We start from the raw sequence: 72,089 nt of genomic DNA, 5'->3' as shown, positions 1-72,089 counted from the left end.
AGGAGGAAGAAGAGAGTGAGGAAGAGGAAACCACTGAGGAAGAAGAGCTGGAAGAGGACCCCAGTCTGGAAGAGGAGACTGTACAGGATGACGAGGAGACTGACGACGAGGAAGCTCCTGAGGATGTGGACACCGAAGAAGAAGAAGAAGAAGAAGAAGAAGAAGAAGACGACGATGAGGGAAGGGAAGCCGAGTCAGAGGAGGAAGCAGAACTGGTAGAAGAAGAGACGCAGGAGGAGGAGCTAGCGGCTGAGGAAGAGGACGGTGAGGACATGGATGAAGAGCAGGAGTCTGAGGAGGAGGAAGAGGAGAATGATGAAGGTGAACATGCTTGTGTGCATCTTGACTTTTCCTTAAAAACTTTTTTTTGGAATACTTTTTACCAGAATGGCCGACATAACCTCCATCATAATCATGAGGACGCATGTTACCACTTTACTGGGGGAAAAAAAGCATGGTTTACGAATGAGCTATTAACGAGGTTTCTTACGCCAATTAAAGAGTAACAAGTTGACACAAGCAATACTATTAAGCAGTGATTCTCAAACTGTGGTAGTGGCACACGGGCTCCATTTAGTGGTACGCCAAGGGATCACTTGATTAAAGTACAGTGTTTTATTTTCCTATATTCGTCAAACACAGTGTTACTGTTCAAATTGTGTGTATTGTTAGTGGCCAAAAATGTTAAATGTACTTGTTAAATGAAGTCTCTGCCTTTTTTTAGTGAATTCTTAGCCCTACTACGCTACTGTATTTTAATATTGGTCATTATGGTGGCTGGAGAGCCAGGTTTTTTCAGAGGTGGTACTTGGTGAAAAAAGTTTAAGAACCACTGCTATGACGTTTAAGAATGACACTGACTTACCTTAACACACCTACTCAGTGGCCTAGTGGTTAGAGTGTGCGCCCTGAGATCGGTAGGTCGTGAGTTCAAACCCCGGCCGAGTCATACCAAAGACTATAACAATGGGACCCATTACTTCACTCAGCATCAAGGGTTGGAATTGGGGGTTAAATCACCAAAAATGATTCCCGGGCGTGGCCGGCGCTGCTGCCCACTGCTCCCCTCACCTCCTATGGGGTGATCAAGGGTGATGGGTCAAATGCAGAGAATGATTGTGTGACAATCATTGGTACTTAACTTTAACTTAAAGTGAACATTTTAAACAGTTTATTATTAACACTTAAATTATTACAACATTATTTATATGCATGTATATGTTTCTACCGCTTGTCCCTCTCGGGGTTGTATATGTAAAAAAACAAAACAGGTTGTTCGATTGATTTTTAGTATATTTGTATGCACTAAACACTAATTACTGCATGAGTTTAGTTGAAACAAGCTTTTTTATTTTTATTTTTGACAGCCCTATGACACATTATTGTTATTGTTATTATTGTCCTCAAACTTTCGGCACGGCTGCCTTTTGTTCATCTGTTTGGAACGGTGAACTGAACACCGGCACACACGGCAGTACCAAAAATAAGTCGGCTTATCGGTGAGGTCGTTATATGAACCGTTCTTGCCTTTGGTAGAACCACCGGAGCTGTTTACGGTAGATACAGAGTAATACAGCCATGCATGGATTTGGCTGGATGCAATCAGTTGCAATAACTGATTGGTGGCTGATCCTTCATAAATTGGCATAAAACCTGTAAGGAGATGAGATTCATATTTTTAAGCCTACTGTAACATCTATTGCTGAAAAGTAGCCTTAGACAATAGTGAAGCCATGAGGGTCCACCTTTGACCCCCTCTAACTCTGCCATCTTGGATCAGTACTTGATCAATGAACATCAAAACTACAGAATACTTGAACTTTAATACTATAATGCAATAAAGTTATTGCATCATAGTATTAAAGTTAAAGTACCACTGATAGTTACACACACACTAAGGTGTGGTGAAATTACCCTCTGCATTTGACCCATCCCTTTGTTCCACCCCCTGGGAGGTGAGGGGAGCAGTGAGCAGCAGCGGTGGCTGCGCTCTAGGATCATTTTGATGATTTAACCCCCAATTCCAACACTTGATGCTGAGTGCCAAGCAGGGAGGTAATGGGTCCCAGTTTTATAGTCTTTGGTATGACTCGGCCGGGGTTTGAACTCACGACCTACCGATCTCAGTAGTACCTCAACTTACAAGCTTAATCGGTTCTGTGACGAAGCTCATAACTCGAAACGCTTGAATCTCAAATCAACATCTCTCATTGAAATGAACTCAAATCAATTTAATTGGTGCTTGGCCCCCCAAAACATCACACTTTTAACATGTAACACGCCTTTAAAACGTTTTTTTTTTTTAGATCAAAAAGTATTATATAAAACAATGCAATAGAATGTACTACTAACAACTATAGAGTAGTTTTATGAAGTACTATAATAATGTACAGCATTTACCTGGGAGAGTGGACTTAGTATCTCCTTTCAAACAAACCAGCAGCAGCTTTTCCATATTTTCATGGATAAATGTCTGCCGTTTAGATATCATTTTAACATTCTTGTCTGGTGTTGGACTCATTCTGCTTCATTATGGTGCAGACTTGCAGCGCAGACTAGTACTGCTTCATCAAGTTAACACTCAGTCTTGTTTTGGATTTTTTTCTTCTTCTGTAATTCAAAGAATAGCATCTGCTTCTTCTTCTCAGCACTGTCCTTCACCCTCACTTCCTTCCTTCCCATTGTTGGAAAACAAAATCATGTCAAGCTAATGCACAAGTGTCAAACTCAAGGCCCGGGGACCAGTTCTGGCCCACCACATCATTTTATGTGACCTGCGAAAGCCTGGAAAAAATGGGTTTCAATAAAATATTTATTACAATTTTTTTTATTAAATGCATTCGCTCTTTCAATTTTGACAGAAAAAAATGCGTATTTTAAACTTTAATATTATCTGATCATGCCAATTATATTATTGTATACTGTATTGCAAACCTATTTTGTGAGATAAAAACAAATAGTTAAATATCTGCTTGTCACCTTTACTTATGATTTTAAAGCAAGTTATACATAAAAAAATCTAATAATTAAATGCATATGCATTTCGATTAATCATGATTAATCACAGGTTATTACCCGCATATATATTGTAAATTAATTTTAAAAAAGCGGTCCTCTGAAAGCAGCCATTACTGCGATAGGGCCCTCAATGAAAATGAGTTTGACACCCCCGAGCTAATGCAAGCGAATAAGACCAGATGGTTTAGACCAGGGGTGTCAAACTCATTTTAGATCGGGGGCCACATGGAGAAAAATCTACTCCCAAGTGGGCCGGACTGGTAAAATCACGGCATGATAACTTAAAAATAAAGACAACTTCACATTGTTTTTTTTGGTTTAAAAATAGAACAAGCACATTCTGAAATTGTACAAATAATAATGTTGTTGTTTTTTTACACTTACATGTTGCGGTTAATAGTATTCTATCTTCATTTGTTGTTACTTATACTTTCTGAATAAATGATGTGATAATGTTCATCAGTCAACTCATTGGTGTTAAGTTTCAATCTATCAAGATAAAAAAATTACATCAAAATCAAATTACAGGATGTTATTTATGTAGTTTACTCATTTTCCTCGACTGATGTGGTTTATTTTGTACATATGTAGCATCATCTACAAAGATAAAAATAATTGCTATTGTGACATCTAGTGGACACATTTAGAACAGCAGTTTCTTTCATTCAAAAATTTCCGTTCATTTTTATACTTAGCAAACTCATCCCACGGGCCGGATAAAACCTGTTCGCGGGCCTGATCCGGCCCGCGGGCCGTACGTTTGACACCCCTGGTTTAGACGGATCTTACTGGGTTCACTGTGACATGTTTTATGCCAAATAATGGCGGGGAAGCCTGTAACTCAAAATTTTGCTTTGCAACTTAAAGCATAACAATTAGCGGAGAGACAGCTCTTATCTCAAAACACTCTTAAGTTGAGATGTCATTTGTCCTGCTGCCATTAACCAATTAAAGAGCTCCCTCATGATTCTGTTCCAAATAGACAAAGATGATGACTCGGCTGAAACCGATACACAGCACTTCCATTCAGGCTCTCTGTGCAGTGTTTGCTCCATCTGCGAGGTAAAGGAATGTCGATAATCGATTCAATCAAACGTTTATATAACAATGGCGGTGTTGTGTGAAGCATTGTTCTAGCAAGTGTGACAAGTGTCAATGTGAGGAGGGCGACGAATCATCTCACTGTGAACGCTGCAAAGTAAGTGTCTGTCTGATGCACACATTACACAGCAGCATTTTTGGCTGTGTGCATTCATAATGGCTTCTTTTCTTCCCCGCAGGAATGCTCCTCTTGCTACCTTTGCCCCATACTGTGTGACACCATCTGCACGCCAGGTACATCATTCACATTTTTTTTATTTTTAATATTCGGTTATTTCTCCTATCATTGTATCCATTCTTAAATCTTTAAACGTCTATATCTTATAGTTAAAATTTAAAGTAATCAAACTTTGATTGATTGATTGAGAAGTTTATTGACATCTTTAAAGAATTGAATCCATGTAATGCTTTAAAAAGGCGAATGGGCGGCACAAAAAGCCAAAAGGCTCGTTTCCATTGTGGCCCATTAAATATTCATCACATATATATAACCTGTAACATGTACACTACCGTTCAAAAGTTTGGGGTCACATTGAAATGTCCTTATTTTTGAAGGAAAAGCACTGTACTTTTCAATGAAGATAACTTTAAACTAGTCTTAACTTTAAAGAAATACACTCTATACATTGCTAATGTGGTAAATGACTATTCTAGCTGCAAATGTCTGGTTTTTGGTGCAATATCTACATAGGTGTATAGAGGCCCATTTCCAGCAACTATCACTCCAGTGTTCTAATGGTACAATGTGTTTGCTCATTGGCTCAGAAGGCTAATTGATGATTAGAAAACCCTTGTGCACTCATGTTCACACATCTGAAAACAGTTTAGCTCATTACAGAAGCTACAAAACTGACCTTCCTTTGAGCAGATTGAGTTTCTGGAGCATCACATTTGTGGGGTCAATTAAACGCTCAAAATGGCCAGAAAAAGAGAACTTTCATCTGAAACTCGACAGTCTATTCTTGTTCTAAGAAATGAAGGCTATTCCACAAAATTGTTTGGGTGACCCCAAACTTTTGAATGGTAGTGTACATATACACAGTATACATGTCAGGTGATTTGAAAAACAATATATACAAAAAATGGAGGGGGGGGGGGGGTGTATATACACTATATACATGACACTATGTACATGACTATGCACATGTTGACTCCAAGAGTGTGCAAAACAGAATGAGAAACTATATTTACACTATAACCACATATAAACCTGCTTGATGCTTCGAAGAGTTGCTGGGAATCAATTTTTTTTTCAGATCAGGTAGAGGTTGAGCTGAGCCATGATTTTATGGCAATTTTAAAATTTAGTAGGGAAGTTCGAATTTTAAGGTCTGTTGGTAGTGCATTCCACTGTGTGGTGGCAAAATAGTAGAATGCATTTTTTCCCATGAGAGTCTTGAATTTGGGGGAGGGGGGGGCGAGGTCTGAGGAACTCCCTCTCGTGTAGTACCAGTGAGCATCACTTAATCTGGTGAAATACAAACCCTGTTTCCATATGAGTTGGGAAATTGTGTTAGACGTAAATATAAACGGAATACAATGACTTGCAAATCATTTTCAACCCATATTCAGTTGAATATGCTACAAAGACAACATATTTGATGTTCAAACTGATACATTTTTTTTGTTGCAAATAATCATTAACTTTAGAATTTGATGCCAGCAACACGTGACAAAGAAGTTGGGAAAGGTGGCAATAAATACTGATAAAGTTGAGGAATGCTCATCAAACACTTATTTGGAACATCCCACAGGTGTGCAGGCTAATTGGGAATAGGTGGGTGCCATGATTGGGTATAAAAGTAGATTCCATGAAATGCTCAGTCATTCACAAACAAGGATGGGGCGAGGGTCACCACTTTGTCAACAAATGCATGAGCAAATTGTTGAACAGTTTAAGAAAAACCTTTCTCAACCAGCTATTGTTAGGAATTTAGGGATTTCACCATCTTCGGTCCGTAATATCATCAAAGGGTTCAGAGAATCTGGAGAAATCACTGCACGTAAGCAGCTAAGCCCGTGACCTTCCATCCCTCAGGCTGTACTGCATCAACAAGGGACATCAGTGTGTAAAAGATATCACCACATGGGCTCAGGAACACTTCAGAAACCCACTGTCAGTAACTACAGTTGGTCACTACATCTGTAAGTGAAAGTTAAAACTCTCCTATGCAAGGCGAAAACCGTTTATCAACAACACCCAGAAATGCCGTCGGCTTCGCTGGGCCTGAGCTCATCTAAGATGGACTGATACAAAGTGGAAAAGTGTTCTGTGGTCTGATGAGTCCACATTTCAAATTGTTTTTGGAAACTGTGGGCGTTGTGTCTTCAGGACCAAAGAGGAAAAGAACCATCCGGATTGTTATAGGCGCAAAGTTGAAAAGCCAGCATCTGTGATGGTATGGGGGTGTATTAGTGCCCAAGACATGGGTAACTTACACATCTGTGAAGGCGCCATTAATGCTGAAAGGTACATACAGGTTTTGGAGCAACATATGTTGCCATCCAAGCAACGTTACCATGGACGCCCCTGCTTATTTCAGCAAGACAATGCCAAGCCACGTGTTACATCAACGTGGCTTCATAGTAAAAGAGTGTGGGTACTAGACTGGCCTGCCTGTAGTCCAGACCCGTCTCCCATTGAAAATGTGTGGCGCATTATGAAGCCTAAAATACCACAACGGAGACCCCCGGACTGTTGAACAACTTAAGCTGTACATCAAGCAAGAATGGGAAAGAATTCCACCTGAGAAGCTTAAAAAATGTTTCTCCTCAGTTCCCAAACCTTTACTGAGTGTTGTTAAAAGGAAAGGCCATGTAACACAGTGGTGAACATGCCCTTTCCCAACTACTTTGGCACGTGTTGCAGCCATGAAATTCTAAGTTAAATATTCTTTGCCAAAAAAAAATCAAGTTTATGAGTTTGAACATCAAATATCTTGTCTTTGTAGTGCATTCAACTGAATATGGGTTGAAAAGGATTTGCAAGTCATTGTATTCCGTTTATATTTACATCTAACACAATTTCTCAACTCGTATGGAAACGGGGTTTGTAGTTGGACAGGTACTTGGGGACAGTTTCTCTGAGTATTTTGAATACCAGGCACATTGCAATTTGGTGTACTCTTTCCTCAACTCTAAGCCATCCTAATTTGGTAAAGTGGGCTTGAGTTAGGTGAGTCCTGTATGGGAGGTTGAGCAGGAGTCTCACCAGCTTGTTTTGGGAAGTGTGCAGTTTCGTTTTTAGTGGCTTGGGGTTACTGGTGAATCATGAAATGCAGGCGTAGTCAAAATGACACTGTATGAGGGCACCGGCAAGGGTCTTAAGTAGGGGTGTGGGAAAAAATCGATTCGATTCAATGTCGATTCTTGGGGTCACGATTCGATTCAAAATCGATTTTTTTCGATTCAACGCGATTGTCGATTCAAAAACGACATTTTCCCGATTCAAAAGGATTCTCTATTCATTCAATACATAGGATTTCAGCAGGATCTACCCCAGTCTGCTGACATGCAAGCAGAGTAGTAGGTTTTTGTAAAAAGCTTTTATAATTGTAAAGGACAATGTTTTATCAACTGATTGCAATAATGTAAATTTGTTTTAACTATTAAATGAACCAAATATATGACTTGTTTTATCTTTGTGAAAATATTGGACACAGTGTGTTGTCAAGCTTATGAGATGCGATACAAGTGTAAGCCACTGTGACACTATTGTTCTTTTTTTCTTTTTTTTTTTTATAAATGTCTAATGATAATGTTAATGAGGGATTTTTAATCACTGCTATGTTGAAATTGTAACTATTATTGATACTGTTGTTGATAATATTAATTTTTGTTTCACTACTTTTTTTGGTTCTGTGTCATGTTTGTGTCTCCTCTCAATTGCTCTGTTTATTGCAGTTCTGAGTGTTGCTGGGTCGGGTTTGGTTTTGGAATTGGATTGCATTGTTATGGTATTGCTGTGTATTGTTTTGTTGGATTGATTAATTAAAAAAAAAAAAATAAAATAATAATAATTAAAAAAATTAATTAAAAAATAATCGATTTTTTAAAAATGAGAATCGAAAAATAAATAAATAAATAAATACAAAAATAATTGATTTTTTAAAAATGAGAATCGATTCTCATTTTTAAAAAATCGATTATTTTTTTAATTTATTTATTTTTATTTTTAAAATTATTATTTTATTTTTTTAATTAATTAATCCAACAAAACAATACACAGCAATACCATAACAATGCAATCCAATACCAAAACCAAACCCGACCCAGCAACACTCAGAACTGCAATAAACAGAGCAATTGAGAGGAGACACAAACATGACACAGAACAAACCACAAGTAGTGAAACAAAAATGAATATTATCAACAACAGTATCAATATTAGTTACAATTTCAACATAGCAGTGATTAAAAATCCCTCATTGACATTATCATTAGACATTTATGAAAAAAAAGAAAAAAAGAACAATAGTGTCACAGTGGCTTACACTTGCATCGCATCTCATAAGCTTGACAACACCATCCATCCATCCATCCATTTTTTACCACTTATTCCCTTCGGGGTCGCGGGGGGCGCTGGATAACACACGGTGTCCAATATTTTCACAAAGATAATACAAGTCATATTTTTGGTTCATTTGATAGTTAAGACAAATTTACATTATTGCAATCAGTTGATAAAACATTGTCCTTTACAATTATAAAAGCTTTTTACAAAAATCTACTACTCTGCTTGCATGTCAGCAGACTGGGGTAGATCCTGCTGAAATCCTATGTATTGAATGAATAGAGAATACTTTTGAATGGGGAAAATATCATTTTTGAATCAAGAATAGCGTTGAATCGGAAAAAAAATCGATTTTGAATCGAATCGTGACCCCAAGAATCGATATTGAATCGAATCGTGGGACACCCAACGATTCGCAGCCCTAGTCTTAAGTGTATCACCTCTATTTTAAAACACCTTTCACACTTCAAAGAACCAAAAATGAAATACATAATAAAATACAATACATACAATAATACAATTAAATACATTTTAACTGATTAAATCTGTTTTTAAGAATTGTGGGCACAAGTGGGTAATCCATTTATTTTACACCGTCTTTTGTCACTTTATACCTGCCATAAAAATGTAATAACAACAATATTGTTCTTTTTAGGCGGTCTTGTTGATGAGCTTACAGCCTCCATCTTTCAGTAAGACTCCTCTCCTTACTAACACACAAACATTTGTAAATATTGACGACTGACAATCAGTACTGACAATGATCTTTTGGCATTGCAGGACTGTGGCCTCTTTACTGTAATCAAACTTTTCAGATTTGACTAGGACATGGTGCACCCCCCCTGCGGTGAGATCAGGTGCGCATTGGTCAGGACGGGAGCTGTCCAGCGACACATTGTGGAGCAGCAGCCACAAGATCATGAAAATGTCCCCTTAATTAAACAAATTAAACTACCTATTGGACATTTTCTTTGACAATTCATATACTTAATCAGATATGCAAATGCTGTTTGTGGCTTAATTTTTAAAGATATATTTTTTCAGTGCCAGTGCCAAATCAGTGCCGGTTCCTCTTGAAAGACAAATGTTTGACTCGTGTCGGTGCAGAATAAAACATGTTTCTTGTTTATGCTCGTTTCAACGCTAATGCATTAAATAAATAAATGGCATACTGCTTCACATTGACCTCGCAAGTGTATGCATTAAATCGTATATGGTTTTTTCCCCATCCATCCATTTTCTACCGCTTGTCCCTTTTTTCTATGGGGTTTATTACATTTCCCTGAGGTGCTACTGTCCCGTAGCGAAACAGCAAAACAAAATCTCAATCAAAATTGTTGCTTTAGGGCAGTGTTTTTCAGCCTTTTTTGAGCCAAGGCACATTTTTTTCATTGAAAAAATGTGGAGGCACACCACCAGCAGAAAACATTAAAAACTGAAACTCAGCAGCTGATATTGACAATAAAAAGTGGTTCTCGCAAGTGTCGAATAAGAAATCAAACCATAACCAAACATGCATGACTATAGCTCTTGTCTCAAAGTAGGTGTACTGTCACCACCTGTCACATCACACCGTGATTTATTTGGAGTTTTTTAGTGTCTACCTGTTTTAGTACTTGTGATGCACTCCTATTTTGGTGGCTTTTCCTGCTTTGTTGGTATTTTCCTGTAGAAGTTTCATGTCTTCCTTGAGCGCTATTCCCCGCACCTGTTTTGTTTTAGCCATCAAGACTATTTAAGTTGTCGCTATCCTTCTTTGCGGGGACATCGTTGATTGTCATGTCATGTTCGGATGTACTTTGTGGACGCCGTCTGCTCCACACGCTGTAAGTCTTTGCTGTCCTCCAGCATTCTGTATTTGTTTACTTGGCAACCAGTTCAGTTTTAGTTTCGTTTTGCACAGTCTTCCCTAAGCTTCAATGCCTTTTCTTAGCGGCACACTTTATTTTCGGTTAAAGCATTAGATACCTTTTTACCTGCACGCTGTCGTCTGCATATTGTGATCATGACAAACCATGTTCCCGACATCTGCAAAGCAATAAGCTACTTGCTGCCACCTACTGATATGGAAGAGTACAACATGGTTACTCTGCCGAGCTCTAGACAGCACCGACACTCAACAACGGCACATTTGCAGATTATTATTACTGGTTTGTAAAAAATATTTTTAACCCAAATAGGTGAAATTACATAATCTCCCACGGGACACCAGACTGTATCTCACGGCACACTAGTGTTGAAAAACACTGCTTTAGGGTTACGAACAACTCACGATTTGATTCGATTCTTGGGGTGACTATTCAATTCAGAATCAATTATTGATTTAAACCGATTCCTGCAATATATTATTTAGTATAAACATGATAATTGAACCTATACAACATATACGTCTGGTGAATAAGTGCGCAGACGGCCTAAAAATGTTATTGTTAAAAAAAAAAAAGGAATACAACTTTTCTTAATTGATTTATGAAAATTCTGAATCGATTTAAAATGGACAATAATAAGATTTACAATTTGAACGTTAATCGACTTTTTTCAGCACCCCTATAATTATAGAATGAAATGCTACGAAAATAAAGTGTCATGTCTGTGTTAATCATGTTTTTGTTTTGCTTGGGTTTTGGGCTCTTTTTAGTTCCTGGTTGCACTTCCTTGTTTGGTTTGGTTTCCATGGTCACCCATTAGTTTTGACATAAAGCTATAATTAGGAGACTATAAAATAAAATATTAAACGAAAACGTGTGATATTACAAAAATAAAGTTGTGATTTTACAAGAATAAAATGTAATAGTGCAAGGATTATTATTAGCATTATTATTATTATTATTTTACATACTTTTGAAAGAAAATTACCAAAACAAAATTTTACAAGGTTAAAATGGTAACATTGTGAGATATAAAATATTTTATGAAAATCAAGCTCTGATTTCACAAGATTGTAATGTGATATTGAGAGGTTTTTAATATTTTTTTTTTTTTTTAGAATTTAACAATTTTAAAAGAAAAATAAGACAAACATTTACCAGAATAACATTGTAATATTATAGGATACCAGTGTAATATTATGACAATATGTATATATTATATTAGGTCAATGTCAGTGACTATGTGTCACGTTTCAAGTTTTCAAGTTTCAAGTTTAATTTATTCAGACATTCAAACAATTGACGGATAAAGAGAAAACTTTTTTATACATATAGTCTAAAATTGAATAGGCAGAAGCTAAAGCTTATTGCGCCTATCACACTGTATTTACAAAACAAAAACAGAAAAAAACTACCAATGTCTTATGCATGCAGTTGTACATTTTTTAAATTTTTATTCATCACAAATAAAATGATAAATTTCCATCATATTAATTTTAAATCATTCTCATATTTTTTTTATGATTGATTTCTTTAAAATAATCTTGCTTTGCACCGGTTTTTATGTTTAAAAAAATATATATATGTATTTCGGAAATTATAAACACAGTCTTGTTTTTTTGGCAATCCCTGAATATACACTGGTAACTTGTTGTTTATCCATTCATCCACTTTCTACCGCTTGTCCCTCTCTGGGTCGCAGGGAGTGCTGGAGCCTATCCCGGCTGCATTCGCGCGGAAGGCGGGGTACACACTGGACAAGTCGCCACCTCATCGCAGGGCCAACACAGATATGTTGTACATAAATTGTGCTGTCTTAAAGTCGACCAAATCCTTCAATTTTAGTGCTTTAATTTAATTAAAAGATCATTGGTATGTGCCCTAAGCCATTTTTTTCACAATGCGGATCATTCTTTTTTGAATGATCCTAATTGAACTAAGATTGGTTTTATAAGTGTTCCCCCACACTTCTAGGCCGTGTAAGGAAGAATCAGGGAACAGTATAACATGACATATAAGCTTTTTTCATTTGTGTGGGAATTTGAACATAGCATTACTCCTCTCTAGTCAGTTTACTAGTCACTTTATACTTTTTATTGTCTCATTTTTTTTACATTGCCTCTTAGAGTGGTTTTAGGCCATATTGTATATTGTGTTGTTTCTGTATATTGTGTGGTTTCTTCATTTTTTTAAAATGCAAAGCACCTCAGGGAAGCAACCTAAATTTCATTGGACCTGTACCTGTACATGCACAATGACAAATAAAGATCATTCATTCATTCATTCATTCATTCATTCAGTAAAACTGCAACTTCATTTGCATAATATTGGGACTTTATTTCTTGAAAGAAAGTGTACTTTTTTTCCGCCTTGATTTTATTCTAGCAATGTTGCTACTTTTTGTCATAGTTGAAAAAAGAAAACAAGGAAGTCCTTTTTGCTTGCATGAATAGGTAAAACACAGAATGTGTCTATACGTGCTTGCCATTAGACAGCCACAATTTGCGTTGTAAATCATTTGTAGATCAAGTCAGACATGCAATAATGGTGAAGGGTTGTGCAATTCTTCGCACAAACCGGTTTGTTCAAAAAAAGTGCTCACAGGGACGTTAAGGTTTATGACTAGGAAAGAAAGAAACTGTAGCAGACGCTCCATTTTGGCCAGAACAAAAAAGCCAGTCAGACCTGTTGAGCAGGGGGAAAAAAAAAAGAGGACAACATGCAGGAAACAATAAAAACACATGGAAAGGGAACAAAAAATGTTAATAAATTTTTTTTAAATGCCATTGCAGCTCATACAATCATTTTGGTCTAGCAGCTTTCACAGTGCACAGTGCACACCAAGTTCTAGTTTTTTAGCGGGGAGATAATCGGGTCCATTTCCTGACAAAACAAGTAAATGTTAAAATAAAAATGATTTCCTGAAGATTTATATTTATATATATATATTTATATTGGGAGAGGATTTTGAGGTCATAGTTAGTTAGGTAAAGTTAAAGTTAAAGTCCCAACAATAGTCACACACACACTAGGTGTGGTGAAATTAACCTCTGCATTTGACCCATCCCCTTGTTCACCCCCTGAGAGATGAGGGGAGCAGTGAGCAGCAGGGGTGGCCGCGCTCGGGAATAATTTGGTGATTTAACCCCCAACCCCAACCCTTGATGCTAAGTGAGGCAATGAGTCCTCCAAAAAGACCTTCCAGTCTCAGGGCGGACACTCTAACTACAAGGCCACTGAGCAGTAACTATCATTATATACAAATATATTGTAGTCAATTAAAAAATCCTTGATTTTAGATTATTTGATATTAATTGGCATATGGATTAAATAAAACATTTAACAGAGAGAAACATACATGATTTAGTTTTTCATTACAACAAATGCGACTAAAATATGTGCGAGATCCTGCAAAAAAAACTAAAAAAAAACATTTGTTTACCTTGATTTCAGATATTGGTCATAATTACATTTTTATTTATTTTTGTATATTTTGAAACATAGAAGTTTTGGTATTTTATCATGGTAAATAAAAGTAATATGTGAGCTACAGTACAGGCCAAAAGTTTGGACACACCTTATCATTCAATGCATTTTCTTCATTTTCATGACTATTTACATTGTAGATTGTCACTGAAGGCATCACAACTATGAATGAACACATGTGGAGTTATGCACTTAACAAAAAAGGTGAAATAACTGAAAACATGTTTTATATTCTAGTTTCTTCAAAATAGCCAGCCTTTGCTCTGATTACTTTTTCGCACACTCTTGGCATTCTCTCGATGAGCTTCAAGAGGTAGTCACCTGAAATGGTTTTCAATTCACAGGTGTGCCTTATTAGGGTTGATTAGTGGAATTTCTTGCTTTATCAATGGGGTTGGGACCATCACTTGTGTTGTGAATGAGAAGGCGTGTCCACACTTTTGGCTTGTACTGTATATTCATTACAATAAGCCAACTAACCTGCCAACAAGGTCTGAAATGTCAGATTAGTATTCTTATTTTAGTACCCCATACTTACAGTATAACCAGATTGGTCTAACAGTTAACATGTCAAATGTCATTGAAATAAATTAGAGATATTATTTTCAGATGCCTCCACGTGTGTTTTTTACCAGTGGGATTATACCTAAATTAGAATTGTATTCCATTCTACTTTTCTACCTGTGGTCTAAACATGACTAAATGTTAAGTCAATAAACTACTGCGTTTAAACTTATGTAGTGATTATCTCTCACTACAGTCCAATAATGTCAGGGTTTCCCACACATTCATTTATTTGTGGCGGCCCGCCACGAAAGAATTACGTCCGCCACAAATAAAATAAAAAAAAAAAATATATATATATATATATACTGTATATATATATACATATATATATATATTTTTTGTCCTCTCCAGCTTCTCAGGCAAATCATATAGTTGATGTAGATGCCCATATCGGCTGTTCAGATTTAATTTACAAAAGAGAAGTGTAGGATACTTCTCTTGTTGCCTTATTTGTATTTGACTTTATTAAATGTATTTATATTAGAAACACAACATGTGTATATAACAAAGGGTGCAAAGTCTGCAGGCAGTAGGAAACACATGGTTAAGTGTAGGGAGTAAAACTGATGGCAGTCTAAAGTTCAAGATTTTTGGAGCTCTTTGTTCAGTGGATCAGATGTTTGATGAAGCTCTGTGTCTATCTACCACCACTACTGTTTTCTGTTTATTTGTTACTGGCTGTGGCAGGACACCTCTGCCTCTGTTTCACTTTATGTTGCTGGTAAATAATATGGTTGTAGTAGTGGGCTAAAGTTACATTATTTAGTATGCACTAATTAAAGGGGCAGAGCTTTGAGACATTTTAGCTTTTATATTTTATAAGATATATTTTTTGTAAGAACCACAATTAATAAATATATTTCAGTGAATAACTTATTGTTCAAATCTGTATATAAATATATATATAAAGTGTTGTAATTATATTGTAAAATGGATGGATGGATGGATGGACGTTTAAAAACAAAACTGTTATTATTAATTAGTAAGTATACATTTTTTGAGCCTTTTTAGAGAAAATCAAATCATTGTAGTAAATTATGCAAATTACTCGATGATGTCATGGTGACCGCGCCCATAGCCACGCCCCCACCGCCACAAGTATCTTGGCAGTTTATGGGAAACACTGAATGTGTTAGTGCATTTCTTTTCTTTCTAATAAAAAGTCAGCACTCATTGATCATGACTTTTTAATGTGGTCTTAACTCAGAGTCAACATATTCAATATTGATCGATTTAACACAGAGCAGCTGTTCTGGAACCCAACACTCAGAGTGTGCCATTTTAAGGTAAATCGACTCAGACTTCAGGTTTAAACTCGTAGTTTGTTGTTCACCCTACCTGGAATACGCCCCCAAAACTACAAAGCACGATTTGTTCTTATCCAGATAAGTTTCAAGCTTATCTACGGCTATGCAGTACGATGAAGGTGGTTTACTTTGAATCCGGATACATCAGTAGGGATGCAGTCGATAACAAATTACAGTTTACTGAACAATCTCTGAAAAATGGCGTCACCATTCATGGATGAATTCAGTGCACACTGGTTATGATGTAAGAAACACAATTATAGCACTTATTTTTCATTAAAAAACAATATAATGGTGATGGTTTGTTTTAATCAAGGTGTGTATAAAGATAGGTACACATGTCTTGTGACAGTTTGAGGTGAATTAAATTCCCCTGACCTAGATTCAGAAGCGTTAGGCTCAAAAACAAGACTGTGTTCCTGTTCCTGTTACCATTAGCCAATTAGTCAAGATGAATGAATAGTAATATTACCTATTTACACACTTTTACAGGTGTTATGGTAATATAGTTCACTGTTTATATGAAAGCCTGAATATATTGTAGGACTAAGTACCACCTCAGAAAACACTTGGCTCTCCAAGTACCGCCATAATGACCAACATTAAAATACAGTAGCGTAGTAGGCCTGAGTATTTATTAAAAACAAGGTAGAGGTTTTAATGAAACAAATATAAGGGATGTACACCACAAAGAAATACAGGCAAAGCACAGACTAAAAACATAACATTTAAAACAGAAGTAAAATACACATTGAAAAAGCAAATACAAATTATCCTAAGAACAATTTGTTAGATAAGAAGCAGTTAAAAAGTTAAAAACAGTTTAAAAAAGTTAAAAACAGTTTAAAATATCATGCTTGGTTAAAAGCCAGTGAATAAAAATGGGTTTTAAGAAGGGTCTTAAAAGTAGCCACAACTAAGATTACTAATTCAGGGCCCCTCTGTACTGAAAAAGTTGGGCCCCGATGTCACCATCATGTGAACGGACACAAATATATTAATGTTTTATGAATGTGAGTGTGCATGCAGATGTTTACATGTTATATATTTAATTATATATTAAATGTATATTTAATTCAAGAATGGAAATATAGATGTTTACACCATTGTAGTACTTGAAAGTGAAATGTTGATGTAGATAAAGTTAAAGTACCACTGATAGTCACACACACACACACACACACACACACACACACACACACACACACACACACACACTAGGTGTGGCGAAATTACCCTCTGCATTTGACCCATCCCCTTGTTCCACCCCCTGGGAGGTGAGGGGAGCAATGAGCAGCAGCGGTGGCCACGCTCGGGAATCATTTTGGTGACTTAATCCCCAATTCCAACCCTTGATGCTGAGCGCCAAGCAGGGAGGTAATGGGTCCCATTTTTATAGTCTTTGGTATGAACTCACGACCTACCGATCTCAGGGCGGACACTCTAACCACAAGGCCACTGAGCAGGTACATCAGATACCCGGATCTGTTGTACACATTTACTTTACTTTCTGTCGCTGCTTTGTTTGTATTTGACTTTATTAAATGTTTGTATATATTTAGAGTTTGGTGCAGGAGGGGAAATAAAAAACAAACAAAGGGGGGGATTGTGGGTACAAAACAAATTGTATGTATATATATATATATATATATATATATATATATATATATATATATATATATATATATATATATATATATATATATATATATATATATATATATATATATATATATATATACCTCCCAGGGGGTGATCAAGGGTGATGGGTCAAATGCAGAGAATAATTTCGCCACACCTGGTGTGTGTGTGACAATCATTGGTACTTTAACTTAATATATGTATATATACACTACCGTTCAAAAGTTTGGGGTCACCCAAACAATTTTGTGGAATAGCCTTCATTTCTAAGAACAAGAATAGACTGTCGAGTTTCAGATGAAAGTTCTCTTTTTCTGGCCATTTTGAGCGTTTAATTGACCCCACAAATGTGATGCTCCAGAAACTCAATCTGCTCAAAGGAAGGTCAGTTTTGTAGCTTCTGTAACGAGCTAAACTGTTTTCAGATGTGTGAACATAATTGCACAAGGGTTTTCTAATCATTAATTAGCCTTCTGAGCCAATGAGCAAACACATTGTACCATTAGAACACTGGAGTGATAGTTTCTGGGAATGGGCCTCTATACACCTATGTAGATATTGCACCAAAAACCAGACATTTGCAGCTAGAATAGTCATTTACCACATTAGCAATGTATAGAGTGTATTTCTTTAAAGTTAAGACTAGTTTAAAGTTATCTTCATTGAAAAGTACAGTGCTTTTCCTTCAAAAATAAGGACATTTCAATGTGACCCCAAACTTTTGAACGGTAGTGTATATATATACACCAATATAGTTATATATGTACATATTCTTTATATATATACACATATTATGTGTACATATATATATATATATATATGATATATATGTACACACACATATATATATATATATATATATATATATATATATATATATATATATATATATATATATATATATATATATATATATATATATATATATATATATATGCGGTATATATATATATACGGTATATATATATATATATATATATATATATATATATATATATATATATATACGGTACATATATATATATATATATATATATATATATATATATATATATATATATATATATATATATATATATATATATATATATATATATATTTATATATATATATATTAAAAAAAAATATATATATATACACACAAACACAAAACGGACATAAACATGCTTTTAAAGACAACTAACAAAACTAACATCTGCAGGCGTTGGTGTCTTGCCAAATTTTGTATTCTGTAGGAATACAGAATTTGTATTCTTGCTGTAGAGGCCCTTGCATTCTAAGGAGGAGCTACACAATTTTACACATTAATAACACAAAATGTGGATTTTTACGGTCTTGCTTTGATTGTCAAAGATGTTTGGTATTGTAAAATGTGATATTTCTACCTGAGTAAATTCTTCTGATATTCTGTACATGTTGCACAAGTGAATGGTATTCATATTTCTGTGTGGCAAGGTTTTAATCTTCCCCTTTTATTAATAAAATGTTACAAAATTCTGTTATTGTGGACTATCAATCAGAAGAAGTTATAAAGGAATTTACCATAGCGCTGGGAAGACTGTGTAGTTAACTGTAATTATTACCCAATGTGGGCTACAGAGGGCAGTGGCAGGAATGCCTGCAGTATTACACCTAGTCTCAATGGGAGCAAAGAAGAAAGAGAAGAAGTGATGAAAAGAGAAGTGAAAGGGAAAGTGTTCAAGAAGTTGTTGTGTTTTGTGTATGTTTCGCGTTTCTGTCTATTCAGTTCGACAGTGCTATTTGTGAACATAAATAAAAGGCTGACTTGTTCAAAGACAGTCTACCTCCTTCTTATCGCCACTGCTATTACAATACACTTTGTTTCAATCTGCCAGAAAACATTTATTTAGGTAGAAATATATCACAGAATAACATTAGAAAACGTCTTTGACAAAGCATGATCGTATTGTAAGATGATTTTTCGTTGTTTCAGTGGTTAGACCGGATGCGAAGCATAGTGCTATTATTGTAAAGCCAGACGTGTGTGATTGCTATACAAAAAGACTTGACATATTTTGAAGAAAGTCTCCAATTAAAGTGACTTTAGACTTCCTCCCTACCGTCTTGTTTTCTGCTAAGCTTTTATTCCTTCTTAATAAAGCAGTTGGAGTAACAATATACCCATCCATCCATTTTCTACCGCTTGTCCCTTTTGGGGTCGCGGGGGGTGCTGGAGCCTATCTCAGCTGCATTCGGGCGGAAGGTGGGGTACACCCTGGACAAGTTGGCGCCTCACAATATACATGTTATGCTATAAATGCACTTAACTGTAATGTAAACACAGACGTGAGGCTCTTCCTGTCTATAAGCTGCAAAGCGGTGATGTCGTCTCACGGCAATTGAAGATAAAATAGTCTTGTCCTTAGAACGACTTGCCATGGCTTTGGACCTGAGACTTCTATAATGTCCCGCTTTCTTTGTGTTTTTCTGCTCGCTATTTTAGAGCTAGTGTTTCCACAGTAACTGGATGCCATTACATTTCCTCAATCTACGGAACGGGACGAGGGTCAAAAAGGAGTCAAGGCGTATGCACGTTAATCGCGCGTAAAAAAAAAGATCGCTGTTAAAGGAAATTATAGTTAACGCGTTATTATCACGTAAACTTTGACGGCACTAATATAGATATGTCAGTCATTGTAATGACCAGGAGTTGACATTACTAATGTCTTCAGCCTCATACCACCTGCTATCTAGATTTTAAATACAATATTTAGTAGTTGATCAAAGGAAAGAAAACAATATGTTGTAAAGAGAAATTGCTTGTTCAAAATTTAAAAAAAAAAGTGAGTGATCATCATTTTGACATTGTCTTTATTCTTTCAAATGTTTTTGTGGTTCCAAAATGACGACGGGAAAGTCAGCTGTTATTAAACTCAATGAGTGGCATTTGTTTGCACGCAAAGAGCAAAACAGGTTGCCCAATCTGGTTTTCTATCAAATAACAGTTTAGTCACATGTAAAAAAGTTTTGAACAATGCAACATTTGACACAGTGCCAAGAAGAAAGAGTACAAACTGGCTTCTTGACTTTGTATAATTGTCCACCATTTTCTCATACTGACTTTCTGACGCACTCACATCCATGCAATGCCAAATGACTTTAGTTGTAAGTGTTTTGTGAAGGGATTTATTTTTCTCACCATGACTTCTTCATGCGATCAAATTGAGGTTTCGGCCAGGAAATGCTTTTTGGAGATAATTGTGTAGGTTCGTTGATTGATTGATATCATTTGAAATTCATACAACCATCACTTGCAAGCGATCTAGTGCTTTCAGCAGCACCGGATCCCAAACAAGGACATTTCCATGTTTCAGTTCAGTTCAATCAGTTCATCACACAATTCCAGTTGTTTCATTACAGCGCGTCCGAAAAGGAGTAGGAGGAAGCAGAGCTTATTTAATCCTACCCCTTTTCATACCTTAGCCATTTTATCCAATTTCCTTGTTCTCTGTAACAAAACAGTGAACAAATAAATAATAAATAAATAATATACCATAGTAAGCGAACAAATATTAAATACATAAATAATCTTAATCTCAATAAAAAAAATTAAAGGAAAAAAAAAGGGTTCATAATGTTCATCATAATTCCTGTTCTGTGTACTTTGTGAACCCTTGTAGTTTGAACAGTCTCTTAAAGTGAATCATATTGGTGCTTTGTTTGATTTATTTGGTTAATCCATTCCATAATTTAATTCCACATACTGATGTGCTAAAGGTTTTAAATGTTGTATGAGCATACAAATGTTTTAAATTAGATTTTCCTTTAAGGTTATATTTCTCCTCTTTTGTTGAGAAGAATTGTTGTACATTCTTGGGTAGCAGGTTATAGTTTGCTTTATACATCATTTTAGCAGTTTGCAAATGCACCAAATCGTTGAATTTCAATAATTGTGATTTAATAAATAAAGGGTTTGTATGTTCTCTATATCCAACATTATGCATTATTCTAATTGATCTTTTTTGTAACACAGTTAGTGAATGAAGCGCACATTTGTAGTTGTTTCCCCATATTTCTACACAATAACTCAGATATGGTAACACTAGCGAGCAGTAGAGAACATGAAGGGATTTTTGGTCTAGAACATGTTTTGCTTTATTCATTATTGACATGTTTCTTGATACTTTATGTTGTATATTTTTTTACATGAGATTTCCAATTCATTTTATCATCTATTGTTACACCCAAAAATGTGTTTTCTTTTACCCTTTCAATATTTACTCCGTCTATTTGTATTTGTGTTTGACTTTCTCTTCTACTGTTACCAAATAGCATTATTTGAGTTTTACTGAGATTCAAAAGATCTGTTTTTGTCAAACCATCTTTTTAATTTGTTCATTTCTTCTGTTATTATTTGTATTATCTTTTGTGTGTTCTCTCCTGAACAAAATGCAGTTGTATCATCTGCAAATAATACTAACTTTAAGTCCTTTGTAACTTTACAAATGTCATTTATACAGAGATTGAACAATTTTGGTCCGACAATTTTGGTCCGAGTATTGATCCCTGAGGTACGCCACAAGATATTTTCAGCTCTGTGGAAGGGTGTTCGCCTATCTTCACGTTTTGCTTCCTGTTGGTTAAGTAGCTTCTTACCTAGTTCAAGAACAACCCTCTGATGCCATATCGTTCTAATTTGTTTATTAAGATGCTGTGATTAATTGTGTCAAAAGCTTTTGTTAAATTCATAAACACTGCAGCAGCACATGTTTTACTATCCATTGCATTTGTGATCTATTGCGTTATTTTGATTATTTCGTTATTTCACAGGTGCAATGACGTTTTCTGGGGAGCACGGTGTCACAGGGGTTAGTGCATGTGCCTCACAACACGAAGGTCCTGAGTAGTCCTGAGTTCAATCCCGGGCTAGGGATCTTTCTGGGTGGAGTTTGCATGTTCTCCCTGTGACTGCATGGGTTCCCTCCGGGTACTCCGGCTTCCTCCCACCGCCAAAAACATGCACCTGGGGATAGATTGATTGGTAACACTAAATTGGTCCTAGTGTGTGAATGTGAGTGTGAATGTTGTCTGTCTAGCTGTGTTGGCCCCGGGATGAGTTGGCGACTGGTCCAGGGTGTACCCCGCCTTCCGCCCGAATGCATCTGAGATAGGCTCCAGCAACCCCCGCGACCCCAAAGAAGGGACAAGCGGTAGAAAATGGATGGATGGAATGAAGTTTTCTCCAAAACATGTTTCGCTGTACAACTCTGCTATTCCAAATGCGAACAATGTCTTGGGCAACAATTCAAATTGTTGTAAAGGCAATCCTTTGATACTTTTTGATTTGTAATGAACATTCGTTGTCGGCATCCTTCCGTCTCGGGAGACGATGGGGTGGATCCAAAAAGGGGGGGGGGTCTCACTGGGATGGTCCCTCCCACGGACGGAGATGGCCCCTGGCACCTGTTTCCTTCGCCAATCGGATGGGCTTAGAACCGGTATGTGCTGGAGTGACCTCTCCAGTGGATCTACATGGCCTGGGCATGGCACTATGGAGGGCAAGCTGTTGTCCAGGCAGCAAGCTCCCCCTCTCCGCATGGCTGGTAGATCCAAGGGAGCGACAACATCAAACCGCCTTCAGGACTCCGGCTCCTGATTTTCTGTCGGGGTTTACTCCCTTAGCCTTACCCTCAAGTGGGTTGACCGCAAGGCAGCGGTGGTTTTGAGATTGGAGATTTCCTTCTCCTAGATCAGGGGTCGGCAACCCGCGGCTCTAGAGCCGCATGCGGCTCTTTAGCGCCGCCCTAGTGGCTCTCTGGAGCTTTTCAAAAATGTATGAAAAATGGAAAAAGATGAGGGGAAAAAATATATTTTTTGTTTTAATATGGTTTCTGTAGGAGGAAAAACATCGCACAAACCTCCCTAATTGTTATAAAGCACACTGTTTATATTAAACATGCCTCACTGATTCGAGTATTTGGCGAGCGCCGTTTTGTCCGACTAATTTTGGCGGTCCTTGAACTCACCGCAGTTTGTTTAAATGTATAACTTTCTCCGACTTTCTAGGACGTGTTTTATGCCACTTCTTTTTCTGTCTCATTTTGTCCACCACACTGTTAACGTTGTGCGTGAAGGCACAAAGGTGAGTTTTGTTGATGTTATTGACTTGTGTGGAGTGCTATTCAGACATATTTGGTCACTGCATTAATGCTAGCTAATCGATGCTAACATGCTATTTAGGCTAGCTATTTGTACATATTGCATCATTATGCCTCATTTGTAGCTATATTTGAGGTCATTTGGTTTCCTTTAAGTCATCTTAATTCAATTTATATCTCATGACACACTATCTATATGTAATATGGCTTTTAATTTTTTGCGGCTCCAGACAGATTTGTTTTTGTATTTTTGGTCCAATATGGCTCTTTCAACATTTTGGGTTGCCGACCCCTGTCCTAGATGGGCTGCCTTGTCAGGTTTACGAGCCCCATCTGCCCGAATGCGGCAGGTAGCACGGGGGTACATCTTACCCGTGGCGGTATAAGCCCGACCTGACTATAATGAACATTTTAGTTCTATTCAAACACACTATATTTACCTTTCGGGTGGAGTTTTTGCTTGTTTAAACAGGCTTATAAAAGTCTATTGTTTCTCTGGCATGTACTATGCTGTCCACAAAGTGTTAAGTACATAAACAAAAGGACATTCACTTCAGTAGAATAAATACTGACAACACAATGTGACATAGCTCCATTCGTATGGCTTTGAATGAAATTGCAAGCTGCCCAAGTGCTCAAAAATGTCAACAATGTTAAATGTAACTTTTCACTTTTGCAATAGTTACTTTACTGATATTGAATTATAACAAAATTGTACTATGTGTGTATTCAAATGAAAATATAGGTATTGTTTACATTAGGTGTGCATGTGAAAGGAACTACAGATGTTTACAGTACTTTGTGTCTATCAGTGGCGTGCGGTGAGGTTAATGTCTGGTGAGGCACGACTGCATCATCACAGTCAAATTTACAAACATATGAACCTGCAGTGCAGGTGTACCTAATGTTGTGTCCCTGCGGTCGTTCGCGGCTCCTGCAGCGCGAGCATTGTTGTTTTTGCACTTTTTGGCTTCTTGTTAAGTGACTTTTTTTGGGTGGATTCGGTCTTGCACGTGGAGGGTTTGGGTGTGGGCTTTGGTTGGTGTGGCCGCGGTGCTCCCGTCGGGCAGTGCATTCTGCGGCGGAGGTGCTTGTCACCAGGAGGCGGGGTTATGATACGAGCCTCACACAGTGTGTCTCCGCAGCAGATTTATGATCGCTCAGCACTAAAAATACGTTACACACATACAGTTGTTGACAAAATACACTGTACATTATATACCTCAGCTAACTAAACTATGGAAATGTATAATATAATTCATATAGCAATACGGTGTCACTGCACAGCAGGCCAGCAGTTAGCCGAGTCGCAATCCATGGTGAGGCACCGTCTCTTCTCAGTATTTGAACGGCAAATGTGAAAATAAAAATAAACATAATCTAAAACTGGTGAAGTTAAATGGAAAATAACTTTAGTATATTCACCGGATACATATAACAATTTAATTAATTTTTTTTTCTTTTTCTTTTTTTTTTCTTTCCGTGATGGCAGGTGAGGCCCCGCCTCCCCTGCCTCTAGTGACTGCACGCCACTGGTGTCTATGCAACTAACTCGTCAAGTCATAATTATTTGTGAATGTGAATGAACATCGAGGTGTTTTTATTAGGTGTGTCAAATAATAACACATAATGTTAGGTGTGCTTGTGTACTGAATATATTGTACAGAGAGAGGTTTGTGTGTGAGACAGCAAGAGAGCGAGAAAGGGACAGAGAGAAAGAGTGAGAGAGGTTTACACCGTGTGTATGTGAATTGACATACAGATGTTTGTATGATGTAAATGTAAATGAACAAACAAATGTAATGTGTGTATGTGAATGGAAAGGTGTTTGCATTATGTGTGTATGTAAATGTAAAGACAGACGTTTATGTGATGTGTGCACATCTGAATGGACCAACAGATGTTTACGTTATGTGTGTATGTGAACTGACCGACAGATGTTGGTATTACGCACGGGGTATTTCCATTACAGTATGTGTATGTCAATGTAAAAACAGACATTTTTGGATGTGCGCATGGGAATGGACAGATGTTTAGGTCAGTGGAGGCTGGTGACTTCCAGAATTGAGGAGGCCATTTTTTTCCGCTTGCTCACTTCACTCGCGATGGAATGTTCCCTGTTCTCTTATCTGTCTTTGTGCTGGCCAAAGGCATACTATTTGGAGTGTAAGCTACAGTCAGAAAGTTCTTGCTGATGCAATTCATTGTGCAGAGCTTAGCCTTGTGCCTTCCTGAAGAAATTACATTGCTGTAAGTCTATGAGCCTGCCTGATAATTAAGCTGAGAAATGACATTTGGATGTTATATAAACGCCAAGTGAACATGTGTAAAAGGCAGGAATTTTAATTATGTAGTTAAAAACAATTTTGTTTAGCTTACATTTTTCATTCTTCTACAGCTTCAACATGTAATCACCAATTTAATCAAGTTTAGCATATAAAAAAGATAAGATAACACTTTCTTTATCATATGTAGTTTTATTCAATATATTTAATATAAAATATGTAAAAATATGGTTCCAGTTGGCTTTATCTGCTGAGAAACACAGACAAAATGGAGTGTTATTACTACTGAGAACTAGTGGTGTAACACTGGTAGAGACATCTAATTAGTTCAACTCACATCTGGTTTAGCTGAGGGGCGGCATGCTCTCTCCTGGACTCCACTCCACAGGTTGGTGCTGGCTTCATTTACTGAGAAATACAGGACATGAAATTTTGTGTTATTACTACTGAGAACTAGTGGTGTAACACTGCTATTACTACTGAGAACTAGTGGTATAACACTGGTAGAGATTTCAACCCACCTCTGGTTTAGCTGAGGGGCGAGGGGCTCTCTCCACGACTCCACTCTACGGGTTGCAGCTGGCTTCATCTACTGAGAGACATGAAATGGAGTGTTATTACTACTGAGAACTAGTGGTGTAACACTGGTAAACACCCAGTTCATCCAAAAAGTAATTCAGATTGTACTGCAATTTCTTGAGAGCAAAGTAGTGAGAATACTCACAGGTCGTGTGGATCCAGAACGTGTCCAACTCAGCCTGCTTTCGAAATCTGTCTCAGAGATGTTGTCAACTCAAGGAGAAATGCCTAGAGTGAAGGGTTTAACGTTAACGCATATCTATCTCCAGCCCAAGATCTCAAATTGCGCCAGAATCTCGCCGATTTCCGAGGTCGTTTTAAGCAAAAGTATTTGGCTATATGAGCTATAAACTTCACGGATGATAGCCAGGGGTGTTCTCTAAATTTCCTGAAAAGCACAAGTTGATAGGACACTCGTAGCCACTATGGCGAGTGTTTGTTTGACTGAAGTGGCTGGCGAATTCTCAAAATGGCTTCTGTGTTGATTAGGAAAGGAAAGGATTGATTCCAAATGAACCAGTAGCATGTGATTGGACGAACAAAATGTCAATCTTTCAGCCCTGGACACAATGCATGGTGAGGCCAGGCCTCCGTTGCCCACCCATTTTCAGTGATCTGGCCAATCACATATTGGCATGAAAAAGCATGCATTACATTGACTTCTATGAGAAGCTAATTTCCTAGGGGAGGCCTGGCCTCCCTTAATACAAACTGATAGGGAAATCTGGCCTGTTGCTTTACAATTGCAATATTGGGTTTTAGCCATGGGAACATTTAGATTTATGAACAAAACTAAAATAATATGAATATAAAAAATAAAAAATATGTTTTTTGTTAAAATAAATAAATAAAATAAATATATTTATTGTTTTTTTTAAATCTCTCTCTTCTCTCAAATTATTGGGGAGGCCAGGCCTCCTCCACCTCTATGGAGGAGCCTCCACTGGTTTAGGTACTGTGTGTATGCGAATGGACAGAGAGAAAAGAAATGTGAAGAGACGTTAAATGGAGCGAATGGACAAACACATTTTACATTACAGATTAGTGACCTTGTGACAAATTGCATGTTAAAGGTACCTATTTGCAGCAGTTAGGTGGCCGCCGTAACTACCATTGAGGACACCGAGGTCATGTCCTCTGTATTTTTTAAGTGACAAAAAGAAGATAATATGATTGATGCAAAATGTACTTTGTGCTGTACTGTACCGCGCCTGTACAGCACAATGCAAAGATCTTCTCACAATATACGATCTTTGGTCATGCAACTCCAGCAACGTAACACAATGACATCCACTTTTACTGTAAACGTCATCCGACCCGAAATGCGCCGTCAACATAACGTTAACATTAAATTATACTGACGTAACTAATGTTGGTTTCATCTAAATTAAATTGATGCCAAACCCTAAAATATCGTTGTCATCTGAGCCAGGTACTTATCTGTCACTAATAATAATGTGACAACATATTTCTCTCTCAAACTTCCGGTAGCTTTCGTGGCACGCACCTTTTAATACTTAGTTGTCAAACAGCTGGTCGTGGGCTCGTTTCACGGTCATAGTTGAAACTATGGTGAGGTTTTAAATTTATCTTTCAATGATGTTAAAATGATTTAATATGCAAAACTTCAACGTATTAATAAAAAAAAGTGGACAGTTACAAAATCATGCTGATTGTCAAAGATGTTAGATAATATAACACGTGATAGTTTGACCTCAACTGAAAGCTTTTGATATTTTGGGAATTCATTGTGTTGCTCAAGGTAATGTCATCCATATGGGGCTGGGATACACATGATTTAAGCCTTTCGAGGCTCTTCTTGAACCACCAATTTTTGACCTCGGTATTTGTCAAATCCTAGTTACGGCCCTGTTGGCCACCGAGAAGGCGCTTGCATTCAAACAATCCGCAAATTCTAATTGTGACAAATATAGACGTGCATTTGTTAAAAAGGCCCTACTATCCAAAACCAACTTTGTTACGTGATGGTACCTGCTTATGTGTATTTGGGATCTGCATAAATTCCCAAAATTTTAAATCAAACCGTCGAGGTATTGCGGAGATTTTACTTTAATAATCAAGCTCATTGCTTTAAGTAAATCATACTCATGGTAGTTTTTTTTAAAAGCAGTGACATTTGTTAATCGGCTCCAAACATGGTTTGTATAATATACTCGTATCATTTTGTACACTGTGTCTATTATGGTGGCTTTGATGTTCAGTGTGATTCTGCTGCCAAAGATTTGACAGGAAGAAGCTCCAAACAGTTAATAAGAAACAATATATAGGCGTCTCCTCACTTCTTCTCACTGTTCTTAAGGGAGTTCCTCTTTTTTCTTTCCTGTAACATCATGCTACTGATTGACATACCGCACGCAACGTGTTGTTTTGAGTGAGGCTGATGGGTAAATACAGAAGGCATGGAGGCGATGAGACTCGCTGGCATTAAGTAAAGGGCAAGCAAACCTATTGAGTTGGTTCACTGACATCACTGTTTACTTTATAAAAAATGCATGATTGACTGGGATTGGACAGCTACCAAGTGTTTTGGCTATGAATCAGCAGAACACATATTTTCACTCGTCTCATAATTAAGTTGCTAATGATATCTTGCAACCGTTTTACCACGGAACTGTTTTTGAAGTCATGCACGATTGCTTAATTGTAAACGGTGAATGGGGATTACGCCCAGCACTTTGGTGTTCTAAATGACATGGTCCGAAACTATTGTGCCTTTCCTCAAATGACGTATTATCTTCTGGCGTAATCCAGACAGTGTCATTTTTCCTCCCATGGCTCGGTTTACCAAAGTACATAAGGAGCCGTCAGCGTGTTGTGTGTTTAAACAGGATGCAATGCACTAGAACAGTCAGCCTTATGGGGATTGTGCTTTTGTGTAAGCAGGCCCGTCGTGGACGCATGCCTCGATGGAAGTGTCAAAGGCAGAGAAGCGTCGCCCACTAGCCAAATCATTAGGGACACCTGCGAACCAATGCATGGAAATTTCAACAAGGATGACGTAGTCATACATCAGTGATGCTATAATGTTTGGATTGAGTGCATTCGACGAATCGACACAAATGTGACGCAATGCACCACTGCGATGACAAATAAACCAAACTGAGCCTTGTTGACTTTGTATCGGATCTTATCACACTGTCTTTTGGTATAGTTAAGGCTGAGCGAGCAGAACAAATCCCTATAGTCTGACTTAAAAAACAACAACTCACGCTTCATTAAAAGCTTTGACCAAAACAAACAGCAACGCCACCATAGGTCACGTTACACATCTTCCCCCATCCAGGTTGAACATGTACACAGTGAGAGACCACTCCCATCCAGCATACCTTCCACGCTATATCCCAGTCTTGACCTGTAATACAATGCATTTTCCACTCTGATTTACGTTTTTACTTTTAGTAAATGATATCAGCAGTTTGTTTTTTTGTAACCAAATAGGACTCGAGGCCTGGGTGCTAAGGTAAGGATGCTCCTCTCTCTAAAGCCCTCAAGTTACGGTACAGTTCATTTTGAACACGCTTAATAAAGTTACTTTAAGGGACATCGCATGTTTACACGTGCACAATTTCAATATGTCCGAAAAGGAGAAGGAAGATGCTGAGCTGGTTTTATCCTACACCTTCATTATGTCTCAGCATTTGGTCTGTTCACTTTTCACATGTTTACCCATTCCAAAGTGGGAGAGAAAACAATAAACAATGTGTAATAATAGGTAGCGTATTTTGGTAAATACTCACAGAAACATTTCAATCACATAATATAGAACAAATGCTACATTAATTCAGGAGAAGTGTTTCTCAGTATTCACCTTGTAAACACCATATGTTTATGTGTTTTCTTATATTATGACTCAATGTGTTCCATAGTTTTATTCCACATATGCTGAACGCTTTTAGTATTGTCTTGAATATGATTTACCCCAGAGGTCCTGTTTTTCCCTACAATATACCATAGAGCTGCAAAAAACACATCCATGTTTCTGTATCAAAATATATATATATATTATTGTTGTTTTGAAACTTAGGTGCACAAACCAGACAAATTGATGATACTAAAATCTCATATATGTATAGTTGACTTGATTTCCTCCTAGGGGAAGATGCATTTCTTCGTTACTGTGCTGTGCCTGAGTTTGGGAGAGTTAATCAGCAACGGTGAGTAATTTGACATGAATAAACTATGCTTTACTTAAAGTGCCTTTTGAAGAATATGTTACAAAAAAGGTCATATTTTGCCACTTTTCACCCACACACCCATTATTTACAATATAAACATGTACTGTGTAATCACCTAATTACGATTTGCATTGATATGGGTTTGCTTTATGTCGATACATAACAAGTCCTACCAGGGGAGGTATCCCAAATAAGAGGTTCAATAAACTCAAAGTTTAAACCTGAAGTCTGAGTTAATAGACCTTGTTGGGTTGCAGAACAGCTAATCTGAATTAGTTCAATCAATCCTGAGCATTTTGACTTTTGAGTTTAGAACACAATAAAAAATCCATGATCAACAGAGCACGGATTCTACAATTTACCATCGCAGCTGGGGACAAAAAAAAAAAAAGTTGTCTTTCTATACCTAGCCAGAACTGAAAGTGTTATTGCGTGTTTATGGTGAGTATGAATATTTTCTTTGAGAAAGAAAAGTAAAACAGGAAAATAATAAGGGACTGAAGGGAAATATTATCATTGCCACAGTTAATTTTTAAGTTTGAATGCAGCAGTTTATTGATTTAACATTTAATTACATTTTCTGGTTGAAAAAAAAAGTGGGGGATTGATATGGAATACAATACCATCCTACCAGTAAAAACGGACATGGAGACAACTGAAAATAATACATCTAATTTGTTTTAATTATAAGTCACATGCAGATTCAATGCAAATGCAAAGTAAATATGAATCAGTGGCTATATTTTTTGTAATCAGACACAATTTGTTCATCATACGTGTTATATAATAAAATCTGGTCTAGGTGTCTTGATCAAAGAACAATCAAAAATTTCAGCTCTTGTTGGCAGGTAGTTATTTGCTTACTGTAATTATTATAGCTCACATATTAGGTATATTTACAGTGATGGAATACAGTAGGAAGGGGATTCAAATGGCCCCATTCGTCACCGTTTACCTGACACATGAAACGTGACAAATCGGCAAAGGGTCCACTATCCACTTCAACCCGCCAGACGGCAGTAGAGTGCTAAATATCTTAACATGTGTTTTGTGGCAATTCCAACTTTGACCACAGCGTCAGTTGCTATGTAAAGTGGCGCTTTCCATCATTTGCTCTACCAAAACAATCTACTTTTTAATTAAAACAAAATATAAATACTTTATTTAGTTATGACTAAGACTGATTACAAATCGGGAATTTTTTTTTAATGGCATACAGCACCGATTTTAAATACAATAATTATGAACATTACAATTACGAAAAAAACATAGATCTACAGGTGCAGCAGGGAAGAGATTCATATGGCCCCATCCCCGAGTGGATCTTGCGTGAGATCTTGTTGGTCATTTTGCAATGCAGTCCGCAGAAAATGATGGAAAGCACCACTCTTCATAGCAACTGACGCTATGGTCAAAGTTGTAATTGCCACAAAACACACTTTAAGCTATTCAACACTCTTCTGCCATCTGGCAGCCAAAATGGACAGTGCACGTCCCAATTTGTCACGTTTCATGTGTCAAGTAAACCGTGACGAATGGGGTCATATGAATACCCTTCCTACTGCAGGTTTTACTTTATCAAATGTTTTGTTTACTCCGAACAAATCCAATTATTTGAAATATTTAAATCAAGGACTTAAAAAAAAAAGACTGACAAGATATGTTTGTGGGATGATGACCTCAAAGTCCTCCGACGACATACATCTTCAGTTTAGTTCAGTTTCAGTGTATTTCGAACATGCATACGATACAATGTAATGCATCACACATTTCCAGTTGCTTCATTACAGCACGTCCAAAAAGGAGTAGGAAGAAGCAGAGCTGATTTAATCCTATCCCTTTTCATACCATAGCAATTTTATCCCATTTCCTTTTTCTCTGTAACAGAACAGTGAACAAATAAATAATGAATAAATAATATACCACAGTAAGCAAACAAATATTAAATACATAAATAATCTTTGTTTTAATAAAAGAAAAAAGAAAAAAAAAGGGTTTCAAGATGTTCATCATAATTCTTGTTCTGTGTACTTTGTCTCTTAAAGTGAATCATATTAGTGCTTTGTTTGATTTCTTTGGTTAATCCGTTCCATAATTTAATTCCACATACTGATATGCTAAAGGTTTTAAGGGTTGTACGAGCACACAAATGTTTTGAATTAGATTTTCCTCTAAGGTTATATTTCTCCTCTTTTGTTGAGAAGAATTGTTGTACATTCTTGGGTAGCAGGTTATAGTTTGCTTTATACATCATTTTAGCTGTTTGCAAATGCACCAAATCAGGAATCAGGAATTAATTTTGTTTTACCATCTTATGGTTAGAAATGAACAGACACATCATCTCTGACATCTTGCTTCCTGTTTATCAGGAGCGAGGAGACATGAACAAACTCAGGGATTTGTTACTATGGTAACTGACTCTTGAGTCTGACTTACCTCTTTTTTTTGGAACACAAAACCCAGAATGTTCCTCTTCTCAAGAGTTTTCACTTAACCTGCTATCTGAAATACACCCCTGCAACAAGCAAAGAACAAAACGCTAACATTTACTTTCTTTCTTATCTTTTTCGATATATTTTCTCTCATTTTTAATTTCCAAAGCAGCTGCTGGAAGTGAATGGTGCTACACAGGCTGTGGTAAGTAAGTGCAGGCAGGTCTCTGACCAAGAGATTCTCAGGGAAACCTTTCATTAATTTGCGGCCCTTTGCTTGAACAGATCACACACCGACTCACTGGCACGAACTCCCCGGCTCTTTCTGCGGCGGCCAAAGGCAATCGCCCGTAGATATATTGACCAGCCAGGTTGAGAAGGATGAAAACTTGCAGAATTTTACTTTTGTCAACTTCTCATCGCAACATTCCTTCAAGTCTGTCATAAACAATGGACATACAGGTACAGTATACAAAAAGATAGCCGAGGCTTTTTTTTGAACAATTGAAACAAAACTTTTCCGCCAACCGCTTCTGTACAAATGGTATGAACTCTGTGGTTGCTATGGTGACCTATATTTTAGTTGTGCTGAGTTCTGTAATAACGCGCTACATTTACTTGAGTAACATTTGGATAAATTGTACTTGTCAGAGTACTTTTACTTTTACTTGAGTATTTATGTGAAAAATAATCGACTGTTTACAGCGGATGAATTAATTTGGCTCTTCAGAGGACCTTCTTTCGTCAACCAACTCTGGTCTAAAGTAATGTTTCAACTAATATCAGTGCACTACTCACCTTTGTCTATGTGTCACCGCTTGTGTTATGTAACTCGGCGACATACCACATATGAATGCCAGGTGTGTCCAAAGTGTCAGTTACTTTGGCATATTATTCCTACACATACAAGAACACTTAGAAGAAAAAAAAGAACAGCTATAAATAACAAAAATACGCCTCGTCGCCTGTGAGACGAAGCTGACACGCAAGGTGATGATTCTTTAATTACTGTATATTACATGTATACATAGGCTGGGTTTAACCTGTTTAAAAAAGAAAAACGTATCCAAACAGCCCGAAGTGGAAAAACTTTGCACACTCTTGTCTCGTGTACCGTATTTTACGGATTATAAATCGCTCCGGAGTATAAATCGCACCGGACGAAAATGCATAATAATGAAGGAAAAAAACATATATAAGTCGCACTGGAGTATAAGTCGCATTTTTGGGGGAGATTTATTTGATAAAATCCAACACCAAGAATAGACATTTGAACGGCAATTTAAAATAAATAAAGAATAGTGAACAACAGGCTGAATAAGTGTACGTTATATGACGCATAAATAACCAACTGAGAACGTGCCTGGTATGTTAACGTAACATATTATGGTAAGAGTCATTCAAATAACTATAACATATAGAACATGCTATACGTTTACCAAACAATCTGTCACTCCTAATCGCTAAATCCGATGAAATTTTCTTCCTCTAATATTATTTGATATTTTACGGCAGGGGTCCCCAAACTACGGCCCGAGGGCCAGATCCGGCCCCCCAGCATCCAAAATCCGGCCCACCGGAAGTCCCAAGTTAAAAAAAAAGTGTTTTAATTTTTATTTACTTATTATTTTTTATTTTATTTTATTTTTTAAATTTTTTCTTTCCTTTCTAATCAATTTTATACCGCTTGTTACTCTCGGTGTCTCCTAGCTGCTCAGGCAAATCATATTGTCTAAAAATTAATTTTCCCATCGATAACGTGACAATGTTAAATGTTGATGAACATCAATGTTATTTGATGTTAAATGACAAAACTGATTAACTCGCTGGAATATAAAGACAATGTATATATATATATATATATATATATATATATATATATATATATATATATATATATATATATATATATATATATATATATATATATATATATATATATATATATATATATATATATGTATATATATATATATATATAGCCCGGCCCCCGGCCAAATTTTTTTAACCCAATGCGGCCCCCGAGTCAAAAAGTTTGGGGACCCCTGTTTTATGGTAATGTGTTAATAATTTCACACATAAATCGCTCCAGAGTATAAATCGCACCCCCGGCCAAACTATGAAAAGAACTGCGATTTATAATCCGAAAAATAGGGTACTTGTTTTAAGAAACACATTTTGTTAGCATTTATGGTAAATGAGTTATATTTGTATAGCGCTTTTCTACCTTCAAGGTACTCAAAGCGCTTTGACACTATTTCCACATTCACCCATTCACACACTGATGGCGGGAGCTGCCATGCAAGGCCCTAACCACGACCCATCAGGAGCAAGGGTGAAGTGTTTTGCTCAAGGACACAACGGACGTGACGAGGTGGGAATTGAACCAGGAACCCTCAGGTTGCTGGCACGGCCACTCTCCCAACGGCGCCACGCCGTCCCCATTTAGTGTTCATTATCTTGAATTCAGTTTGTATATTCCACTGTTGCTTCAAAATCAATGTGATCTACCACTGTAGGATGATCCATTTCTAGCTGTGGTGGAGTCTGTTTCTGCTGTTGCACCCTCCTGACAATAGGGGGAGCTATATTTTTTGCTGCTACAGTATTTCCTACTATGTAACCCTCTTTTTGGTTTTCTGGTTGTTGTGGTTTTTGTTTCTATTACAGTGACATTTAAATTTCTCAAATGTCTTAAAGCTCTTAGAAGTCCAAACTTATTTTCCTTACAATTATAGATACATATGCCTTGAATGGTGACAAATGCTGAATAGAATAAGCATTACTGAAAGAGTCTCAACAAGCTAAAGGAAAACCACAATGTGAAACAAAATAGAAGAAAAGTCACCGGAAGCAACAGTGAAGTATGCCCACTCAATACATGTAAAAGTACTTTTGTCTAGAATATTTCACTGTCATGATAGCCAGTAACTAGTTTTACTTTGGTACATTTTTTACTTCTTTTTAAGCTAAAAGCTAGTTAGCATTATGCTGGTGCGCTAGCCCCTAACTGTTAGCTGCCGTATGCTAATCATGTCACGTATTTGGGTCAATTAAGATTTAAAAAACGTTTCTAATCCATACGCTAAAATTATTGAACAATTCATTGAGTTTGAAAAAAAAAAAAAAAGATTCAGTCTTGTGTTGTTGTCAAAGCTTTTGTTTTACAGGGAAACTGCATGAATTTTTTAAAAAGATTTTTGCTCATCATTCACAATCCTTATTGAGTCAAGAAAACCTTTCTATTTTTATGCCTTCTAAATCGTGAATGAACGCCAACAATGGAGTCAATGGGAGTCATTCTTTTTCGCCTATACAGCTCTTTAACATACATCGAAACACCTACATCAACGTTTTATATACACACTGCAAGTATATGTGTAATGTAGTAACAGGCACATTCAAAATAACGTGTATCTACGTATTTTGCTCATTTTAAGCATATACGGCGGGGTATTAATTTCACTGACGCATAATGCACCATTCGCTTTTCCCTTCACCAACAAACCGACTACTCGTGGCAGACTTCCCGAGAGACACCAAAAACTACTTTGGGATGAATGATTATCCAGAACCTGATATTTTTGAGCCTGATTATAAGGAAGATGAGCAACACATTTAAAAAGCTTTGTGCTAAACAGATGCAATTTTTTTGATTGAAACTTTTATTAGTAGATTGCACAGTACAGTACATATTCCGTACAATTGACCACTAAATGGTAACACCCGAATACGTTTTTCAACTTGTTTAAGTCGGGGTCCACTTTAATCAATTCATGGTACAAATATATACTATCAGCATAATACAGTCATCACACAAGTTAATCATCAGAGTACATACATTGGATTATTTACATTATTTACAATCCGGGGGTTGGGATGTGGAGGGGGTTGGGGCGGGGGTTAGGTTTGGTTGATATCAGCACTTCAGTCATCAACAATTATATCATCTGAGAAATGGACATTGAAACAGTGTAGGTCTGACTTCGTAGGATATGTACAGCAAGCAGTGAACATAGTGAGCTCAGAAAGCATAAGAACAAGTATATACATTTGATTATTTACAATCCGGGGAGGTGGGATGTGGTGGGGGGAGGGTGTTAGTCTAGGGTTGTAGTTGCCTGGAGGTGTTCTTTTAGTGCGGTTTTGAAGGAGGATAGAGATGCACTTTCTTTTATACCTGTTGGCAATGCATTCCATATTGATGTGGCATAGAAGGAGAATGAGTTAAGACCTTTGTTAGATCGGAATCTGGGTTTGACGTGGTTTGTGGAGCTCCCCGTGGTGTTGTGGTTATGGCGGTCATTTACGTTATGGAAGTAGTTTGACATGTACTTCGGTATCAGGGAGGTATAGCGGATTTTATAGACTATCAATCAATCAATCAATCAATCAATGTTTATTTATATAGCCCTAAATCACAAGTGTCTCAAAGGGCTGCACAAGCCACAACGACATCCTCGGTACAGAGCCCACATACGGGCAAGGAAAAACTCACCCCAGTGGGACGTCGGTGAATGACTATGAGAAACCTTAGAGAGGACCGAAAATGTGGGTAACCCCCCCCCCTCTAGGGGAGACCGAAAGCAATGGATGTCGAGTGGGTCTGACATAATATTGTGAAAGTCCAGTCCACAGTGGATCCAACACATCAGCGAGAGTCCAGTCCATAGTGGGGCCAGCAGGAAACCGTCCCGAGCGGAGACGGGTCAGCAGCGCAGAGATGTCCCCAACCGATGCACAGGCTAGTGGTCCACCCCGGGTCCCGACTCTGGACAGCCAGCACTTCATCCATGGCCACCGGACCTATGCAACTCCCCCTCCCAAGGGACAGGGGAGAAGAGGAGAGAAGAAAAGAAACGGCAGATCAACTGGTCTAAAAAGGGGGGTCTATTTAAAGGCTAGATTATACAAATGAGTTTTAAGATGGGACTTAAATGCTTCTACTGAGGTAGCATCTCTAACTGTTACCGGGAGGGCATTCCAGAGTACTGGAGCCCGAATAGAAAACGCTCTATAGCCCGCAGACTTTTTTTTTGGCTCTGGGAATCACTAATAAGCCGGAGTTCTTTGAACGCAGATTTCTTGTCGGGACATATGGTACAATACAATCGGCGAGATAGGCTGGAGCTAAACCGTGTAGTATTTTATACGTAAGTAGTAAAACCTTAAAGTCGCATCTTAAGTGCACAGGAAGCCAGTGCAAGTGAGCCAGTATAGGCGTAATATGATCAAACTTTCTTGTTTTTGTCAAAAGTCTAGCAGCTGCATTTTGTACCAACTGTAATCTTTTAATGCTAGACATGCTAGACTAGGCTCAGTGCAAGTTGTTTTACTCTGTCCTCCACCCTGAGCCAGCCCACTTTGGAGAAGTGGGTAGGAGTGAGGTGTGATCTGGGGTAGAGGTCTAGAAGTAATTTGACTAGTTTGTTCTGGGATGTTTAGAGTCTAGATTTGAGGGTTTTGGAGGTGCTAGGGTACCAGGAGGTGCATGCGTAATCGAAAAAGGGTTAAATGAGAGTTCCCGCTAGAATCTTCAAGGTGCTTTTGTTGACCAGAGAGGAGATTCTGTCAAGAAATCTTGTTCGTTGGATAACCTGTTTGATTACCTTGGTAGCCATTTTATCACAGGAAAGATTATTCTCTAGAATGGAACCTAGGTAGGTGACCTCATCTTTCCTGGTGATAACAATGTCACCCACTTTAATAGTGAAGTCACTGACTTTCTTAAGGTTGATTAGGGACCCAAATAGGATGGATTCCGTTTTACCCAAGTGTATGGATAGCTTATTGTCAGCGAGCCAGGTGCAAATTCTACAAAGCTCGGCACTGAGGATTTTTTCCACCTGTGACTTGTCCTTGCCGGATACCAGCAAGGCCGAATCATCCGCAAAAAGGAACAATTCACAGTCGCATGCCGATGACATGTCGTTTACGTATATTAGGAACAGTAAAAGCCCTAATATACTGCCTTGGGGGACTCCACAGCTTACTGAGAGGGGGGTGTGGGGGGAGGGGGGGGGGGGGGACTAAGCATTATGCAGCAATATTGTAAGTGCTGAACAAAATACACAAATTACGAACATATTAAAACAGTCACTTAGTGTACAATGTGTGCTCTCACTGACTGATGGGATGTTTATATCCTTCCGTTTAGATGATAATTATCCACACAAAGGGTTTAAAAAAGGTTGCTTCAAACAGATGTCTTTTAGTGTTTTTTTTGCCGTCTCCGGGTCAAAGTTGAATATGAAAGTTGACCAACTTGTCACGGCGCGGACTCGAAGGTGTAAATAAACCTGTTAAACCGCAGTACTGCCGTGGTGTCGTCTCCTTCCCTCCGCCGTACAAAACAGAACTTCTCAGTTTATGGCAACATCCTTCTACTATCCAGGTGAGAGGCATGATTTATAATCTACACCAGGGGTCTCAAACACGCGGCCCGGGGGCCAATTGCGGCCCGCGAGACGTTATTTTGCGGCCCCCACCTTAATATGAAAGTTTAATGTTAGTGCGGCCCGCGAGTTTTAAATGAATGGCGCTTGACAGCGTTGTGTGCGGAGCGTGCGGAGCTGAAGGAATCTACCAATCCCACTGCCTTTAGTGTCCTCAAGAAACTGTCATTGCATCATCTTTTTCTCCATACTAACAGCGTGCCGGCCCAGACACATGTTGTATGAGGCTTCTGCAGACACACGCAAGTTATTGCAAGACTTACTTGAGGAACAGCCATACGGGTGGTCATATTTTATTTTATTCATTTTTTAACACTGTTACAAATATGTGCCACACTGTGAACCCACACCAAACAAGAATGACAAACACATTTCGAGAGAACATCCGCACCTAAACACAACATAAACACAACAGAACAAATACCCAGAATCCTTTGCAGCCCTAACTCTTCCTGGCTACAAAAACACCCCCGCTACCCTCAACCCCGCCTCCTCCCAACCAACCCCGCCCACCTCAACCCCCACACACACACCTCAACCCCCCCCCCCCCCCCCCCATCTCCCGAAATCGGAGGTCTCAAGGTTGGCAAGTATGCATTGACGTCACTTGCGTGATGCAAGCAGAGAAACATTTTGCCACTTTTCATGACACCCGCACACGCTCTTCTTCCCTTCTTCCCTGCCTCCCTCGCTCGCCCGCCTGCTCGCTCCCGCCCCCGTTGTAAACAGTCCAGGCGGGGAAGACGAGGAGTCCGGTAGCTTCCAAAGCACTCCGCGTTAGTGGTGATGTCAGCCCGTTCGGGGCTAATTGTGCTACCATAACTGTAAACTCCACGGCGAGCTCCCCCCCCTCCCTTTGGCTCCAGACAGAGACGATTTTTGATGCAATATTTCTTTGTTGAGCACAGGGGCACCCCGACGTGTCTTATTTCATTTCATTTTTATTTATCTCCTTCATTGATGTGCATCTTTGATCGATACACAATTATACCTCAATTATTCAATTATACATTTACACACCAATGCCTGAGAAGGAGCAGGATGAAGAAAAATCTTATATTTTTCTGCCCCCTTCAACATAATACGTAGTCTTACTTAATGATGCCATTCAAACCAAACAAATACATCCAAATATAATGAAAACAAACAAAAAACACAAAAAAACACAAGAAGTGCAAAACTTCATGAAGTACAAACCGAACAAAAGAAGTAATATACACCTCACGGGATGATACAAAACAAATACAAAACCAGGCAAAAAATAAGTAAAATAATAAATTTAAAGCAAAATGTAAACACTTATGGCTGTCCATATGATTTTATTGTTCTGTCTTTATATATTTTTTCAATTGGAATATATTTTTACAATCTTTTATCTCATTGTAAAGAGAATTCCATAGTTTAACCCCCACCACTGATATGCACATTTGTTTTAAAGTTGTCCTAGAATACTGATGTTGGAAATAACCTTTTTTTCTATGCTCTTCATTCTCACAAGTGATGACAAACATTGTTTGTAAATTTGCTGGTAATTTTTTACTTTTAGCCTTAAACATGACAATCATTTTAAAACCAGTCTACTGAGGCAACAAGATTTCATCAAGAAAGCAAACGAAAAGAGCGAAAAAGCCATTCAAAGAAGGTGAATTCATTAAAAGTGCATGTTAGATTTTTGTTAAGAAATCTTTTTTTGCGGCCCAGCCTCACCCAGTTTCTGCATCCAGTGGCCCCCAGGTAAATTGAGTTTGAGACCCCTGATCTACACTTTTACCAACTCGGAGACAAAGCAGCAGCTCACTGGCTAAATATGAGCTAGTTACCGGTCTGTGATCAATGCGCCGCTAAAAATAGACCGTCTGTGTTATAGCTTATGATAACAATATTGCTAATACTTGCGAGATGTAAACGGAGTACTGTATTGTTGGTGGATTTTGGTTGGTAATTTAAAGGGCTTTATGGGCGGAATAGAGCAGTCCCATTGACTTCATTGTTAGCTTATTTTTGGTAAAAATTTTTTTACGAGTTAGCTAGAATGCATAAAAAAAAGAAAAACATATGTGTTCTTGTCTTACATAGGCCTTGTGAATGATTCCTAAAAGACAACTGCAGTTCCCCTTTAAGACAAAAGCTGTGACGACAACACAAGACTATTTATCTTTTTAAAATTATTTTTCCAAAAGTTTTTGGGGAATTTTGCCCATCGTTCACAGTCAATATTAAGAGACATGTCAATGGATGGGGTTTTTTTTGCATTCAAAATATTAAATAAATGCGATCAAAAGTCTGCTTACAATGGAGCCTATAGGAGCCGTGCAAAAGCCTCCAAACACCTGCATTGAGGTTTTATATACATGGTGTATGTAACATTTTACGTATGTACAGTACATATTTTGATCATTTTAAGCATACGCGGTACATTAATTTCAAAAACGCATCACAACGTTTGCTCTTTTTTTTCTTCTTTATCACTGATTATTGCTCACTGCAGATTTTATGAGAGCCAACAAACATAATAAAACATTGCTTACTGTAGAAGTTCTGCTGTCATGATTTGGCCTGCTGGGAGGTTCATATGTTCCCATTTAGATGAAAAATGTCTCATAATCCTCACAAAGAAAAGGGGTGGGGGGCCGGGGTGGACCAAGCGTCTTTTTGTGTAGTCCTGGCCATTTTCGGGTCCTAAATGGCTGTCAAAGTGTACCAACTTGTCGGAATACCTACTCAGGCATCTTCTGTCCAGGTGAGATGCATGATTTATGATCTACAATAAACTTACAGGGAACAGGGAAGCGAGAAAGCAGCAGACCACTCGATTATGTAAATATAGGCACACACGCAAGTGATCATGGCGCCACTATAAATAGTTTGTCTGTGTTAGCGCTTATAACACCAATATCACTTATACTTGGTTAAGATTCAAGTCACGAAATGTAAATAGAGTATTATTGGTGGTTTTTGAATGGTTATTTATTGAATTTCATGAGCGGAAAAGAGGAGCTCCCATTGGCTCAGCTGTCTTTTATTTACAAGATAGAATGCATAAAAAAAAAAATCTGTCCGTCCTCATGTCTTTCATCATGATTGTGAATGATAGGCAAAAATTCAAAAAAAAAGTGCAGTTCCTCTTCAAGTCAATGGTAAAAAAATAGTGATCGACAGCGTAATATCTCGTGACAAAAGTTACTGTTGCTTCTTTGACACAAAAGTTACGACAGAGAGTTAGGTATCAAATGTATTCTGCTAATGTATCCGATTAGATAGATTACAGTCATGATATTTTACACATCTCAAAATATTGTAATATACATCTGAGTATGTGTGAGTGTATCTGACTTATTTTGCTTTAGCCAAATTCATCCTAAACGACAGTGAGGTTGAATTGAGTGGAGGTGGACTCAATGGCACTTACTCCACAATCCAGCTCCATTTCCACTGGGGCGACACCCAGCACCACCCCGGGTCAGAGCACGCCGTCAATGGGCACAGATACCCGATGGAGGTACACGAGTGACGGTGATGTTTCTTTGGACGCCGTGCCTGATGAATGTGACATGTTTATTGCATCGTTTCTTGCAGATGCACATTGTGAGTCTAAAGAAAGGCCTGTCGGTGCAGCAGGCCATCAACGATTCAGCCGGGATCGCCGTTCTTGGCTTCTTCATAAATGTGTGTGTAGATGAACTGAAAGATTTTGTTCCACGAATCTGACTGATGACTCTCCTACGTAGGCCACTGAAGATCCAAATCTGTCGATTCCTTGGAACACCTTGACCAATTACCTCCTAAACGACACAGGTAGAGAAACCCTTTTGTTTTTTATTCTGCTTCTTCTACTTGTCCAGTAGGGTCATCAACCATAACATTAGGCACACCTGCATGGTGCAGTGAGCTGTATTTCAACAATACGCTGCAAAAACTGAAATCTAGCACTAGTAACCCTTAGACAGACAGACAGACAGACAGCAGCTTTATTTTGTCCATTCTTAACATGTACAAGACACATAAGAACTGAAATTACATCTTCGGCACAATCCCGCTAAGAGCAGACATACGTTACAGGGGGACAAGACGGGACCGCCAACGGATCAGCCACTTACAGCGCTCCTTAAAAAGGTGGGAAAAAGGTGACATTGGGAAAGGGGGAAGAGTAAAAAAAATATCAGTCTGAGGCTGGACCCTCAGAAGTGGTCCAGACTGAGTCCGAGGAAAAAACCTCACATAGCACGGCACACATAAACATGGTACATGTAATCACAACAACTCGCAACAGAGGAGGGGAGAGTTGGGACCCTGGAGGCCGGCTGCCGCTATTAAAGCGCTACTCAGCCCCCACAACCCAGTGCAGTGGTGAAGGCGTTGATTTGGGGAGGGGCGTGTGCGTGCATGTATGCCCAATTAACTTGGGTGAGATGTTGGAATGTCTTTGTGGACTGAGGCCGATCTCAAAAGTTCGACCCAGGTGCTTTTTGAAAAATAGGAAGGTCAAAAGCGTCCATCTTTGAGGAGTCCTAGTAACTAGTAACCCTTAGGAGATTTCAGTAAATCTTTACTGTACTTTCACCATATTTGTTTTGTTGTGTTACTCCATCACAGATGATTCTGTAAGAGTGTCTTTTTTATGTTCAATTTTAACATTTCAAAGTCCAATTCTTTCACAGGTGTACGTTGCACTGGAATTGTTATTCGGATGTACAAGTCTTTCATTTTTCAAAGAGCATAGAAACATTTTGGATTCATATTCTTTTTTTTTTACTTTTTTTGCTCAAACCTCTCAATCAACTTTAGCCTGAAACAAAAATACCAAACATGCAATGTTTTTATATTTAAATTTTAACCCTTTGAAAGTATTTTAATCAAATTATGTCACAGTTTTAAATGTGTGTTAATTGGCACAACATAACTTTTCTTACTTATTTAACCCTGTGACATTATCTGATCAAAAAGCCTTCAAAAGGGTCAAATAAGTAAAACAACAACATAAAACATTACATTTTCGATCTTTTTGTGCATCTTTTTCAAGTTTATTGAAAATTGTGAGCAAAAAAAGTAAAAAACAAACAAACACATCCATAATTTTTTTACGCCCTTTGAAAAATTAAGGATTTTGTTTGTCCTGTTTGGCTTTAAACATAATTCATATCCAATGAAGGAAATAGAAAAATGCAGGTGAAAATCACTTGCCAGGCACAATGTGTATGTGATAATATGTACTCAAATCTGACATCCTTATCCGTCAAACTACTCCATTTTACTTGTTTTTCTTCATTAATTAGCTTATTTTAAATGATATTTGTCTTATTATAGTTCACATTAGTTAAGATAGGTGCTACAACAGAAACGTTTGGAAACAAATGTGAGTCATGCAGTTTCTACCATATTATTTAATTAATCCCTAATCATTACTCAAAACTGAGGTGTTTTTGAAGCAGTGCTTGTATTGAATCTCATTAGATGGTGCAAGGGTTTCAGAAATAAAGTATATACTGTACTACCCCTGTCATTTATGTACTGTAAATCTACATACTATGTATTTATCTTGCCGTTGTTGTTTTTTTGCATATTTTCACAGACACTGAAGTCAATGTGACGCACAACATATCCATTGATGACCTGATTGGCAACGTGGACCTCTCCAAATTCTACCGTTACATGGGCTCACTGACCACCCCTTCCTGTAATGAAGCGGTGGCCTGGACAGTCTTTCAGGAGCCCATCGCTGTTAACAGGATTTTTGTGAGTTTGCATAATGTTTTAAGCCTCCTCCTAAAAGTAAATAATTTATACGTTTTTAAACAACAGCTCATATGAGTGTGGTTTTCGTAGCACGTTGACTTTGCTGGATTTATTCACGTTCCCTGCAGGCTCGTCTCATGCAGTATTTGATTGACAACCCCATTTTAGTATTGATTAAAAAAAAAAAGGTAAAGTACCAATGAGAGGGAGACCTTGCTTGATAGCGTTTAGCATTCTTAAACATCTGTTGATACAATTTTTAGGTGACTTAGTTTTCATTTCTCATGCTACTGGGAAATCCAAATTTGTTTGGCCCATGTCTTACGGTTGCGCATGGTGGCTTGCGGCCTGACTTCCAGGGTGCAGAGACTGCAGGTAAAAATATACTTTAAAGAGGGAAAAAGCAGGTGGCACCAAGATTTACGGGCAATGCACAAAGCATGAGTCAAAACTTGGCAAGGCAAAACACTGGGTGTGGCAGAGCAAAGCACAAAACAACCCCAAACGATGAACTCTCCTGATTGGCGATCAGGGACAGATGAGCAGACCAGCACTCTGAACAGAGGTACTGCCTGACCAGCCAGTAAAAGAAATGGGTAACAAAAATAAGAGGACGAGAAGTAGAACCAAAACACAGGAAGACACAACACAAGTCCAAAAAAACATAATGAGGGATCCTGACATCTTTAGTTGTATATACATTTTTTAAATAAGATAATGCTTTTTTAAAATGCACTTTTTTGAACTATTGCATATCGCTATATTAGAAAAATTCAAAGCCTTGTGATCAATCACTCAAAAATTCACTTTTCCCTCATCAGTTTGACATACTGTACAAGTGCACGCGAGAGTCAAGTGATGGCAGATTAGACAGTGGTTTTTCCTGACTAACTAGTTCCTGTCGCAATGGTAACACAAAAACGATTAAAAAAATGATCAGATAAGATGGAGTCACGACTTGACATTTTTTCAATGTACGGGGAACACTGGAGGGAGGGATGTTCAGTGGATTCCGCACATTCCCTTTCGTGTATGGCTAAGTGACCTCAACCGGTCAGACGTCAGCACTGTGGCATGTCGGTAAAACTGCATTGGTGTTAACTAAATACCAGTACTACAATTTCAGACACACAAAAGTTCATCAAATTCCGTCTCAGGAATTCCTTTTGATATGCTACAGGCGCAATTTTTTTTGCTGCACTGTTAAATTGCACAAATCAAATTACCGTAATTTCCGGACTATAAGCCGCTACTTTTTCCCCTCGTTCTGGTCCCTGCGGCTTATACAACGGTGCGGCTTATTTACGGCCTGTTCTTCTCCGACATCGACGAAGAGGATTTTGGTGGTTTTAGTACGCAGGAGGAAGACGATGACACAATGATTAAAGACTGACTTTTCATATACCGGTAGACTGGTTATTTTGATAACGTACAGGCGAGCACTTTGTATTACTTTGCACTAGAGATGTCCGATAATATCGGCCTGCCTATATTATCGGCCGATATATGCGTTAAAATGTAATATCGGAAATTATCGGTATCGTTTTTTTTTATTATCGGTATCGTTTTTTTTATTTTTTATTTTTTTATTAAATCAACATAAAAACACAGGATACACTTACAATTAGTGCACCAACCCAAAAAACCTCCCTCCCCCATTTCTTTCTGTTATTAATATTCTGGTTCCTACATTATATATCAATATATATCAATACAGTCTGCAAGGGATACAGTCCGTAAGCACACATGATTGTGCGTGCTGCTGGTCCACTAATAGTACTAACCTTTAACAGTTAATTTTACTAATTTTCATTCATTACTAGTTTCTATGTAACTATTTTTATATTGTTGTACTTTCTTTTTTATTCAAGAAAATGTTTTTAATTTATTTATCTTATTTTACTAATTTTAAAAAAAAGTACCTTATCTTCACCATACCTGGTTGTCCAAATTAGGCATAATAATGTGTTAATTCCACGACTGCATATATCGGTTGATATCGGTATCGGTTGATATCGGTAGCGGTAATTAAAGAGTTGGACAATATCGGAATATCGGAAATTGGCTAAAAGCCATTATCGGACATCCCTACTTTGCACCGTTGTATTATTTGTACTCTACACAAATGCTGTTCGCCATGTCAAAGATGTGAAAGTTTGATTGAATTATTGAAAGATTTATTGTTAATAAATGGGACGCTTTGCGTTCCCAAACAGTCATCTCTGTCCCGACAATCCCCTCCGTGGTAGCAGGAACACCTATATACTACAGTAATTACACATCAAAACCCTGCGGCTTATAGTCGGGTGCGGCTTATATGTGGAGCAATCTGTATTTTCCCCTAAATTTAGCTGGTGCGGCTTATAGTCAGGTGCGGCTTATAGTCCGGAAATTACGGTACAAGTGTAATTTTGATTTACAAATGTAATTGGTTCTTGAATAGGGTTCGTAAATTGCTTGTATTCCAACATGTGACTTCTTTCCGGAAGTAAAAACCAGTAGGTCAACCAAGACAAGATGGCTGTTGTACAGCAAGCAGCGTGGAAACTATCTGAGTACAAAATAGGCTTAGATCTTCCTGCAAAAAGCAGATACGAGCAAAAAAATCAATTATGCAATGGAATAAATCCCTATACTTTATCAAAAAAGATTTGTCGAGTGATACCAAGTATTATACGTCGATCGCGTTCTTAGACATATCAAACTATTGTGCTCCAGACACCATTCTACACGACGAAACAGAGGGAAACTTGGAAAAGCATGGAGGTCTACAGCTTCTTTGTGTGTGACTGGGTCAAGGAAATTGGTATCAAGACTCTCCCGGATAAATATGCATAGTTTTTGCTGGGGTAAGGTTGCATTTCATGATTTAACTTTTGCACGTGCTGTTTACGAGTAGCGTGTTGTTCCCCATCTTTATTAAAATATACAGTCGCGATCAAAAATGTACATACACTTGTAAAGAACGTGATGTCATGGCTGTCTTGAGTTTCCAATAATTTCTAAAACTCTTATTTTTTTGTAATAGAGTGATTAGAGCACATACTTGTTGGTCACAAAAAACATTCATGAAGTTTGGTTCTTTTATGAATTTATTATGGGTCTACTGAAAATGTGACCAAATCTGCTGGGTCAAAAGTATACATACAGCAATGTTAATATTTGGTTACATGTCCCTTGGCAAGTTTCACTGCAATAAGGCACTTTTGGTAGCCATCCACAAGCTTCTGGAAAGCTTCTGGTTGAGTTTTGACCACTCCTCTTGACAAAATTGGTGGAGTTCAGCTAAATTTGTTGGTTTTCTAACATGGACTTGTTTCTTCAGCATTGTCCACAGGTTTAAGTCAGGACTTTGGGAAGGCCATTCTAAAATCTTAATTCTAGCCTGATTTAGCCATTCCTTTACCACTTTTGACATGTGTTTGGGGTCATTGTCCTGTTGGATCACCCAACTGCGCTCAAGACCCAACCCCCAGCTGACGATTTTAGGTCGCCCTGAAGAATTTGGAGGTAATCCTCCTTTTTCATTGTCCCATTTACTCTCTGTAAAACACTAGTTCCATTGGCAGAAAAACAGGCACAGCGCATAATACTACCACCACCATGCTTGACGGTAGACCTGGTGTTCCTGGGATTAAAGGCCTCACCTTTTCTCCTCCAAACATATTGCTGGGTATTGTGGCCAAACAGCTAAATTTAGTTTCATCTGACCACAGAACTTTCCTCCAGAAGGTCTTATCTTTGTCCATGTGATGTCAGATGAAACAAAAATAGTGTTTAATATCATGACTGGACAATTAATTTGCGATGATTAAATGTTTTTAAAAAAAACTAAACATTATCCCTTTTCAACAGCTCAACACAAAAAGGACAAACACTACTTTAATAAGAATTAAAAAAACTACCTGCAGTGTATTGGTGTCTTGCCAGATTTTGTATTTTGTCGGAATACAGAATTTGCATTCAGAGGAGCAGCTACACCATGTTTAGACAACAATGTTATGCATTGATAACACAAAAGGGAAATGTTTACAATCATGGGTTGATGTTGGTAGATGTTGGTAATGAACAATTTGATGTGATAATATATATATATATATATATATATATATATATATATATATATATATATATATATATATATATATATATATATATATGGTATGGCGTAGTGGGTAGAGTGGCCGTGCCAGAAACCTGAGGGTTGCAGGTTCACTCCCCGCCTCTTGACATCCAAATCGCTGCCGTTGTGTCCTTGGGCAGGACACTTCACCCTTGACCCCGGTGCCGCTCACACTGGTGAATGAATGATAGGTGGTGGTCGGAGGGGCCGCAAGCGCAAATTGGCAGCCTCGCTTCCGTCAGTCTACCCCAGGGCAGCTGTGGCTACAAATGATTCCCGGGCGCGGCGCCGCTGCTGCCCACTGCTCCCCGAGGGGATGGGTCAAATGCAGAGGACAAATTTCACCACACCTAGTGTGTGTGTGACAATCATTGGTACTTTAACTTTAACTTAACTTAAATGTAGCTTACCACCACCAGGTGTGAAAGAATGATGGGTTTCCCACTTCTCTGTGAGCGCTTTGAGTATCTAATTATAGAAAAGCGCGATATAAAATCTAATCCATTATTATTATTATTATATACAATGTGTGTATATATATGTATACAGTATATGTGTGTGTGTGTGTATATATATATATATATATATATATATACACACACACACGTATATATATATATATATATACACATATATATATATATATATATATATATATATATATATATATATATATATATATATATATATATATATATATATATATATATATATATATATATATATATATATATATAATTACACACACGTGTATATACATATATATATATATATATATATATATATATATATATATATATATATATATATATATATATATATATTTTTTTTTTTCGGATTATAAGTCACAGTTTTTTTCATAGTTTGGCCGTGGGTGCGACATATACTCCGGAGCGATTTATGTGTGAAATTATTAACACATTACCGTAAAACAGTGGTCCCCAACCACAGTGCCGCGGCCCGGTACCGGTCCGTGGATCGATTGGTACCGGGCCGCACAAGAAATAATAAAAGAAAAAGAAAAAAAATATATATATATTTTTGTTATTTATTAAATCAACATAAAAAACACAAGATACACTTACAATTAGTGCACTAACCCAAAAAACCTCCCTCCCCTATTCACACTCATTCACACTCATTCGCACAAATGGTTTGTTTCTTTCTGTTATTAATATTTCTGGTTCCTACATTATATATCAATATAGATCAATACAGTCTGCAGGAATACAGTCCGTAAGCACACATGATTGTATTTTTTTACGGCAAAAAATAAAACAAAAACAAAAACAAAAAAAACCCTGCATGATTTTAGTAATGGTTTTATTTAAATTTCCCGTTCTTTACCTTGCGGGCGGTGTGGCTCGGTTGGTAGAGCAGGCTTGCCAGCAACTTGAGGGTTCCAGGTTCGGTCCCTGCTTCCGCCATCTGAGTCACTGCCGTTCTGTCCTTGGGCAAGAAACTCTACCCACCTGCTCCCAGTGCCTCCTGGACTGGTTTAAATGTAAAGTGCTTTCAGTCTATACAGAAAAGCGCTATGAAAATATAATTCCATCCATCCATCCATTTTCAACCGCTTATTCCCTTCGGGGTCACGGGGGGTGCTGGCGCCTATCTCAGCTACAATCGGGTGGAAGGCGGGGTACACCCTGGACAAGTCACCACCTCATCGCAGGGCCAACACAGATAGACAGACAACATTCACATTCACATTCACACACTAGGGCCAATTTAGTGTTGCCAATCAACCTATCCCCAGGTGCATGTCTTTGGAGGTGGGAGGAAGCCGGAGTACCCGGAGGGAACCCACGCAGTCCACTTTCTTAATTTTTAGAAACAACTTTTGCTGTATATAAAGATGCGGTGAGGATGAAGGCCTAAATTATTTGCATATTGACAATTCTGCCTTTACAAAAATAACACTTTTTAATTACCGTATTTTTCGGACTATAAGTCGCTCCAGAGTATACGTCCCACCGGCCGAAAATGCACAATAAAGAAGGAAAAAAACATATATACGTCGCACTGGAGTATAAGTCACATTTTTGGGGGAAATTTATTTGATAAAATCCAACACCAAGAATAGATATTTGAAAGGCAATTTAAAATAAATAAAGAATAGTGAACAACAGGCTGAATAAGTGTACGCCATATGACGCATAAATAACCAACTGAGAACGTGCCTGGTATGTTAACGCAACACATCATGACAAGAGTCATTCAAATAACTATAACATATAGAACATGCTATACGTTTACCAAACAATCTGTCACTCCCGATCGCTAAATCCCATGAAATCTTCCTCCCCGGTGTCGCCTCTGGTATGTCCTTTCTTTCTGCTGCATATTTCACTACGTCCAGCTTGTAATCTGCTGTATATGATTTCCTTTTCGGTGCCATTTTAGTTCAGCCCATCTCAGTTTTTATAAGTTACCGCCAATGTTGATGTGATCCATTTTAATAGCTACGGTAGTAGCATATATCATATAGCAGTTAGCATCCCATGACCCACAATGCACTTCTGCCATGACCCTCCCCCGCCGAATTCTTATTGGTTGACGTGTGAGTGACGATTGCTGACGTGTGTGTGATGATTGCTGCCATTTGCTTCGTCTCTTACGCGAATGAGATAAATAATATTATTTGATATTTTACGGTAATGTGTTAATAATTTCAAAAATAAGTCGCTCCGGAGTATACGTCGCACCCCTGGCCAAACTATGAAAAAAACTGCGACTTATAATCCGAAAAATACGGTAGTTGTTTGTTCTTGTGTCCTTCTAGAAATATATTGAATTTAAACTTCTGTCTTCTTAATCATTCTTTAGTGTATACAATGCATCTCTTTTTGTAAGGCCCATTAAAGTCAAGTACAGTGATACGCTGACACAACTAGACATTTTTGATACCATTTCTGTTGATGCCAAGTGCGTACGGTAAAGACTGAAGGCCTGTATTTTTACGTATTTCAGGTGGAACAGTTTCCCTTGAGGACAAGCCTTGTTAATGTGTACCGTCCATCACAGGAACTCCATGGACGCAAAGTATTTTCCTCCGCTAGCATTGTTCTTCCATCTAGTGAGTGTCTCAAATAAATGTGACAGTTGTATTAGTTACGAATTTGACTGTTTTCATCTTTCCAGGTCATGAATGGTGCTACGACGATCACTGTGGTATACCTTCATCAAAGCAATCTTTTGCTGGAAATTAGTGCTGAGTAATTACAATGCTTAACACCCCCTTTCCACTCCATAGAGTTCAGTCCTTCCAAATGGCACCTTCTACCCGACTCGCACTGCGATGGCGAGCGCCAGTCGCCAGTCAACATCGAGGCCCAAAAGGCCGTGGCGAATGAACACCTCGACGGCTTCACTTTTACACAGTTTGATGACAAACATGTCATCAAGTACATCACAAACACAGGCCATACAGGTTGGAAATAGCCTTCTCCCCCTTGCTTTGGAGTTATGATGAAGATTAGAAGTTCCATCATCCACCCATTTTCCACCGCTTGTTGTTAAATATAAATTCATGGCAAGGCAATGAATTCAGTTTTGTCTGAGTTTAGCTGAATAATATTTTTTTTTGCATTGACACTGATATGTAATGCAGTGACAAAGTAAAGCTTCAGGCCAACATACACCTGCCGTAAGTGACACGTAGATCTGAGTGTCATCTGCAAAGTTGTGGTAGCTGCGTATTAGCTGGCCTAATGGGATCATGTACAAGTTGATCAATAGTGGCCCTTTGAGAAGCCTCACAGGTCATTGCCAGTTTGTCAGAGACACAGTTACCAATTGCAACAAAGTACATCCTTGGCTCGAGATAGGAAATGAACCAGTTTAGAGCAGTGCCAGTTTTGTAACCTATGTAATAAGATAGCAACTGATCAACTGTGTCAAAGGCAGAACCAGTCTTTGCCTGGGAGAATAATTTCTCCCTGGATACCAGCTGTCTCATTGCTGTGTAAAGCCTGATTGAAAAGTATCAAACGCATTTTTAGACTGGAGAAGATCACTAAACTGTTGGTATACAAATTTTCTAGGGATTTGCCCCAAAAATGGCAAGTTTAGTATATGCAGAGATGTTCAGAACGGTGGCATTAAGACTACTATACTCTTCTTTGGAAGGGCCTTAATGACAACAGTTTTTAAGATATTTGGAAATGTTCAAGTCGAAATGAGCGAATTGTGGTAACAAACTGCTCTGCACAGACTTTGGAAATCTTTTTTTTTTTTTTTTTCTTTTTTTCTTTTCTTTTTTTTTATGTCCTGCCCAGCTTCTCGGGCAAATCATATAGCAGATGTAGATGCCAAGACTTTGGAAATCTAATTGACTGTTTTGTCATGACAGAGGTGAATTGTGTCAGCTTTATGTGTCTAGATGGTTGCAGAGTATCTAATTATTTTCTATGAATTCTTAAATTTTTGATGCCTGAAACTTTAAAGGGGAACTGCACTTTTATTTTATTTTTAATTTTGCCCATCGTTCACAATCATTATGATAGATATGGCCTTCGATGGATTTAAAAAAGATGCATTCTTTCTTGTGAATAAACGTAAATAAAAGTTTGCTTACAGCGGAGCCAGTGGAAGGTCCTCAATTTCGCCAATAAAATCCAATAATATAACCATTCAAAAACTGCCAACAATTTATATTTTGTGATTTGAATATTAACCAAGTATTAGTGGTATTGTTATTATAAGCGCTAACACAAACAAACTATTTATAGCGACGTCAAGATCACAAGTTTGTGTGCAATTTCGACATGAATGACTGGTGAGGTAGTTCTTTGTTTCCTTGCTCACTGGAAGTTTATTGTAGATCATAAATCACACCGCTCTCCTGGATAGAAGAAGGCTGAGGACGTATTCCGACAAGTTGGTACACTTTGACACCCAATTTAGACTCGGTAATGGCGAGAACGACACAAATACACGCTTGGGTCCACCCCCCTTTTCTTCGCGAGGAGTATGAGTCATTCTTCTTTTAAATGGGAATATATGCACATCCTAGCACTCGGCAGCCGAATGACTGCAGACCTTGTACAGTAAATGATGTTTGATTATGTTTGTTGGCTCTCATGAAATCTGCAGTGAGCAGTATTTAGTGATGCTGTTGAAAAAAAAGCGAACATTATGATGCGTTTTTACTTACAGCATGTTTATAAAACCTTAATGGAGGTGTTTGGATGTTTTTTCAGGGCTTTACAGGCAGAATAGAGCGGCTCCCATAGGCTTCATTGTAAGCAGACTTTTGATCGCTTTTATTTAATATTTAGAATGTATGAAAAAAAAACATCCATCGTCATGTCTTTCATAATAATTGTGAACAATAGGTAAAATAAAAAAGTGCAATTTTCCTTTAAGAACACTGCCTTTCTCCATGCTTCTCACAGAGGTTAAGAATTGCAGTGGTGTCGGACTACAAGTCTCCAATATTTTGGTTACCTTATTGAGCTGCATTAGAGGGGCAAAATCTTGAGGTTACGCAACATGTTTTTTTATGTGGTATGCCTAAACACCTTGAAGTTACGGTGAGTGTTCAGCCTAGGCATTTCCAGTCATTCCATTTTTATATGTTCACATTTTGGAGTTTCATAACAGCGTCAATACTTGTGTATTTGGCATACAAATCATCACACAGACAATAGGTGCATGTTTTGACTGTATCTTTGTGTCTGCTTTCTTACCTTTTAGTAAAGTGTGTCTTAAATGAGGGGGCGTTGGAGGTGTCCGGGGGCGCCCTGGGTTACGTCTACTCTACTCTACAGTTCCACTTCCACTGGGGTTCCTCATCACAAGACTCTAAGGGCTCAGAGCACACAGTGGATTCCAAAAGATTGCCAATGGAGGTATTGGAACCCCCACAAATGAATGTCTTATTCCCCAAGGTTTTACTAACTGTGATTAACTGTTTTATTTGAGGTGCACGTTGTGAACAAGAGGAAGGATTTAACCTTGGAAGATGCAGTAAATACCCCAAATGGCCTTGCAGTGTTGGGATTCTTTATTGAGGTAATAATAGTGTGAGCATTAGGACATTTTAACACTATGCTCCTGGCTAAATCAGGACCCTTAGCAGGATTTGATTTTGAGCCCTTAATTTTGTCTGTTTTTTAAAATGACATATTATATTGCTCGTCGGCCCAAGGAAATAGTCTGGCATTCAGGCTGTTACTCACCGCTGTCTTGTACGCACGTGCATGCAGGGAGAGCGTGCATACCCACAAATGCAGTCCAAGAGAAGCACACTGTAAAAGACACGTTGAAACCCTGTCCACTGATGTCATCTTAGTACAGAATGTAGCGCCACAGAACATGTGACCAGATTGGCATAGAGGTGGAATTGCAGAAACGCATCATTTTGAACTTTGACTGACAATTTAATTTTTTTAAAGCACACTGTTGGAGATGTCATTCCAGATTAAAATTTTTTTTTTTACATATTTTTGACAGTCAGTAATTACTGGAAGTATGCAGAAATGTAGCACTTTCAAGCCTGTCTCAGTTTTTTTGGGTGTGACCTTTAAAGACAATTGTAGTGTAGTATATAGTAGCTGCTACTGCTGTTACATAACTGCACTTTTTGGCTCCAGTTGGATAATAATAAGTTCTGTCAAATTATATATTTTTTTAATTTGATGAATCACACTTTTGAATGTCACTGTTAAATTAAATACTTTAAAATTACCTGAAAAAAGACCCCAATATTTTTACACAAATGCAATTTTATTGTCAGACTGTCATACAGGAACATTTTGTTAAATCTTTTGCTTTAATGTATGTCATTTATTTTTCGCAAAACCGGGTAGCAATTTTATCTACAGTCCTGAAGCAAAGTTTGTCAGCAGGCACACCAATCAAAGTTTCGCTCTCATCTTTGCACATATGCATTGACCTGTTCACTGACTGTATAGCAACCCATCCGTGGTTAAGGTAAAGGAGCATGTGCGCTTAAAATAAATTGCGTGATCAATCTGGATTTATACTTGTTAAATGCGATACATTTTAGTGATTAATCGCATTACATTTGACAGCCCTAATAACGATACCATACAATAATACGTCACTTTAATTTAGGTATTTGAATAATCACATAACTTCTTTCTACAGTACATTCAAGTATTTTGTACAGTATTTTGTTTCACTACTTTTACAGTATTTGGAAAACAAAGTTAACTCCAGAATTTATATTTGAAGAATAATTTGGGGTTCAACCATTTTTATTTGGTGAATTGACATTTTCATGCATTTCCAACTTTCTGATTTTAGAATTGACTACAGTAGATTCCCCTTTTTTGATTGATTGATTGAAACTTTTATTAGTAGATTGAACAGTTCAGTACATATTCCGTACAATTGACCACTAAATGGTAACACCCAAATAAGTTTTTCAACTTTTTAAGTCGGGGTCAACGTAAATCAATTCATGGTAAAAAATACTGTATATACTATCATCATAATACAGTCATCACACAAGTTAATCATCAGCGTATATACATTGAATTATTTACATTATTTACAATCCGGGGGTGGGATGAGGAGGGTCTGGTTGATATAAGCACTTCAGTCATCAACAATTGCATCATCAGAGAAATGGGCATTGAAACAGTGTAGGTCTGACTTGGTAGGATATGTACAGCGAGCAGTGAACATAGTGAGTTCAGATAGCATAAGAACCAGTATATACATTAGAAATACATGTGATTATTTACATTTGGTTATTTACAATCCGGGGAGGTGGGATGTGGAGGGGGGAGGGTGTTAGTCAAAGGTTGAAGTTGCCTGGAGGTGTTGTTTTAGTGCGGTTTTGAAGGAGGATAGAGATGCACTTTCTTTTACACCTGTTGAGAGTGCATTTCATATTGATGTGGCATAGAAAGAGAAGGAGTTAAGACCTTTGTTTGATCGGAATCTGGGTTTAACATGGTTTGTGGAACACCCCCTGGTGTTGTGGTTATGGTGGTCATTTATGTTTCGGAAGTAGTTTGACATGTACTTCGGTATCAGGGAGGTGTAGCGGATTTTATAGACTAGGCTCAGTGCAAGCTGTTCTACTCTGTCCTCCACCCTGAGCCAGCCCACTTTGGATAAGTGGTTTGGAGTAAGGTGTGATCTGGGGTGGATGTTTAAAAGTAACCTGACTAGCTTGTTCTGGGATGTTTAGAGTCTAGATTTGAGGGTTTTGGAGGTGATGGGGTACCAGGAGGTGCAAGCGTAATCGAAAAAGGGTTGAACGAGAGTTCCCGCTAGAATCTTCAAGGTGCTTTTGTTGACCAGAGAGGAGATTCTGTAGGGAAATCTCGTTCAATGGTTAACTTTTTTGATTACCTTGGTTGCCATTTTATCACAGGAAAGATTATCCTCTAGAATGGAACCTAGGTAGGTGACCTCATCTTTCCTGGTGATAACAATGTCACCCACTTTTAGAGTGAAGTCACTGACTTTCTTAAGGTTGATTTGGGACCCAAATAGGATGGATTCCGTTTTACCTAAGTGTATGGATAGTTTATTGTCAGCGAGCCAGGTGCAAATACTAAGGAGTTCAGCACTGAGGATTTTTTCCACCTGTGACTTGTCCTTGCCGGATACCAGCAGGGCCGAGTCATCCGCAAACAGGAACAATTCAAAGTCGCATGCTGATGACATGTCATTTACGTGTATAAGAAACAGTAAAGGCCCTAATAAACTGGCTTGGGGGACTCCACAGCTTACTGAGAGGGGGGGGGGGGGGGCACGGTGCCGTTCACCTCTACCACCTGTTTCCTCCCCTCCAAGTAAGATTGCATCCAGCTCCATGAGGTTTTATCAAATCCGATTGCTCTGAGCTTATCCAACAGTATAGCGTGGTTAATGGTGTCAAAGGCCTTCTGAAGGTCCAGCATGACCATGCCGCAGTATTTGCCCGCGTCCACCTCATGTTTGATGTGGTCGGTCAGATAGAGAAGGCATGTGTCAGTTGAGTGGTTAGATCTGAAGCCGGATTGGAATTTGTACATGAGTTTATTAGTGGCAAGGTATCTATCGACCTGTTCACAAACTATTTTTTCCATTACTTTCTAAATGGAACTGAGAATAGAAACAGGTCGGTAGTTACCAGGTTCTAATTTGCTACCTTTTTTAAAAAGGGGGGTTACTCTTGCTTTCTTGAAATCCTTGGGTACGTGGCCTTGTTTAATTGAGAGGTTAATTATGTGTGTGATGATAGGACCAATGGTGGTGGCAGAGTCCCTGAGGAATCTGGAGGGAATATTGTCAAGGCCGGTGGCCTTGTTTAGGTAGAGCGCGTTCAATTTATTAAGCACCTTGTCAGCTGAGACCATTTATACCTTGAAATTGTTGTTGATTACTCCTAGCTTTCTGTAGAAGGCTTTAATGTGTTCCACACCAAAACGACCAGAGTGGTGGGACAGCTTGTCAACCAGAGTTGTGGCTATGCTGGTGAAAAAGGTGTTGAGTCTGCTTGCTACCTCCATTTTGTCTGTAATGAGGGAGTCACCCTCCTTGATGTTGATGTTGGTGAGTCTGGTTTTAAGTTTCTGGCTGCATCCAGGAAGCTGGTTGTTAAGAGTTTTCCAGAGCTCACGTGGCTTATTTGTGTTTTCCTCTATTTTGTCGTTAATGTAATTTTTTTTAGGGATTTAGTCAGGTTGTTTGCCTTATTTCTTAATTTATTGCATTGCTTTTTGAGTGTTGTAAGGAGTGATTTGAGGTTATTATTATTGGGTTGTTTATTTACTTCGGTTTTACACTTTTGATATTCAAAGTATTTTCTGTCTCTGTCTTTTATGGCAGCTAATAAGTCTGGATTCATCCATGGTTCGCAGCGGGCTTTGATCCTGACTGTTCTCACGGGAGCCATGTCATTTAGTATAGCTAGGAACACTGTTTTGAAGCGATCCCAAGCATCTTCGACCAGGTTGCTCGTGAGCACTAGGGACCAGTCCCACTCACCTAATTTAAGGTTATAATTATCAATGGAGTATGTTTTAAGGGATCTGGATTGAGCTGTTATGTGGCCATTGGCTTTGGGTTTAGTTACTTTGCGGGTGCAGAAGGTTAGATAGTGGTCGCTAAGACCACAGATCATGACCCCACTATTTTTTATGTTATGCCGGTCTGATGTGAGAATGAGATCTATGGTTGATTGGGTGGAATCACACACCCTTGTGGGTAGTGTTAATAGCTGGGAGAGGCCGTGCAAATTATAAAGCTTGCTGTAAGATTTGAAGACAGGCGCATCTCTGTGTTGAATATCTGTGTTCAGATCTCCAGTTATAATTTTCTCCGCATTGTCTACACCAGCCAAGCACTCCTCGAGAGCACCATAGAAATCACTCTGATTAGGGGGTCTGTATACAGTCCCTATCAGTACCGGCTTTACGTTTGTGAATTTGATTTCTGCCCACACAGATTTAAGGTTATTGTGGTTAAGATCAGTGCGAGTTATGTATTTAATAACCTGTATTTAATATCCTATCTGAGCAAACATCCCTTATAAAAGTGGCCCTACCCTGCTCATTTCAGGGGCTGTTAAACTGAGTTTGAATATTAATGTAGTGGGGCACTACATTAAATTTGTTTTGATAGGATCCTTCCAAAAAATCTCAAGGTTGGGTACATGGGAAATTTTCATTCTTCTCCTCTTGGTCGAGACTCTCGGATTGATTGATGACACCCCCCTGGAGTGCCTACTCTGTTGCGGTTGTTTAGGTGTATTTTACTCTTCATGTGTCCAAGAATAATAAACAATTTTATGTAGTTAAATATTTTCCACTGGGAAAAATGCAGTAGTGTCATCTGCAAATAGTATTAGCTTTAGGTTCTTTGTGATTTTACAGTTTTTATATGCAGGTTGAATCATTTTGGTCTTAGAACTGGACCCTGGGGTACACAACAGCCCCGTTTAAACTGCACTGAATTCTGGTTTATTCTGCCCTCAGTGACTAAGATCAGATTTTTTTGCATGTCGAAACACTCCAAAGTGCGTCAAATCTGATCTTTTGGCATCAGATTCAGGCCACATTTTCAAATGTGACTTGAGTCTAAATGCAATGCGGCCTGTATCTGACTTTTTCGTCATTAGTGTGCGCTGGGAGAGATGCAGCTCGCCAACGGAAGTGGACACTTAATCACAACATTTCTGTGACCAAAGTCTTTTTTGACGGCCAAATTTTCGGTGCATCACTAGTCAATAGTGTGCAAATAATCGCCTTTGTCGATCTCACAAAAGCCTTTCGACCTTGTCAGCAGAGATGGTCTCTTCAAGCTGCTTGCAAAGATCTGCTGCCCCCCAAAACTCCTAGCGTCATAAGATCATTCCACGAAAACACACAGGGTTTCGTCTGTTGGGAAGGAGAAACATCAGAGGCCTTTCCAATCCGCAGCGGTATAAAGGGCTGCGTTCTTGCACCAACCCTCTTTGAAATTTTCTTCCCCCTCGTTCTGTCTGCTGCTTTCGGCACATGTTCTGAAGGTGTCTTCCTACACACACCTCGCGCATTTCCGCTCCAAGACCAAGATGACCAGTGTCCTCCTGAGGGAAATACTTTTAGCTGATGATGCATCTCTAGCATTCCACACCAAGTCCGGGCTCCAGAGGCTAATGGACAGGCTTTCATCTGCCTTTAAAGAGTTTGGTCTCACCATCAGCATGAAGAAGACCAATGTCATGGGCCAAGATGCTGTAACTCCACTCTCCATCTACATCAACAATCACACTCTGGAATGTGTCAACATCTTTACATACCTTGGATCCCCAATCTCCAGCGACTTGTCACTCGACACAGAACTTGCCACCGGTCCTGCGAGAGCCGCCACAGTGATGGTCAGGCTGTCCAAAAGAGTATGGTCGAACAACCAGCTATCCACGAGCACAAAACTCCAGGTCTACCAAGCCAGTGTCATTACCACACTGATGTATGGCAGCGAGGCCTGGACCACCTACACCAGATATGAGAAACAACTAAACAGCTTCCACCTGCACTGTCTTCGCCGCATCCTGGGGATCTCATGGCAGGACAAAGTTCCCAACACAGAAGTCCTGGAACGTGCTCACTCCACCAGCCTGTTCACCATGCTCAGCCAACACCGCCTCCGATGGCTTGGCCATGTCAACAGGATGTACCCCAGCCGGCTCCCCAGAGCTGTCCTGTACGGCGAATTGTCAACAGGCTCCAAACAACTTGGTCGGCCCCAACTGCAATTCAAGGACGTTTGCAAACGTGACATGAAACAGGCAGGCCTTGACCACAACAACTGGGAGGAAACTGCAAAAGTCTGCCAAGTTTGGAGGCAGACTGTTGCCACAGGAACCCGCCGTGCCGAGGAGAAGCACGTCTCCTTATTGCAGGCGAGGAGACAAAAGCGAAAACCGCGTTATGCAGCACCCGCTCCTGTGTCAGAACCCTCCCCATACATCTGTGACAACTGCACCAGAGACTGTCACTCCAAAGTGGGGCTGTACAGCCACAGCAAAAAAGAAAGACCTCCCCCAGGCGCATCCCATCGTCACCACTGATGGACGATTTTTTTGTTTAGACATTTCATCTCATTTTCGGAATAATTTTTCAATCTTTTCGTGAGAGTAATGCAATTGATCTGATTTGTGAACTGATGTTTGTCCCCAGTTACTTTGGCTGTTGTCATTTTGTCTGGGAATTATCCAGTTTGAAATGTTCAATTACTTATGAATATTAATAGTTCTAATATTTCCTTGGTTTAAAGCGTCCTAGTTATTAAGCTTGTATGTGATAAAGGTAACCAAAAACAATGTAAAGTCACATAAACCTTTCACTTCAATGGAATGGAACCTCAATCGATATCATATCAGTGTCTTTTTTCACTATCAGCCAGGTTAATTCATTGTAACAAGAAATCTATTGGTGCTAAATAATACATCAATAAATCAAATCTGCCTTGCGACTTTGTTTTGTAGGCTGCTGCATCTGACAGAAGTAGCAGCTCTTCCGAACATGATGACGTGAGTCCGATACAACTTCTCCTCTTCCTAAGAGCTGAGCTCTAATAAAACAACTCCCTAAATTCTTCTCTGTAGTCACATGATTCTTCTGATGACTCTGTCTCGGATTCGGCAACCAACGCCTGGAAAAAACTGAGCGGCTACATGGCAGCAATCCAAAGCGTTGGTGTGTGCAGTATATCTTTTCATGTAATTGTTTGTTTTTTGGCTAATAAAATATAATTTTGGACACAGGCTCAAAGGTAGAGGTCACTGAAGAGCTTTCCATTGCCGAGCTGCTCGGCGATGTGGACTTCACCTCTTACTACCGCTACAATGGCTCATTGACCACCCCTTCGTGTAATGAAGCAGTGGTCTGGACCCTCTTTAAAAAGTCAATCAAGGTGGACCAGAGCCAGGTAGGTGCATCATGAGGGCGTAGTGTAGCTCGAACAAACAGCCTTGAGAGGTGCAGCTTTATTGTAATTGTGGCTGGTGCAATTATGAGACTTATGGTAAATCGCTGCCCTCAATTCTTTCAATGACACTTTCCTATTGGTGTCACACTGGTCAGTCAGGTTATAATGAGAAGTGGAATCGCACATAGAAGGCAAGGACTTGAGGTTTGACGGGTGCATCAACTTTTAGTGTTTTGTGTATTTAAAAAGTTGTTTTTGAGCACACAGCAATAACACTACTTTTGACTCAAACTATGGGTACTTTTAAAAACAAATACAATCTCATCTTAGCACCCGTAAAAATAGCACTGGGGATGCATTGTATTATCATTTTTTAACATTATCCATGTGATGTATTTGTCAGAAAAATAGCAGCACAGGCAACAAATTAGGAGTGTGCAACGTTTCATGGGTAAAAGAGACACTATGTGAGTACATACTCTAATTTTTTTACATGATGGTATGTAATGTCGACTACCTTAAGAACCTCAAAACAGAGATACTATGTTGAAAAATGTCACGATTAATCTTGAATTATTCTTTGATTCTGCAATAGGCCAATGTGACGGGGTCAGTGTATGTTTTGGTCATTTCATTTTCTTTTCATGAATGGAAATTGAAAAACAAAAAACTACTGGTCTATTTGAGTACTATTTTAAAATACTATATGAATACAAAAATCAAAAAACGAAGTGTTCTTCTTTTTTTGGTGCCGAAGAGCAATAACTACATTTAAAAAAAAGGTTTGATTATTTTATTATAATTCATATAACAACAATTTTTTTTAATATACACTACCGTTCAAAAGTTTGGGGTCACCCAAACAATTTTGTGGAATAGCCTTCATTTCTAAGAACAAGAATAGACTGTCGAGTTTCAGATGAAAGTTCTCTTTTTCTGGCCATTTTGAGCGTTTAATTGACCCCACAAATGTGATGCTCCAGAAACTCAATCTGCTCAAAGGAAGGTCAGTTTTGTAGCTTCTGTAACGAGCTAAACTGTTTTCAGATGTTTGAACATGATTGCACAAGGGTTTTCTAATCATCAATTAGCCTTCTGAGCCAATGAGCAAACACATTGTACCATTAGAACACTGGAGTGATAGTTGCTGGAAATGGGCCTCTATACACCTATGTAGATATTGCACCAAAATCCAGATATTTGCAGCTATAATAGTCATTTACCACATTAGCAATGTATAAAGTGTATTTCTTTAAAGTTAAGACTAGTTTAAAGTTATCTTCATTGAAAAGTACAGTGCTTTCCCTTCAAAAATAAGGACATTTCAATGTGACCCCAAACTTTTGAACGGTAGTGTATATTCTGACACAGGAACCGGAACTAGTGATTTAAACACAGGACCGCATACTGGCCTGTAAGAAAAAATACTGTATTATAGTATTGTATCGTACGTGATCATAGAGCGTGATTATATCTTTTTGCTTCCACTTTCGTGTGATACTGTATTTGCCAAGAGAGCAGCAACGTGCTCATGATGGAAAAAAATTCCCCCCAAAAAACAAATAATAAAAACATTAAAGAAATATTAATATTTTCCATCAAACCAGGGGTGTCAAACTCGTTTTCATTGAGGGCCACATCGCAGTTATGGCTGCCCTAAGAGGGCCGATTGTAACAGACTATATACTAATATAAATGTAAAAGGATTCACCTCATGATATTGTATGATTGCCTACGCATTTGAATAGTATATACTGTATATTTTTTATGTACACTAAAAAAAATACCTATACTTTACAGTACAATACCATACCATAAAAAAACAATGCAACCCAGAATTTTACCATAACATTTCTAGTGTTTTATTTTTTTTTTTACAGCATATTACTGTAAATAGAAAAAAGTACCACAGTTTAAAAAAGAAATAAGCGAGTGAACTGCCAGTGTTTTACCTTAAAGTATACAGTTGTTGTTTTACAGCGTATTACTGCAAATGGAAAAGAAAGGTTCCACAGTCTGTTTTGTTTTTTACATTAGAGTTCTGGTGAATGAGCTGCCCCTTTTTTTTTATTACTGTAAAATCTATTGTCGTTTTTACTTTGTACAATTTGATGAATAACTTGCTTTGGAATCATAAGTCTAGCAGATATTTAAGTATTTATTTTAATTTCAACAATAAATGTTTGGACTGTATGATAATATAACATTTGTTGCATTATTGGATAATATTAAATTTGAAAAGATATGCAATCACATGAAATACATGTATTTTTTCTGTCAAAATGGAAAGAATGAATACATTTAGCAAGAAAAAATAAAGTACTTTATTGATGCATATTATTTTCAGGCTTTTGCGGGCCACATAAAAAGATGTGGCAGACCAGATCTTGAGTTTGATACCTGTGCTTTAACCTGTGTCATAAATGTATTTTCTGTATGATTACATTTTTAAAAAACATTTTCTTGAGTAAAAAGCAAAGGATGAGGGCCTGGCTTAATTACTGCTGGTCTGCTTGCAGAATGTCGCTAAAATTATGTTTGCAGATATATTTTTACATCATTAATTTCTAGTTTGTGCACTGTAGAATCTACAGCCTGTTTAATGTTGACATCATTATTCGTCATAATCGGATTCTAAAATAGATTAAAAAGAAGCTGGAGGCTTGAGGTCCTCCAGTGCCTCACTGGGAGAAGTGGGGGAGATCGTGAGCTAGCAGACGCATGTCTCTACAATGTTTAACCAGCAGAAGCCAATGTTTTTTTTCATACAACTGTATTTATAACAAACATGGCATCAGCAATACAGGAAGCCAGCGCTTGTGGTTTTTTTGTAAGATGCAAAAACCTTGTTTTACTGCTCTGAAATGAAATTAATGAAGGAATTAATGTGTCTGGCAATATGGAAGATTACATTTCCAAGATCAAATACTTCTCTAAACTGACCTTTAACACAAAACAAATGTGATCATAGAAAGTACGTTTTCATGGTGGATAGATAGTGCTGCTTCAGATACAAACACAGAAAGGTAAGACACAGTCCAAATGTTTGTTTTATTAAAACAAATGAGAGCAAAATTTGTTAACGACGTTTGAGATATTTTAGCCAGAGTCACAGGCCCATGGGTACCGTCGTAATTATGCCCGCTTTTATTTTGAAAAAAAAGAACTTCCTGTGTCTGAATATGACAAAATACCCATTTTGGTCTGTTTTTCTGTTTCTGTTTACTAGGGATCAACATTTTTGTTAAGGAAAATATAAAACGAGAATTAAACCGTTTTTTAAAAATGTAGTTATTGCTAATCGACACCAAAAAAACAAACAAAAAAAAACGCTCCGTTTGAAATGTTCTTTTGTGTATTTTAAAATGAAATTCAAATAAACCAGTTGTTTTTTGTTTTTAAAATTCCATTCATGAAAAGAAAATTAAATGACCAAAACATACACTGACCGTGATAAATGAGGTTGATTTTGAAGTAATACTCATTGAATTACCGTATTTTTTGCCAGGTGGATATTGAATCACAATCAGAAGTACTTTATTAAAGGCCTACTGAAATGACTTTTTTTTTTATTTAAACGGGGATAGCAGATCCAATCTATGTGTCATACTTGATCATTTCGCGATATTGCCATATTTTTGCTGAAAGGATTTAGTAGAGAACATTGACGATAAAGTTCGCAACTTTTGGTCGCTGATAAAAAAAGCCTTGCCTGTACCGGAAGTAGCGTGACATCACAGGTTGAAAGGCTCCTCACATTTCCCCATTGTTTTCAATGCAGAGAGAGCGATTCGGACCGAGAAAGCGACGATTACCCCTTTAATTTGAGCGAGGATGAAAGATTTGTGTATGAGGTACGTGAGAGTAAAGGACTAGAGTGCAGTGCAGGACTCATCTTTTTTCGTTCTGACCGTAACTTAGGTACAAGCTGGCTCATTGGATTCCACACCCTCCTTTTTCTATTGTGGATCACGGATTTGTATTTTAAACCACCTCGGATACTATATCCTCTTGAAAATGAGAGTCGAGAACGCGAAATGGACATTCACAGTGACTTTTATCTCCACGACAATACATCGGCAAAAAACTTTAGCTACGGAGCTAACGTGATAGCAATCGGGCTTAACTGCATATAGAAACAAAAGAAATAAGCCCCTGACTGGAAGGATAGACAGAAAATCAACAATACTATTAAACCATGGACATGTAATTACACGGTTAATGCTTTCCAGCCTGGCAAAGGTTAACAATGCTGTTGCTAACGACGCCATTGAAGCTAACTTAGCAACGGGACCTCACAGAGCTATGCTAAAAACATTAGCTATCCACCTACGCCAGCCAGCCCTCATCTGCTCATCAACACCCGTGCTCACCTGCGTTCCAGCGATCGACGGTGCGACGAAGGACTTCACCCGATCACCGATGCGGTCGGCGGCTAGCGTCGGATAGCGCGTCTGCTATACACCTCAAAGTCCTCCTGTTTGTGTTGCTGCAGCCATCCGCTAATACACCGATCCCACCTACAACTTTCTTCTTTGCAGTCTTCATTGTTCATTAAACAAATTGCAAAAGATTCACCAACACAGATGTCCAGAATACTGTGGAATTTTGAGATGAAAACAGAGCTTTTTGTATTGGATTCAATGGCGTCCGAATACTTCCGTTCCAACGATTGACGTCACACGCATACGTCATCATACATAGACGTTTTCAACCGGAAGTTTAGCGGGAAATTTAAAATTGCACTTTATAAGTTAACCCGGCCGTATTGGCATGTGTTGCAATGTTAAGATTTCATCATTGATATATAAACTATCAGACTGCGTGGTCGGTAGTAGTGGGTTTCAGTAGGCCTTTAATCCCAGAGGGGAAATCGAGACATAAAAATACAGGAAACTGGTGAAAAAGAAGAAACCTTGAGAACTGACACCAGATGTAGGCCCCCCACCCCTTTCAGGGTGATTGGCTGCAATGGATGTAAGGTGGGGATAATTATTGAATTATTAAATTAAAAGATCATGAGACAAAGCCTTAGACAAACTTTATTGATCCACAAGACAAATTGTTCAAAATCATTGGAGAGTCCCATCCGTCGGTAAACCAACAGATACCGTATTTCCTTGAATTGCCGCCGGGAATATAGTATTCGCCTGCCTAGAATTACAGCCGGGTCAAACTCGTTTCGCAAAATAATTAGCGCATGCTTGACACTTCCGCCGGGTCAAATATGAGTCATTAAATGACTCCCGCTTCCTGGTGGTAGAGGGCGCTAGTGATCCTTCTTGCGACTACCAGTACTGCAGAAGACCGGTGCTGCAGAAGAAGACAACAGCAGCAAGCGTAAGCAGCGATCGTTTGCTTGCACTTTTACCATGGAGGATTACATATCTAAAATAAAACAGTTTTCTAAACTGGACTTTCAATCGAAGCAGGAGGTAATAATTAAAGGAAGATCTCCAGAGACTTTTAAAACTGAAGAAAGATAAGGACGACTGCCTTTGATCAGAAGCAACTGCACATTGACATCATTTAAAGTAAAGGTAAGACCATAATAAGGTTTTTTTTATTAAATGTGCTTTTCATGATAAGGTAAGCGCCGGAGTGAGAAGAGGTTTTAAAATAATTAGCGCATGCTTGCCCATCCCGCATGCTTTTGGTAAGCGCAGGAGTGAGAAGAGGTTTTAAATTAATTAGCGCCCCAGCGGCTATTCAAGGAAATACGGTAGTCAAAGAACGATCTTCTTCTGGCTCAGCCAAGTCTGTCCACAACTGTGCGTGGAAGTCACAAGGATTCACAATACTCAAAATCTAATTTTATTTTCTGTCTTACAAGTGCTCAATGTGGCCACTACCTGCAGCACGGGCAACATCAATGCGATGAGAGAAGTCTCTCAACTCATTATTTTTTAATAAACCTGCACTAGGGACCAATCAGTTTTCAAGCAACATACCCTTTTCTACAATGCTCGTACAGTTGTGTCACTTTCTCCTGTAATTAGATTGACGTTCCACCGCACATTTCAGCCTGACACTTGTCAGCTCTACATGTGACTGAGGCGCACCCAAAGGGGAATCAATTAAGAGGCATTAAAACAACGTTGAAAACATATTTATTTAGGTCCTGACGTTGAGCAACTCAAACATAAAACAACATGCTTTTTGACAACATTTAAAGGCCTACTGAAATGAATTTTTTTTATTTAAACGGGGATAGCAGATCTATTCTATGTGTCATACTTGATCATTTCGCGATATTGCCATATTTTTGCTGAAAGGATTTAGTATAGAACAACGACGATAAAGATTGCAACTTTTGGTATCTGATAAAAAAAAGGCTTGCCCCTACCGGAAGTAGCGTGACGTAGTCAGTTGAACATATACGCAAAGTTCCCTATGGTTTACAATGATGGCCGCATGAAGTGAGAGAGATTCGGACCGAGAAAGCGACAATTTCCCCATTAATTTGAGCGAGGATGAAAGATTTGTGGATGAGTAAAGTGCAAGTGAAGGACTAGTGGGGAGTTGAAGCTATTCAGATAGGGAAGATGCTGTGAGAGCCGGGGGTGACCTGATATTCAGCTGGGAATGACTACAACAGTAAAACACAAGACATATATATACTCTATTAGCCACAACACAACCAGGCTTATATTTAATATGCCACAAATTAATCCTGCATAAAAACACCTGCGTGTTTGTTATGCTAGCTCCTAGCTCCTCGGCTAGCTCCTAGCTCCATAGAACACGCCAATACAATTCAAACACCTGATCAACACACACAATCACTCAGCCCAAAAGACCGTTCACCTAACCCAAGGTTCATAAAGCTTATATATTTTTAAAAAGTTACGTACGTGACGCGCACGTACGGTACGGTACGTGTTATGCTAGCTCCTAGCTCCTATGCTCGCTCCTAGCTCCATAGAACACGCCAATACAATTCAAACACCTGATCAACACACACAATCACTCAGCCCAAAAGACCGTTCACCTAACCCAAGGTTTATAAAGCTTATATATTTAAAAAAAGTTACGTACATACGCAAAAAAAAGTTGCGCACATACGGTCAAGCGATCAAATGTTTAGAAGCCGAAGCTGCATACTCACAGTAGCACGTCTGCGTCTTTGTCATCCAAATCAAAGTAATCCTGGTAAGAGTCTGTGTTGTCCCAGTTCTCTACAGGCGTCTGTGTATCGAAGTCAAAAGTCCTCCTGGTTAGAGTCTCTGTTATCCGAGTTCTTCCATCTTGACTGCATCTTTCGGGAATGTAAACAAAGAAGCGCCGGCTGTGTACTGTTGTGGCTGACTACGTTCGAAAAATACGTCCATTTCGCACAGACAACTTTCTTCTTTGCTTGCTCAGCTTCCTTCTCCATAATGCAATGAACATGATTGAAACAGATTCACGAACACAGATGTCCAGAATACTGTGGAATTATGAAATGAAAACAGAGCTTTTTCGTATTGGCTTCAATGTGGAAGGCATACCCGTGTTCCCCGGTCTACGTCACGCGCATACGTCATCCTCAGAGGCGTTTCGAACCGGAAGTTTAGCTGCAAATTTAAAATGTCACTTTATAAGTTAACCCGGCCGTATTGGCATGTGTTATAATGTTAATATTTCATCATTGATATATAAACTATCAGACTGCGTGGTCGGTAGTAGTGGGTTTCAGTAGGCCTTTAATCAATGTCGGGTTCTGACATTGATTTGACCATTGAAATTTGGTCATTTTTCCACCACCAACGTGGATCCAACATTAGACATCAACGTTGTCTCAATTTACAAATGCAACTATTTTGCAATGCTGTATAGAAGTCGGTTTTATAAAACACATATATATAATCAACCTTGTATCAATATCTTGTGCCTGCTGGGTGAAAGATGCTTGAGTTCTGATGTATCAGTTGACTTTTTCTTTACCTTATTTACCTCCAGTTGGCAATGTTCCCCAACTGGACTGGCACTCGCGACGTGTTTCGACCAACGCAGGCTCTTCACGGCAGGACAATCTACACCACGGCAGGATGTGGTGGCCTGGCGCCCTCTGTGCTCTCTGCGCTGCTGCTCCATTTGGTTATTTCCTTCCTGCACTAGCACACCCGAGTATATTGCATTATCCATCTTGCACTTTGCCTCGTTCTGAATTATTGCAAAACCTTAAGGAGGAGCCATGCCGTGGATTTTATACATTATCTATGCCAGGCATGTTATATAATCTTGTTGTTTCAGGAAACGGCAACTTGGAGATGAAATAGGAAATCGTTGTGTTTGCACACTTAATGGGTCAGCTATATAAACCGTAAGCTTACTGGAAACTTATCAGTCTTATCTGTATGTAATAAAACGAGCTCTTCATGGAATAAAGTGTACTGACCGCAACACAATTGCAGTAATTGTACAAAACTGTTACAGTCAAGTGCACAAATTCATCACAAGGTATTCCACCAGGTGTCATTCAGATGTTTATGATGCCATATACTGTACGGTCCAGATTAATCACGTCTACAGCGATAGTTGCAATAGTTGTGGTGCTGCCGCTCTGATTTGAGTTGGCCTATTTCTGTGAACTTTTCCTGTTTACGTTCAAACGAGCTTTGTGCCATTTTGGTGGTTTGTTCAGGTTCCAACACGCATTTAAATGGAGTGATGTATATTTTCGAGCTATGGCAGGGTGTCGTCCGCAGCTACGAGTTAAAATACAACTTTAGATCTATGTTTCCCTGCAGCATCCTAAAAGGAAGTAGCGTTAAAAAGAAATGTACTGTAAAATCCTTCAAATCTTTAGAAGTTCACCTTTTGAACTAAGCAGTCTTGTTATTTTGTCGTTGTATTGTGTCCTACTTTTCACTTCCTCCAATTTTTTTGTACATTAGGGTATTTCTAGTCCTTCAATAGGGAATGATGCACCTGTGCACAAATTCACACTTTGTTAGTGTGTGTTTTTTTCTTTCCTGTTTTTAAGCATGACAATCATCTTTCCATGTGTGATTGACTCAATGAAATTAAACTTGATTGTTCCAAATGCCACTTGTAGGGGACTTATTATGCAAAACCAACTTTTTTTTTTTTAACCTTTTGGTACCTATTGTGTATTTGAGATATTCATAAACCATAGAGGCATTCAATTTCAGTTTATTTCGAACATGCATACGATACAATGTAATGCATCACATATTTCCAGTTGTTTCATTACAGCACGTTCGAAAAGGAGTAGGAAGAAGCTGAGCTTATTTAATTCTACCCCTTTTCATATCATAGCAATTTTATCCCATTTCCT

At 38.4% G+C, this 72,089-nt stretch overlaps 2 protein-coding genes and 1 long non-coding RNA gene across 6 annotated transcripts in view; 2 read left to right on the top strand and 1 right to left on the bottom strand.

Annotated features, from left to right (window-relative positions):
* LOC133655568 (sarcoplasmic reticulum histidine-rich calcium-binding protein) overlaps window positions 1-9,731 on the top strand; it is a 10,801-nt gene extending 1,070 nt beyond the window's left edge. For both annotated transcript variants that reach the window (XM_062055840.1, XM_062055839.1), the window contains 6 exons: window positions 1-321; window positions 4,001-4,080; window positions 4,145-4,216; window positions 4,299-4,353; window positions 9,288-9,324; window positions 9,413-9,731. The exon at window positions 1-321 is cut by the window's left edge. In XM_062055840.1, coding sequence (XP_061911824.1) covers window positions 1-321; window positions 4,001-4,080; window positions 4,145-4,216; window positions 4,299-4,353; window positions 9,288-9,324; window positions 9,413-9,434 — 587 coding nt within the window. In that variant the 3' untranslated portion in view covers window positions 9,435-9,731. The remainder of the gene's footprint in view (window positions 322-4,000; window positions 4,081-4,144; window positions 4,217-4,298; window positions 4,354-9,287; window positions 9,325-9,412) is intronic.
* A 16,181-nt stretch (window positions 9,732-25,912) lies between these two features.
* On the bottom strand, window positions 25,913-26,664 carry LOC133654989 (uncharacterized). The gene is made up of 4 exons (XR_009826926.1): window positions 26,630-26,664; window positions 26,427-26,497; window positions 26,243-26,313; window positions 25,913-26,155 (listed from the first exon to the last, which is right to left on the bottom strand). It is a non-coding gene; the product is annotated as an uncharacterized LOC133654989 (long non-coding RNA).
* A 3,100-nt stretch (window positions 26,665-29,764) lies between these two features.
* LOC133655548 (carbonic anhydrase 4-like) lies at window positions 29,765-71,834 on the top strand. Of its 3 annotated transcripts, none has more exons than XM_062055790.1 (17): window positions 29,765-29,965; window positions 30,599-30,659; window positions 33,282-33,317; window positions 33,398-33,574; window positions 42,915-43,066; window positions 43,144-43,233; window positions 43,296-43,362; window positions 45,137-45,300; window positions 52,397-52,502; window positions 52,568-52,597; window positions 52,680-52,856; window positions 55,124-55,278; window positions 55,352-55,441; window positions 62,364-62,408; window positions 62,484-62,574; window positions 62,643-62,806; window positions 70,748-71,834. In XM_062055790.1, exons 2-17 carry the CDS (start codon window positions 30,605-30,607, stop codon window positions 70,904-70,906), a joined length of 1,758 nt encoding a protein of 585 aa, XP_061911774.1. In that variant the 5' UTR covers window positions 29,765-29,965; window positions 30,599-30,604; the 3' UTR covers window positions 70,907-71,834. The 3 variants fall into 3 exon arrangements, with proteins under 3 accessions (XP_061911774.1, XP_061911777.1, XP_061911778.1); XM_062055793.1 differs by having other exon boundaries at window positions 29,767-29,965; window positions 33,285-33,317; XM_062055794.1 differs by lacking the exons at window positions 29,765-29,965; window positions 30,599-30,659; window positions 33,282-33,317; window positions 33,398-33,574 and adding an exon at window positions 35,257-35,976.
* The last annotated feature ends 255 nt before the right edge of the window (window positions 71,835-72,089 follow it).

Source organism: Entelurus aequoreus, linkage group LG08 (assembly GCF_033978785.1).
Source record: "Entelurus aequoreus isolate RoL-2023_Sb linkage group LG08, RoL_Eaeq_v1.1, whole genome shotgun sequence".
NCBI lineage: Eukaryota > Metazoa > Chordata > Actinopteri > Syngnathiformes > Syngnathidae > Entelurus > Entelurus aequoreus.
This window is presented reverse-complemented; position numbering and strand designations above follow the sequence as displayed.

Excerpts from the sequence above, each read along its gene's own strand:
- LOC133655548 (XM_062055790.1), top strand. The coding sequence starts at position 30,605 with ATGCATTTCTTCGTTACTGTGCTGTGCCTGAGTTTGGGAGAGTTAATC. Across the intron at positions 43,234-43,295 it reads TTCTTGGCTTCTTCATAAAT|GCCACTGAAGATCCAAATCT; the intron begins GTGTGTGTAGAT and ends TCTCCTACGTAG. Across the intron at positions 55,442-62,363 it reads TGTTGGGATTCTTTATTGAG|GCTGCTGCATCTGACAGAAG; the intron begins GTAATAATAGTG and ends TTTGTTTTGTAG.